Below are 61,257 nucleotides of genomic sequence, written 5' to 3'. Positions count from 1 at the left end.
TAATTTTCTACGTATGTTATATATTGTTAGGTATCTACTTATTATCTTTTATATTTTATATGTAGTTACTAATTTATAAATCAATTTATTTACCTTTGTAAGTATATGCTTGTGAAACCAAAAATTTTATAATTTAATTAAATAGTATACTGCTGTATCTGTATTCTGTATCTGTATGTAAAAATGATTGTTAAAAAAGTAATACTCAAAAAATAATAAAAAAGAAAATGTTCATCGTTTTAGCGACTTGTTTCTGTCACACTTGATAAATGATATTATATTAATGTTTAATGTACACGTCACATACAAAATAATAATTAAAACAAATTAAAACAAAAGTTCTGATTATCAATCCAATGGCTTTTTATTTTCACTCAAAATCATTCCAATACTGCATCACGACATGATCCAACTGAGAAACTCAAAAACGTCAAATTATTTTTAAATTGTACTTGATTGAAGTAAAATTTTTCTTTCCGCTTAAAAAATTGCCTTATTGATTAAAGAATAGTTCCTTTTAAAACAAGAATATTTTAATAATTTTTTTGGTTAAATATATATTGGTTTTGAGTGCACCATAATCATAATCCATAATGTAAAACATTTGTTAACAAAATTATTCATTGCATTTATATATAAACTTTTCTACATTGGTACTTTTAATTTTAATTTTTAATTCAATTTTTTATTTAAACCGTAGTTTATCACCTAGCTTACAGATTATAGCGGCATTTATTCTTTAATATCTTTTTTTATTAATTATATTATTATTTATATATTTAAAAATGTTGTTTAAATATATTTGATATAATAAAAAATATATTTAAACAGCATTTTTTCCATCGTGCTTCTGCGCCGATCGACGCCGCCGCCGCTGTGACAAGAACGATCGGCGCCCGCCGCCGATGTTGCATATCATCGGCGCACGGCTCTAGGAATAGTGCATGCATTGGAATCATGACCAGGGGTAATCATTGGCGGCAGTCAGGTAGAAACAAACGATTATAGTTGCACGGTCAATGTAATAAATGCCATCAGTCTTTGGAATGTAGCCAGTGCATTTTTTAACCCGAATGGCATTTGGTTAAATTCATGGTGCCTGTAGGGCGTTGAGAACGCCGTCTTTTCTCTATCTTTATCCGCCATGAGTATTTTGTGATAACCCAAAGCTAAATCTAGCGTCGTAAAGTATTTAGAGTTTCCTAATCGATCCAAGATGTTCGTAATGTTCGGCAACGGAAAAGAATTTCCGATTGTCAAATCATTTAATTTACGGAAATCTATAATACTACGACGCGAATTTTGGGTTTACCTGATCAGTGCAATAAACACCACAGACAACGCGATAAAGTTACAAATCCCGTATGTAAACATTGAGCCCATAGAGCATGAGACAGAGGCAGAGATCCTAGTTACAAAACTTGCGATAGAAATACGGTACCATTATCCAGCGTAAAGAAAACCTTTCAAAAAAACCTGTCGTATAGTATATTAAAATTTTCAAAGAAAGCTATCCTATATACTTCTTACAAAAAAATGTGATATCAGGAAATGGCACCAAGTGGGACTAAAGAACTATGAAAAAACTTGCACACTATTTCTATAAAACTCTTGTACATAAAGCTGTCGTATATATAATTAATTATATTATATACTATATTTTATCATATTTTACATGTACTATACTATATATACTATATATATTATCAGATATACTATAAATATTATTAAAAAAATTTAAAAAATATTTAAAAAATAAAAATATTTATTAAAAAACGCAAAAAAACTTGGCGCTGCTACACTTCAAAGTAATGAAATTAACATGTAGTTTATTGTAGCAGCGCCAAGTTTTTTTGCGTTTTTTAATAAATATTTTTATTTTTTAAATATTTTTAAAATTTTTTTATAGTATATCTAATAATATATATAGTATAGTACATGTAAAATATGATAAAATATAGTATATAATATAATTAATTATATATACGACAGCTTTATGTACAAGAGTTTTATAGAAATAGTGTGCAAGTTTTTTTATAGTTCTTTAGTCCCACTTGGTGCCATTTCCTGATATCACATTTTTTTGTAAGAAGTATATAGGATAGCTTTTTTTGAAAATTTTAATATACCTATACGACAGATTTTTTTGAAAGGTTTAATATATACGACAATTTTTTTGAAAAGTAAAACAATACTGTTTTGTTTTAGTTGTGATAAGAGCGTGTACTTGGCGCCTTTTTTTTACTTTTTTAAAAAAAAAGTAATTTTTTGATAAATATTATTTCTTTTTTTTTAATAATATATATACGATTTTTTTTATTATATATATACAGTTATATATATACAGATATATATACAGTTTTTTTTATTTAATATATACAATTTTTTTGAAAGGTAAAACACTGTTTTGTTTTGATTGTAATAAAATTGACTGGAAATAATAAATATTGTTGGAACTAATTTTGTATACATAGAACAGAAATATAAACTTTGAGCTATTTAATTTTATTTATTTTAGACAAATCATACACTAAAGTCTCTAAATAATTGTCACATAAGGCATAGTGATAAATGGTGTGATTGTATAAATTTTAATTTTACCATACATTTTGTTAAAAAAGCACATGTTTCGAGACTTTAGTGTATGATTTGTCTAAAATAAATAAAATTAAATATCAAGGTTCAATATTTCTGTTCTATGTATACTAAATTAGTTCTAACAATATTTATCATTTCCAGTCAATTTCATTTTGTGTTTTACAAGATTTTTTGTTCAGTTTATGTTTATAATCTTTTTTCTATGGATAAATAAAATTCAATAATATACCTAAAATATGATTTGAACATTTTTTTACACTTAATTCTCTGCTCACACTGTGATGTGGATAATTTTGTTGTCAATCATAGCGTTAACTACAGAAGGCGACTTATGTTATATTTTTTAAAATATAAAATTGACTGAAAATTATAAATATTGTTGAAACTAATCTAGGATACTCAGAACAGAAATATTAAACTTTGAGCTATTCAATTTTATTTATTTTAGACAAATCATCCACTAAAGTTTCGAATCATGTATAAATAACCTGCAAAATAAAAAATTTTCAAAGGTGTAGTAGATACTTATTAAGACATTCACATTCACCAACATATCACTTATTTCATTTAATACGAATTTCTAACAAATTTGGTCACTCGCACTACACTGCTCTGGAATTAATAAGCAGTCTTGAGTGTGCATCAAAGTAACAGAACAATGTAGTGCGAGTGACTAAATTTGTTAGACCGAATTCACTATGATTACTTTTTTATAACACTTTCTGATCTGAAAGGTTATGTAAAAATGTCAAATCGTAAGCGCGCGCGGCGCGGCTTCTCAGTGCACCTAACGTCAGAAATCGGAAACTGGACATTTTAGCAGAACATCCTAGAAAAGACAATTATTTCAACATTTTGACTTTAGACTCTTATAACTTTTTTTCTATAACACCTACAGTAAAAACAAGCATACTTTTCTTATGTAATTTGGGTATGTGCTATCGATTGAGCCTATTATCAACTCAATCGGCCCAGCCGTTATTGAGATCCGATAATCTCGGCTCGTCTCAACTTTCGGGCTCGCGTAAAGATACACGGTCGGTCTTGCGCTGTGCGTGAACTTGGCGCGAGACACTACCATGTCTTTTGATAAAAATTCGCTGAGAATCGAACGTTTAAACCGCGAGAAAAAAAAAGGCAATATATAAAATATGCGAAGAGTATAGTGACACTTTTCACTTAGAAGGACTACTGACTTATACGAGCGTGATGAAACATGAGATCGCTGCGCGACCATACAGGCTGCCTGAAAAGCATAAAGCCGAAGTTAATAAACAAGTACAAGAAATGCTAGAAGCAAAAATTATACGACCAAGTACAAGCCAATGGAACGCACTACTCCTGATGGTTCCTAAGAAAACAGATGCATTAGGTGAACCCAAAATGCGCATCGTAGTAGATTTTAGTAAATTAAATAATTTGATAATCGAAGATATTTTTCCGTTGTCAAATATTACGGACATCTTGGATCAATTAGGAAACTTTAAATACTTTACGACGCTAGATCTAACTTCGGGTTATCACCAAATACCCATGACGGATAAAGATAGAGAAAAGACAGCATTCTCAATGCCCTACAGGTACTATGAATTTAGCCAAATGCCATTCGAGTTAAAAACGTATATTCCAAAGACTGATGTATACCATCTTGCCGGGAATACAAAAAATACGATGTCTCGTCTATTTAGATGACATCGTCATATACGGAGACTGGAAGAACATAATCGGCGATTAACAGAGGTATTGTAAAGAATTCGTAGTAATAACCTGAAATCACAGCCGGACAAATGTGAATTTCTTAGGAAGGAAGTAGCTTACGTGAGGCACATAATTACCGAAAAAGGTATAAAAATGTCTAACCCGGAAAGATTAAAGCTGTACAAAATTTTCATACGCCTAAAAAGGTCAGAGATGTACAATCATTTATTCAATTAGCTCGATATTATAGAAAGTTTATCGAGAACTTTTCAAAAATAGTTAAGCCACTCACAGAACTGTTGGTGGGTCACTATTTGTCACTAAAAGTCACTTTGTAAAAATGTGGTCACTATTAGTTACTATTTCACAGCTGTGGTCACTAAAGTCACTGTTTGTCGTTTGTCGTTTGGTCCAAAAAGCCAGAGATTGGCCTTTTTGGACCAGATATTATTGTTTGAAACCGTGTACCGTGTGCAGTCCACAGAAAACAATAAAAGAGTGCAACCTATGTTGCGCGCTGCCAGGTGCTGCGAATAGACGACGGTAAAGCGTTGGTCGCTGTTGTTTTGTTTATTTGCACCGGCAGTGATTTGTTCGTCTGCGCTATTAGACTGAGACTTTCGATCATGAGTGGTTCCGATTTGAAGCGCACCTGTTTCAAGTACTTAAAGCACGCAGATTTACGTCAATATTGAAGCACGTTGTTTCAAATTGAAGCACTTAGTATATTCGATTTTAGTATACTCCGTCCAGCGAGAGAATATACCTGCTTCGGACAGACTCGTCCGTTTCGCGCAGATTTTCCCTCACAAAACGCTTAGAAAGCCCCCCTCCCTCCCCCACTCCACATGACTGTACTGCTCGTGCAGCTTGAAAACGCTCTCCTCACTTTGGCCGCTATGCTTTTCCTATACGCAGAAAAAGGTATATTCTCTCGCTGGACAGAGTATAGTGCGTTATTGTATTTTATGGAATCGACGCGAAATATTCGCAATAGTAACAGCGGCGAATATTTTGCGTTTGCTACGGTAACGCAATTCGCGAGTATAGGTATTCACACCGAAGCGGCAATATAGTCACGACATTTGTGGAAAATATACTCGTCACTGAATGCAGAAAAGAACTTGTGCTACTTACACTGAAAGTGGAAGAAAATTACAGATAAATCCTCCTCTTTTAAAGTTTGTTATTTAATTATTTTGGATGTTTCTGCTCAAACTGTCCATCATCAGCTACAATCATAACAATATTTTAATTCACCTACCTATCTACCTAACAATATTTTATTTCACCAACAACCAAGACAAATTTTTTGCTGAATTGACATTTAAAGGGAATTTTTTATTGTATTAGGATATGTTAAATTATAAATAAAATAAACTAATTTTCTAACATGCTAATATTTAAGTAATATCTCCTCGTTTTACTGAAACTAGATGAATGTTTTATTTAACTCGAGCTATTATTTTACGTGAGTTTTCTATTATGTCGCCGTTTTTTCATGATTTTAACTTACTTTTGTTATAAGGAATTGTTTATCAAAAACTTTTGAGATTAATATGAAATATGTACAACTTTGGTCCTGTTTAGAATTTAATTCAACTGCTTTAATAAAGCAAAAATATTTGTATAAAATAAAAGAAAATTACTTGTTAGGTCGGTACTGGAAAAAACAAATGATTTCAAATAGGTGATCACAAACATGTAAGAAACATTTTTTCGTAAGCACTCGAGTATGACTTCTATGAAGCTTTCAAATACAAAACACTTGACTTTGGAAATAATAATATAACTGCGTTCATTTTATTAAATCAACAACATTTTCTACACAATTATTGCTTTATTGACTCAGAAAGGCGCATATTTTATAGGCCAATCGAAACAAAGTAATAACAAAAATCTTATAATTGTAAAAACCACATGCATTTTGCACAACTATTTACGGACTAAAAAAGACGACGACTAGTTTTTTTTAATTTTTAGATCCACCAGTGCCCGAACTTGGAGCTGTTACAAATTTATAATGCGCGAAATAAGTGCAGCAGCGATAAAAACGCCTTCAATCGTAAAATAAAATCCGCAGCAGGGTGATTCCACGCCAGTTCAGTCACGTTTCGGAATCAATTTTTCGATTTTTTTTCAAAATTGGTATACTTTTAGTACACGACAAGATAAGTACTTGTGTGCAATTTCAGCTCAAAATATTAATTAGTTCAAAACTTATTGCAAAAAGAGTAAAAAAAGTAAAAAGAAAATCATGAGGAATGTTTTAAAATGTGTAACAATGAATTCCATCGAAGCCATTTTTTGTTATATTAATTTGTTTATTATAAATCGATGTAATTTTTATAAATAAATAATTACAACATTAACTTTCTCTTCATGTTGAAGTTCGTAATTTTCTGCCTAATTTAATAAAAAATAAAAGTTGTATTCCGATGAATAGTTTCCGAGATAGCGGTTTAAAAAAAAATGCTTATTTTGGCCTAGAGAAACAAGCGATGATATTGTGCGTATGATGTGTAATAATTGTGTATTGGTTCTTGCTCCATAGGCGTGTAAGTACATTAACAAATGCCATGCCGGGCTGCAAAGTCAGCGAAAAGCTCCTGGCTAGGGATGACGGGCAGGACCACAGAGTACAGGATTAGGGCTGTAAGCAGGTCGAATATATTCTGTTCTGCCGCATTTGTGTCAGTGCCATAAATGTCAGCATAAAAGGTTTCCAAGCCGTTCAACAGCACGTGAAAATACGAGAGCACATGCAGCAAGTTGCTATTACACTCTAAGATCCCCATCAGCTTCGATTGACAGCATCCACCAGTGATAGTAGATCAATTACATGCTCTCCTGGAACAACGGTCATCGGTCTGCACAGCGTACTTGATGATGTCACGAAAGTTGAATTCATCTGGTTACTCAAGATGGTGGCGTCTGATTACAGTATGAACTCTTGCAATGGGACAGGCGATACTCTCAGGGTATGTATTTTTAACATTTAATATTTTTGTTTCCACTTGTTTTTTGGTTGATGCGCTTGGAGGGACCACTTCAATATGTTATTAACTTACGCATAAGTGACGCATAGGCATAAGCAACGAGCAGTCCGTTCATATACTAAGTATTTAATATTTGCATTATCATCGTCCAGGCAATATTCGATTATCCAGTCGCTGCGAAGTTCACCATATTGTTGCGCTCGCGCCGCGGGAAATCGTCGATTGTGACGTGTGGGCTGTGAGTTGGCATTGAGAAGCGTCGCTTAGTAATTTGTAAATAAGTTGAGAAGCGTCGCTTAGTAATTTGTAAATAAAGTGTCAAGTGACAGTTACGCTTGGTCCTCGATGCCGTGAGGACGCGTTTCGGATGTGAGACGGTTTTCTTAATTGTAAACGATAGTTTTGTTGTTACGGTTCAAATTGTGTTATCGTTGAGTTCATTAAAGTTTGTTATACTCAAATTGAGTTTATTATTTCTTGCGTGAGCGCATTCGCGAGTGATTGTCGCGAGTGCAACATTTTGGGGGCTCGTCCGGGATATTACGACATCCAGAAAAGAGGATAGAATTATGACTACGGCTCATTCACCAAGAGCAACCCGCTCCCGAACTCCAGCGATGACAGCCGAGTCGAAGACGTTGCGCGCAATTCTCCAGGAGTTTGAGCAATTCCGAGAAGAAAGGAGGATAGAGCGAGAGCAGATGCAGGAAGAAATTAAACAGAGAGATGAAGCGCTGCATCGTCTACAGGAAAATTTTATTCAGCTAAGTCGTAGAAATAATATTCCGAATTCCACGGGTGATAGGGAAGTTTTTCCGATGCGTACGGATATTAGCGCGAGTGTAGGATATAAATTAAAGCCTGATATTTTTGATGGAAGTGTTCCGATTCGAGAATTTCTTGCTCAATTTGATTTAATTGCAAAGGCAAACAATTGGTTGGATTCCGTAAAGTCTATTGCGCTTGCGGCTTGTTTAAGAGGGAAGGCGCGTACAATTTTAGATTCTTTTGAGGGTGTAGAAAATATTCAGTTTGAAGATTTAAAAACTAAATTCTTCAAATTCTTTAAATTCTTCAAATAATTGTACCTCAGAAAAGGTTTGATTTAATTCTAAAAGAAGCGCATGATTCTCCTTCCAGGTGGACATTTTGGTGTAAATAAGACAGCGAAAATTCGTCAGGGATTTTATTGGGCTACGTGTAAGTTTGATGTTGAAGAATGGTGTCGGTCTTGTGAAGTTTGTGTAGCGAAAACTGGTCCTTCAGATAAAGGAAAATCTCCTTTACAAATTTATAATGTGGGTTGTCCTTTTGATAGGGTTCAGATGGATATTCTTGGTCCTCTTCCAGTGACCTTTTCAGGATACAAATATTTGCTTGTTGTTACAGATTGTTTTTCTAAATGGGTTAAAGCAATTTTATTAAAAAATATTAAAGCTAGCACAGTTGCTGAAGCTTTTGTTAGTCAAATAGTTTCTAGACATGGCATTCCTTTAGAAGTACACACTGATCAAGGAAAATGTTTTGAATCTCGACTTTTTCAGGAAATGTCAAATTTATTAGGAATAAAGAAAACTAGGACGACTCCATTGCATCCTCAGTCTGATCGTCAAGTGGAAAGACAACAGTGAACAATTTTAAATTATTTAACTAAATTTATTTCTTCACACCAGAAGGATTGGGATCGTTGGATTCCTATGTTTCTATTAGCATATCGTTCTTCAAAACATGAAACTACTAAAGTTACCCCTGCAAAAATTTGTTTTGCTCGAAATTTACGAATTCCATTCGATTTGTTGCGAGGAATTCCCCCTGAAGAAAGGAATTGTTTTTCTTCTCAAAACTATACCTCAGGTTTAAGAATGAAATTGGATTTAATACATAAAACTGTGCGACAAACTCTTCAAATTAAATCGGAAAAAGTTAAGTCTGTTTATGATCGTAAAGCTAGAGAAGTTAATTTTTCTGTGGGACAAAAAGTTTGGCTTTTTAATCTAAGACGAATTAAAGGAAAAGCTCCAAAGTTACAAAGTCATTGGGAAGGTCCGTACAGTATAGTGAAAAAGTTAAGTAATGTAGTATTTTGTATTCAAAAATCATTTAGACATAAGAAAAAGGTAGTTCATTTAGATAGATTAGCTTCATTTCATGAAAGACAAAATTTTGAAAATTGAGATAAAAATATCTAAGAAAAGTTTAATAAAATTAATTGATTAATTATAAATAAAATTTTAATTCTTTATTTAAAAAAAAAACAGTTTACGTTGTGATTTATTTTTGTTCAAAGGAATTTTATAGAAGAGGAGGATGAAAGAAAAGAAGAAAGCATAAAAGGAAATTTGGAAAATTGAAGTCTGCCTTCTCCACGGTTTTTGAATCGTGGTTTCCCGTGGAGCTAAGGGTAAATACCAAGGCGGGGACTTGGGGAGTCCTTAGGATGATGGGTCCACGATATGTTTCCCCCCTTTTATCCGAAGATAAAGAAAAAGGCAATGGTTTGAAGTGTTTTGGAGAAATTCAGACAACGAAGAAAATCGTTGGAATTTCGAGAAATCCAAAAGAAGTTTTAGTCAAGAAATTCAAGTATCGGCGTCCGGTAACCCGCAGCAGCAGCTCTGGGTAGGACATGAAGCCGTTAGGATTTCGCCCATTAAACTATACCCCCTTAAGTGTCGGGACGACACTTTTGAAGAAGGGGGGAAGTGTTGCGCTCGCGCCGCGGGAAATCGTCGATTGTGACGTGTGGGCTGCGAGTTGGCATTGAGAAGCGTCGCTTAGTAATTTGTAAATAAGTTGAGAAGCGTCGCTTAGTAATTTGTAAATAAAGTGTCAAGTGACAGTTACGCTTGGTCCTCGGTGCCGTGAGGACGCGTTTCGGATGTGAGACGGTTTTCTTAATTGTAAACGATAGTTTTGTTGTTACGGTTCAAATTGTGTTATCGTTGAGTTCATTAAAGTTTGTTATACTCAAATTGAGTTTATTATTTCTTGCGTGAGCGCATTCGCGAGTGATTGTCGCGAGTGCAACAATATAAAAAAGCAAGACAAGTTATCTCCTTATCGATGCTCTCGCACTTCATTTTAGAAATCTACAGAAAAAAAGTAATGGCTGGACAAAAATTCACGATTATCTATGAGACAACTAACAAGACGGGGCATAAAGAAATGCATGTGATAATCCGGTACTGGTCGGAGAAGCATAAGCGAGTAATCAAAGAGCACCTGACTAAGACTTTCTTTTTGAAGAAGCACAAGGTATTGCTATGAAGATATGTGAAGTTCTGGACAATGCATCTATGTCCCTCACTGACCTCCTCATGCTTGGCAGCGATGGCCCTAACATCAGCAAAACAGTTCTGCGCTTGATGAAAGAAGAAGTTAAGTTGTGCCGACCTGAGCCATTCCTTCACTTCGAATTCTGCAACATTCACATTCTACACATCGGATTTCTAAAAGGGCTGGAGTCGCTTGGAGAGGATGCGGCTCAACTAGTCAAGGTTTTTCTTTTCTGGCCTTGAAGGCTGGCCTTCAAGATGACAGGACTTTGAAGATATTCAAGAGCAGTTTAAGCTTTTAAACCACCAGTTCATCAAGCAACTGCAACACTAGATGGCTAACATTGGAGGATGCTGCTTCAAGACTGCTGGAACAGTGGGATGGACTGATTGAATACTTTCTGAAGTTTCTCCCAAAAAAGAAGAACTCGAAGTTTCATGAGAAACAACATTGAGAGATCGTGAAACTTCTGCAAGATCCCACTATGAAAACTAAACTCATGTTTGTGATTGCCAGTGCCCAAATATTTACGAACTTCGCTGACTTCTTTCAACGGGAGGAGCCGCTTATTTATTTGCTACACTCTGAACTCTCTGAACTTATCCAAATCCTTATCGGAAGAGCGTGCAAGAAGTCACTGGACTATGACAAGGTTTTTGACCCTGAAAACCTTTTCGCAGCTACCGATGTGGTCGTGTCTGTTGAAATTCACGAAGAACTAACAAAAACAAGACTTATTGAGAAAGAAAAGCTTCTGTTTCTGAACAGTGCTCGACATTATTATGTTGATGCGTGCAAGTATGTCTTGGAAACTAGTTTTTTCCTGTCCTCATACAAATTTCTGAAGAGCTGCGCGTGCCTACGTCCAAATCAGAAAATGAAAGAGAAGAGCAGTGTATATATCGTACGTGTGGCAAAAAAAATGCCATGACTAATTCCCACGGATTGCTTAGTTGACGAATGGAAACTCTTGCAGTTAGAAGATGTTGAAGAAGGCTCGACGACTGGTCGCATTGACTTATATTAGGGTCAGTTTTTCTTGAAGCGTAATGCAGCCGGTGAATTGAAATATCTTGTCTTCTCGAAACTTGTCAAAGCTTCCTCTCTCTTTCGCATGGTCAAGCTGACGTCAAAAGGGATTTTTCGGTGTCAGGGAGAATACTAACTTATGATAGAACGATAATGAAGGAGCGAACTCTGAATGCATACATGAATGTAAAAAGCGCACTCCGCGCTTATGATAAAAAGCCTTATCTAGTCCATATCTCCAAAAATCTGCTTGCAAGTACGCGCTGCGCGAATCAAAAGTACGGGGTTTATCTAGAGAATGAGAGGATAAAGAAGAGGCACAGCACAAGAAAAGGGAAGAGGAAGAAAGACTTGAAGAAGAGAAGAAACGAACAGAACAGATGGAGAAGGATAGAAAGATAAAGGAGAAAAAAAGGAGAAGTTAAAACAACTGCACGAGGAAGAAGGGCGAGCTGCTGCCAGTGCAGACAAACTTCTCCAAGAGTCTAACAAGAGGTTAAAGAAAGCTATTGCCAACGAAAGTCTCACAAAGATCTCCGTTGCTTAAGCAATGATTGAAGGAGTTAGCATTATGCGAAAAAATGCTGCCGCAATCCACAAGGAAGCCAGCTATGCGGAGAAAAGCATAACAAAATGCAAATCAGACCTAATTAATAACTTCAGTAAGAAACGCAAATCCAAGTCTCTAGTCTTCTAGAGTGCAAAAATTAATGTATCATTTTAATCTAGATATTGAGCAAATATCAAAAAAGGATGTTAAATATAGGTCGATTTTGGCCCATGGTATGGAACCAAAACTACAAATGGTTTCTTATAGTTAATCTATAAGACCGTAGTTTTATACCGTAGAATCTTCTCACGTGGTAAAGTTTGTTTTCCTCTAAACAGCGGGGAAAGTACGAAAAAATTGAAGAAAGATTATAAAAAATGCAATTTTCCGAGCTGGTTGAAGTTTGGAACATTCCTGGAGCGATTTAAAAAAAATGATTTGTTGCTCTTGTCCTTTTGCAGAGAGGAAGTTTCGAGACTAACAAACAAAGTACAAAAGAGATCGATCCGATACATGCGTCGGGAGACACCCTTATACCCGAAAAACCATCCCCAAAATCACTTAAACGATTCTCGCCAAGCTAAAAATGATTTGTCGCTTTTCTCCTTTTGCATAGAGGAAGTTCTAAAGCCCTCACATGACATACAAAAAAGACCGATCCGATACATGCGTCGGAAGACACCCTTATACTCAAAAAACTACAGATATGCATAACCAAAAACTATGATACAAATAATGATCTGTGCGCCGATGCATTATCGTGATGCAGTATCTACCATTTCAGGCCGTTTCTTGCGAATTGCTTAATGCAAACGACACAATTTTGAACTAAAAATGCTGATTGTCACTATTTGGGACAAACTTATGATGTACCACATCTTTTCAATTGAAGAAAACATTGGTATCCCGTGAGAATTCTTATTATTTTCTTATTCTTATTATTGATGTACCACATCTTTTCAATTGAAGAAATCAATCGGTGTCCCGTGAGAATTATTATTATTTTCTTATTCCTATTATTTATATGCGCGCGCGCATTTATTATATTACTTTAATAATTTTATTATAAAATCAAGATAATCATCAAATTATCAAAATAACTCATATCGAACTTTTTGAATACACAAAGTTTCAAGCCTTCTTTTAAATAATCAAAGATTGCGTAAAGTATATTATAGAGAAGTCATTGAAGAAATATTAAATTATCGTTAATTTTGAAATTTCTTTTACAATATAGATCAAAATATTTGAAATCAATTAATATATTGATTTAATGTGTACTTTTATTTCACATATATATTTCTTTACATACATAATTTTTAACGTGTCTATTATCTCGTTGATTACCAAGGAAAACTTTTAATGCTTGCCAAGAACGAACTCGTGAAAAAGCAACATATAGTTGTCCATGATTAAAAACATCTTTGCGAAGATCTATTCCTATTCTGTCAAACATTTGCCCTTGTGATTTATTAATTGTCATAGCAAATGCTAATTTTACTAGAAACTGCCTGCTGAACATAAAACATACATGTAACATTACATTTGGGCAAATATTTTGCCTATTTGGAACATTCCATAACAAATGTTTGCACAACGTTTCGTTAATGTTGTTAAGTAATATTATCTTTGTAACATCTATACTATGTAGTTAAAACGTTACATTTTAACAATTTAAATGATTATTTGTGACGTTATAAATAGGATGTTTCTAAACGTTTCAAATATGTTTTAATTATAACGTTTAGCTTATAACATTAAATGATGTTACAGAAACATTATTTTTGTAACATCGGTAAAATATATATTTCTTAATGTTTTATTAACGTTTCATATGAAACGTTCAGTTAATCCATCAAATAACATGCTAGAAACGTTACAAATGTGACGTTGCTGAAACATTCTCTCTGAAATGCTTTATGGCCGTTTTCTATGAAACATTTGATAGCGATATAAAAAAATATCACGAAAACGTTATATACGCGATGTTTCTAAAATGTTCTATTCGGCAATGTTCCATCAATGTTAAATAACATTTTTATTACATATATATTATAAAATAACATTCTTTATCGGCATATAAAATTACAGAAACATACTTTCTCAGATAATTTTTTAAAATGATATTAATTATTTAATTATAATATTCTTAACGTTAGAATTAAATAGAGAAATATTTTGCAACTAGCTTAGTAGGCTAGGTCTGGCTTTGGTCTTCGGCCGGTATTCATAGTCCGTTCTTATATTCAAGATCGTCTTAAGCACGAACTTATATTCGCTCTCTTCGTCAGACACAATCTATGTGCGTCTTAAGCACGGACTTATATTCGCTCTCTTCGTCAGACACAATCTATGTGTGACGAAGAGAGCGAATATAAGTCCGTGCTTAAGACGATCTCGAATATAAGAACGGACTATGAATACCGGCATTCGATTATTTCGAGTATATTCGCCAGCTTTATCCGCGGCGCATCACGCCGGTGTACTTACACCGTGGTCCGCTCTTCAGTTGTTTCCTTTTCTATCTTTCTTTGTAGCATTAATTAGCAAGTGCGTGTTTTATTATATTTAGTAATTATATCTGTAGATTAAATAATATGGATGACCTAAACTCTATGGAGAATATATCAAAGGTAAGTTAACTTTCGTGTAATAATTTATGACAATTACGATTACCTAATATAATATATATTTTACGCATAACCTGAAAAATCATTGTCTCGATATACACGCCGTGTGATACATGTGGTGGGTGCAGTAGTCGTGAATTTCTATTTCTCAATTTTTTTATATATTTGAGAATTTGCATAGTGTGACAAAATGCCAAAAATACAAAAGTGTTTTGTCACGAAGAGACACATGCGAAGAGTGGTAAAAAAAGAAATGATAGACATATTACGTTCAGCAATGGAATCAAAGAATTCAATAGATAGCTTAGGAGAAAATATTAATAGTGATCAGTATTGTACAACTAAAGAAGTTTTTCAATATGAAAATCATGAAAATAATATTGAAGAAACTGTAGAAAACGAGAATCATAATTTTGATAAAGAAGTTTTACAGAATGAGAATCATGATGATATTATAGAAGATCTTGAACCGTTAAAATATATAGATGACACATTTGATGAAATTGATATGAATGCACCTTCATCCTTTAATTATCCAGGCGAAACTTCTAAAGTTATTGATAATGTGATAATAATTGAAGCTGTGAAGCAATGGTTTTTAGAATTTAGACATTTACTTAGTCAAAATGCAATGGATAAACTGTTAGCCATCCTGCGAATACCAATTCCACAGTTTCCTAAAGATTCGCGAACTCTTTTACAAACACCAACTTCATGTCCGTATAAAATAAAAAATGTGTTTCCAGGTTTTTATTGTCATATTGGTATACAGACCGAATTACGTAAAATACTGAATAATAGCTCAAGTATGGATAAAATTTAAAAAAAAAATTCTGAAGTAGTATTACCAATAGACATAAATATTGATGGATTGCCATTATCAAACAGCTCAAAAAGTCAATTTTGGCCAATTCTTTTATCAATAGATGTCGACGAAGTCAGTAAGGATTTGAGGAGACCCTTTGCGGTTGGAATATATCATGGATACAAAAAACCGTACAATGTAGATAAATTTTTAAATGATTTCATAACAGAGTTTCAAATGTTAGAAACACAAGGATTTGAGATAAATCAAAAAATTATAAAATTAAAAATTAGCAAACTTATTTGCGATGCTCCTGCCAAATCATTTGTGTTATGTATAAAAGGTCATACAGGTTATTCCAGCTGTACAAAATGCATTCAAGAGGGAACATATATTGAAGGAAGAATAGCATTTTTAGAAAAAAATTCTCAATTAAGAACTGATAATAGTTTTAGAAATAAAGTTTATAAAGAATTTCATAAAGGTATAAGTCCTTTTGAAAGGTTAAATGTTGGTTTAATTTCACAAGTTCCACTTGATGGTATGCATCTTGTGTATCTAGGAGTAACAAAACGAATAATAATGTTTTGGATGCGAGGGGCAAAATGTTTTCGCTTATCTGACACCGATAAAAATTATGTAAATGACCAATTGGTACTACTGAAAAAATACACACCTAAAGACTTTGTACGTTTACCAAGAAATTTGGAGGACATAGAGTATTTCAAAGCAACTGAGCTAAGACAATTTTTATTATACACTGGACTAGTCATTTTAAAACATATTTCTAATAAAAATGCATATATACATTTCATGAGTTTATCATGTGCTATAAGAATTTTGTGTAGTTCTACATTATATGTAACATATAATAATTATGCCCTGCAGCTTCTAGAATATTTTGTAGATAAGTACTCAACAATTTATGGGGATAAATATATCAGTCATAATGTGCATGGCCTTTTACATTTACCAGCAGAGTGTTTAAAACATGGACCGTTAGATAAGTTCAGTTACTTCAAATATGAAAATTTTTTATTTCAGATGAAACAAAAAATTCAAACCTCTCAAAATCCTTTGCAGCAATTTTGTAACAGAATAGAAGAACAAAATCATGCAAAAAAAGCTAGAAATAATGAGAATATATATCCATTTTTATATCAGCAATGTGCAGTCCAAAAACATTGCATATACTATAAAACAGTCTGTACTAAAAAATATGAATTAACCTTGTCGATTAGAGATAATTGCGTCACATTACAAGACAAGTCTGTATTATGCATAAAAAAAATTTTTAGAAATAATGACACTTCAGAAGTATTTATTGTAGGAAAGAAATTTACCGAATTACAATCATTTTTCAAAACACCTTGTTGTTCAAAACTATTCAACATTCTAGTCGCACAAAATCTGTCAAATTCATTGAGTACAGTAAATTTAAATAAAGTTCAAGAAAAATGTTTAAAATTTCCTTACAATGATGGGTTTATCATAATGCCATTGCTTCACACTCAAGACTAATAAAAATTATCATATCATACTATAACTAATATCTAATAATCTTTAACAATTATGTAAATAATGTAAGAATATGTTTATTAATGATATTGTTATACAATTCATATACAACATATGAGGTCTGGTAAAACTGTTTGACGAATCTTTTTATAATAATAATATCCGTTCCATAATAGTTAATCCACTTACCGAACTTTTTGATCAGATCTCATATACATTGAATGTTAAACATTCCATTTATTTTCATTATTTATTGTAGATTTGGTCTGTGGTGCAATTTATTGAAAATAACATGGACGAGCAATCATCTAATGCAATCGAGGTTGTTCCTTCATTATGGGTGCATTTAGAAGATACAATTGAAAAGTGTCTATGGCCTGACAAAAATGCTCGAAAATTCATCAAAAAACAAACTGTTCCAAAAAATAATTGGGAAAAATACACGATTACAGTTCTATTACGAACTGGTAAAAACAAAAATTTTCAATAATATTTTCAAAACATTTTTATTACAACTTATAAATAATTTTTATATTTTTTCTTAATATAGAATCATATCAAAATGCAATAGATTTCGTTAAGAAAAAAACGAAAACGGACACAGATACGTCCTGCTCCCAATTAGGTCGTGGAAAACGCAAGCGAAAGAAGAACAATGTAACTGATGATTACGACTCTTGTAGTGACTATGATTCAAATCTTACACCGCCTTCATCAATAACTGTGCATGTTAATGATGTGGATTTGGAAACTAACGAGTTCAGAGGTACGATTGTAATATGATTATATATAGAGTCCTATTAAAATTTTTTACAGCGACTGTCACATGATACATCAAAAGTATATTAAAATGCTTATAAAGTTTATTATTATAGTAATATTGAAATACAACGTAATGTTCTTGATATTTTTTGAAATTAAATATTATTTTAATGATTAATAGTTACAGTTCAAGATAAATTATACATTAATTTATTATGTTTTTGTGCAAATTTTAAAAGTTTTTTTTACGGTTTTATTCCATGCTAAAAATGGGATTTTTTACGTGTTAATGATACTCTTCATAATTAAAATTACATATTTTGGACATGTAAGTAATAAGTGACATTTATTTGTATATGTTAAAAGTGAATATTAAATTAAAATTCTTTATTAATAACAATAAAAAATAAAGAAAGATTTTGCAGCATATAACATACGCATATAACGCGGTGTCCGTTGGCATATATATATGAAATAGATCTATGTATATTTTGTTATTATATTCATGTATTATAATATTTAACATTAGAATCGACAAATGAGTCCGACTCTCGTAAAAAAAGTGATGATCAGAATGGAACGAAATTTATTGATCCGCACAGAAACAATATTATGACGACAGATCACGAAGCGATTGAAAATCTTAATCCTAATGAAAATCGAAGTACTGAGCTTTTCAAAGACAATTCCGAATATCAAAGGACAAATATTGAAAAAAACATCAGTCAAGGTAATATATTTGACAATTCTATATACACTCATTGGAAACTATTTAAAATGACACGCTTAGGACGTTCAACATTTTTCAGAGAGTTGTTACCTCAGTTTTACACACAACTGAGATGTATATAAATACGATTTGCTTAAATATGAAACTTCTTGTCGTGCAACTTGCATTATGCAAAAATGTAGTTACTATTTTTTAACTTTAAATTTGTCTAAAGATATATATTGGGACCAGTAAGCTTATCACGTAAACCTCTCTGCAGGCTAATTCATTTATATATCATATCAATTTATATTCCTCTCTCTGGTGCTATTAAAATGTTCGTCAGATTTAATGATTTTGAGTATATATAATTAAAAGCTTAAAGTTTAAATGAAAATGTTTTACGACTTCAACATAATCACTTTATAAATTTTTATATCAAATGAAATGTATAATTTGAACTATACATTGACTTACGCATATCAAAAATAGACTTGTTCATTATTTGAGATTAGATATTAGATTCGACTGTAATTATCATATTCGACATATTTTTTTTTTTTAAATAATAAAACCATTACACTTATAAGGCATTATCCCAATATACTTATTATCTTACAATACTAAAATTTTCAATTTTTTGTAGTTCAACAATCCAATATAGAAGAAATAATGGACATTTCGCAACCAAATAATATTATTATTGAAAATTTATCACCAATACATGCAGGTAATTTAGTAATATTCATTCTTGTCATTTACATAATATTAATTATCGTAAATAAAATATAAATGTACATTTTAGATAATCATAACATTTTACTAATTTTGGAAAACGTAATATCTATAAGAAGAATGCTTGAACAACAAAACGATTTTCTAATACGTATGGAAAATAAAAATGACCGTGGTACTGCGCTTGCAGCTACTGGGATTAATCGAAAAATCGCGGAATCTATTATTCCTGTACGCCCATTTAAAAAATACAATGAACTAATTGCTTTCGACGAAATTTTAAATACGAATGAAGAAGGAAAAAAACAAATGGTAAAATATTTTATGATTATGATTAAATTTTTATATAACTTTCTTAATTATTTCCTAACTCTTTTCAAACTTTTTTTTCATTTTAGAAAACATTTTTTTATTTATTGGGGGGTGCATCCCCGCGAGATGAAGTAAAAGCGGGTTTAGAAAAAATATTTTCTAATCGTTTAGCGAAAAAATGTTCCTGGTTGGGACGGAAAGGAAATTTCCCGATAAACAAGTTAATTGTAATAGACGTTTTAAAAAGTTCGTATAAATTTATAAGTGATTTAATTGTTATATTCACTATATAAAATAATTTTTAATTGCAATATTATCACAATATTTATCCTACATATTCAGATTCAACCAGAAGACATTTTCCATACGTAACAGAAAAGAATTTTCAGGATTACGTGTCTGTTTGGTTTCGGCACGCAGTAACTCGATATGAAAGAGAAAAGATAACTCGAACTACATAATATTTATCTTTACATAATATTTATTTTTATGTCCAACATAATTTACTTAAGATTTTTTACTATATTTCTTACAGGCAAAGGCGGCACGTTAATTGCCAAAAACAATGGAATATGATTATATCTAAAACAAAGAAAAAATACCAAAATTAGGGATATAAGTATTATAGATTTTATAGATTTTATGTTTCTTCAAAATAATTATTATACTATTATCTAAATATGTATGTGTGTGCGTGCGTGTGTGTGTGTGTGAGAGAGAGAGATGAGTTTTACTTATTATTTCTATGAGAAATTTATATTTTCTAACTAAATAAAAATATATAAACTAAATTATTATGACTTGATAAGTTATTATATATATTAGTCCACGTTATTTCAAAATAACGAATTTGCTCTTTATGTTTTGAGAAAACCGTTATTCAAAGTTTAACCTTACAGCAAAACATATTATCAGATTATTCTGAAAAATACATCTTATAATTTTCTTATATATAAATTAAACCCATTCAAAAATGTGCCTATTCTAAACCCATTTAAAAGTGTCTCATTAGCAATAAGACACTTTTAAGTTTAATATTATATAATATATATAATTATATAGATTAATCATTCACACATCTTCAAGCATTTAAGTAATATTTTAGTGAAGAACGTACACATATGAGAAAATGCTCTGAGAGGTGTAATTTTTGCACATTCGCGGTTCTGACATAACGAGGACGTTATATATGTATATACAAATGGTACGTATATGTAGCCGAAGAAATATATTTGCTAATAAATTTTCTCTCACTTTTTAAAGAATAGAGATTTAATATAGTTTAATATAGTATTTATTAAAAAGATGGAAAGAATATTTTCTGGCAAATTATAATATACTTTTCGCATACATTATTAAAAATTTAGAATTAGAGCATTTCCTGGTGCGAATCCCCATGTACTCTCATGAAGACCTATCCGAATTTACCATGGGAAATTCTATATATGGAGTTCCCCATGGTAAATTTAGAAAGGTCTTTATGGGAGTACACGGAAATTCGCAACAGGGTTTGTAACATTTCAGATATGTTTCAAAAGAAACGTTGCTAGTATGTTTCATATATATTATAAGTAACGTTTCATTAACATTGTAAAAATGTTACAATGAGCAAAAAAAAAAAAACGTTTCATATAGAACATCGCAAATAATAAATATTGTCCATACCTGAAACGTTACTAAGATGTTACCTAAACATAAATTCGAATGTTCTTCTAACATTATATAGATGTTACAAGAATGTTGCTGGTATGTTACAAATGGAATGCTTCAAATAGGACGTCACTAAAATAGTTTATTTACCATCACAAGAATGTTCCCAAATGTCACAAATGAAATATCTTAAACGAACTGTAAATGTGGCAGGACATTTATGGTTACTGAGATGTTTTTGGGATGTTTCTGAAATATTACTCGGAACGTCACACTGCCAAAATGTGATATTACAGGAATGTTCCCGCAACGTAATTTTGTTTAGTGGGTGTCTTCTTGAAAAAGTAAAAGGATATACATTTTCACAATATAATGTTATACAATTTAGAAAAACGATATCTGCTGTTTTATCACCGGTTAAGATTTTACACTTCAATAAATGATCTGTAAGCTCTATAATTGATCAATCAAACGAACTTACAAGTGAAGTTCGATTGTAATTATGCTGTCTCATCCGGATGGATAGTTGTAGTAGCGTCCCCGCTGCGCTATCCTCAACAGGCCTTTTTAAAGCTAGAAAAATTTTTGACTAGGGCGCCGCCTGCCTACGTCACCTAGGCGCGGCCCTCTACACTCGCGGTTATCATTAGTTTAGAGCATACAAATCTGAAAATGGAAAGTGGGTGGGGGGGAGACTCCATCCGGACGAGACAGCATAATTACAATCGAACTTCACTTGTAAGTTCGTTTGATTGATCAATTATGCAACGTCTTGTCCGGATGGATAGTTGTAGATGTTCAGAGCTCAGATTTGTAAAAACAGAAATATAAGGGACTGTAAATTTATATTGTATTTTAGATAATAAGATAAAGTCCATAAACTAGCCGAAAAAATCAGCTTAATAGTAAACATAGATATGTCTTAGATAAACGAAAACTTAAACTAGCTATAAGCTAAATAAACATAAATGTCTTAAAATGTTCTAAATGAATACATACTAAAGTACATATTATATATACGTACTAAATTAACATATAAATGCCTTAATACGGCTAGATAAAGAAATGTTTAACCAAAAAATATAAGTGTCCTCGCATAAATTTTAAAACAGACCATAAAATATTGCGCTTATAGTTCTCAAGGCACAGCCAAAGAAGACGTATATAAAACTAAGCATTATTTAGAATTGCATTCTGGAAAGCCGTATTATTAATTATCGTACGGTTATAAAACCGAGCAAATACCTGCGAAGTCTTACTCCAGCCAGCTGTGCGTCTAATTTCCTCTATACTAATCCCTCTATTTGCTGCTAGGGATGTAGACGCGTGACGGGTAGAATGCGCAGAAAAAAGCGTTATGTCGACACCTGCTGCATGTAATTCTGCCTTAACCCAGCGGCCCAGAGTCTGAGCGGAAACTGCGTTGTATGGGGCACGAAACGAAATAAAAAGCGAATCACAGCCTGATTGGCGGAGATTACCTGTGATAGTCAAATAAAATCTTATTAAGGAGAAGATGCATAGCTCTGGTTTGTCAACGAAAGGCTTAAAGAAAAGCAAAGGCTGAGATCTACCAATTCCAGAGGTTTTGAGGCGTGCAGGAATCCTTATAATAAGAGAATCCGAAAAGGACACATTTGGTAGCTGAATAGCTGCCAAAGTTTGTAATCTCTGGGCAGTGGTAAGAGCGAGGAGAGTAACCAGTTTTAGTGAGATTGCTTCTAAGGAGAGGTCTTCATGTGGATACAATGAAGCTAAATGCGAGATCACTGGAGCCGGGTCCCACATATAATCGTATCGAGGGCGCTGAGGTTTTAGAGCAGCAACTCCTTTACAGAACCTCTTGACTAGAGGGTGAGCGCCTATTTCGTCCTGAGAAAGAAGAGAAATTGCTGAACGGTAAGTATTTAGGGTAGCATAAGAACCCACCCTCTCGAGCAAAGATGACAGAAATTCTAAGAAGAGAGACACAGATGGAGCGAAGCAGTTGGCATCTTTCTCCTTGCAGAAGAGCCACCAAAGTTTAATAGGCTTCGAATATTGAGCTATAGTAGCTTTTGACAGGGATGCTAGCGTCGCAGCTAAAGCTGAAGGTGGTATTCCCTTAAGTAAGAAGGCTTGCCTGATAACCTCGCGGCCACCAGGGAAATTCTGCTCCAGGCTGGATGAAAGTCCCTGAAAGGTGATGTCAACATATTAATGTCTGGATTAAATTGGATCGGTTGTTCGACAATTAGTTGATTGAATAAAGGAAACCATGGCTGGGCTGGCCACCAAGGAATAATTACAACTCCCTCCGCTTGGTCAGTGATTATCTTGCGCAGAACTCTTAAAATTAGAATGAAAGGAGGGAATGCGTAAAAATGGAGATTATTCCAAGAAAGAGAAAATGCATCTACTGCGTATGCAAATGGATCTGGATGCCAGGAGACAAAACGAGGGCACTTTGTGTTGATTGAAGTAGCGAACAAGTCGATATCAAAATGACCGAAATGAGAAACTATTTTGTTAAAATATATTTGTAACAGAGACCACTCTGTATCTTCTGAGATAATGCGAGATTCGGCATCAGCTTCAAAGTTCTGTGCTGAGGGAATGTATGACGCATAAATGAATAACTCCCGCTTTGCACACCAGGTCCAGATCTTCCTAGCTAAAGAGGATAGTAAAGGAAATTTAACTGAGCTCATGCGATTAATATAGGAAATCGCTGTAGAATTGTCTATCCTTAATAAGATGTCAGAGTTTTTTAAATGCGACGCGAAACATCTAAGACCGTAGAAGACAGCTAACAGTTCTAAGTAATTAATATGAAAAGTCTTGTTTTCTGATGACCAGAAGCCGTGCGTACGTCTTCCGTTGCATGCGGCACCCCATCCTGTAAGGGAGGCATCTGAAAAAATTTCAAGAGCGAAAGAACCCGAGCGGATGCCATTAACTTGCGAATTATTAGAAAAAATGTCTTTCCACCATAAGAGGTCCTCTTTAAGCGACGTTGGAAGAAAAATTTGGGCCTCAAAATCGTTATCTGAGCTCGAGAGGGCCAAGAATTTTTCTCTCTCTAAAATCTTTGTGTGTAGTAAACCGTACTGCACTGCCGGGCAAATAGATACCAGAGAGCCGATATAACTTGCCAAATATCGAATACTGCATCGGCTCTTAAGTAGAATATCCCGAGTTCTCTGTAAGAGATTTTTCCTTCTATCAAGTGGAATAGAGATTGAAAAATCTTCTGTATTGAAGATAAAACCTAAGAAACGGCAAGCTTTTGATGGAGTAAGCTCACTCTTCCGCTTGTTTATAATGAAACCTAAAGAAGATAATAAATTAATCGTTTCTGAGATATTTTCTTCACACTGATCATGCGTATGAGCGATAAGAAGAAAATCGTCGAGGTAAACCACTGAAAAGAAGCCTCTCTGTCTGAGGGAATACAGGATTGGCTTCATAACCTTGGTAAAAATATATGGGGCTGACGCCAGTCCAAAAGGTAAAGCTCTAAATTGGAAAAGTTGACCCTGGAAACGAAAGCGTAAGAGTTTTCTGTCGTCCTGATGGACAGATAGGAGCAGATATGCATCCTCAAGATCGATTGAGGCGAGATAGTCGCCTGGAGAGATAAGACCTATAACCGTCTTCCAGTCTTCAAGTTTGAAATGTGGAGCGATAATAAACTTGTTCAGACGTTTTAAGTTGAGAATAAATCTCCAGCCTCCCGATGACTTTCTAATAACGAAATATGGAGATAAAAACTGATTTTCACAGTCTGAGACTCTTTCAATTGCCCCTCTCGTGAGAAGTCTAACTATCTCCTGAGCGCAAATTCGTTCTTCCAAAGTTGACAGGGAAACCGGAGGATCTTTGACCAGAGCGGGTGGATGTTGAATTAAAGGTAGTCTATAGCCGGCGATAGTTTCCAATATAGTCGGATCTGACGAGATCCGTTTCCAGTTAGAAAGGAAAACGGCTAACCTGCCGCCAATAACTACCTCGTTGACTACCTCCTCCTCGTCTGAGATCGGGAGCGGTGATACGATCGGCGACTGTTGCTCGGTGTCCCTGTCCTTTTCGTTGCCGATCTCGGATAACGTACAGGGGCGCGGAAGTTTCCCGAAGTAGACGGAGCGGGTCGCGTCAGTTGTTTGATGGGTTGTTGAACTCTCCTAGAAATAGCTAGCGTCGGTTTGATGATGTCTTTCGAGGACTTTTCCATGGACACTGCCTTTTTCATTTCTTCCCCAAAAGAAGCTCCAAACAAAAGATCGTCCACTGGAATGGTATCGGCAGTATGCTTGGCGTTTAGATTGAGGGATGGTGTAATTAAAGCCCTTCTGTTCAAGGAAGTGCGATAGAAAAGATCTGCAAGGATCTTTGCTTCCTCATTCACTTTGGCTACCGCTAAGCAGGCCTCAGAGCTCAGTGAGTTCTGGATATCCGACTTTAAGAAGTCCGAAATAGCTTCGCCTAAAGCGCACAAAGCTAGAACCGCTTGATCTTGAAGCCTCTTAGCGTAGTCATCCCGCTTCACCACAGAAGAATTTTTAAGCGCCACCTTGCACTCCTGATTTAAAGTGGGGGCCTTGAGGAAAACCAGAGGCTCATGACAAGTATAATTTTTAAATAACATTTCACGTTGATCTTGCGGGAGATCCTTGCGCGTTAAGTCGCGCCAGTTTTGAATTACAAGCTCATTCCAAAACAGCGTTTCGTTTCCTCCAAGCTCTGACCCAAATAACTGTCTAGTGAGAGGGTCTGCATTGTCCTCCACTGGAGCAGGAGGTGTCTGAAGGACGTCTTCCTCAATAGAAAACCGCCCCGGCTGTTCTACGGAAACATTATCCTCAGTTTCAGGGTTCTCACCTGCTGGATAGAGAGCAAAAAATCCCAAGTAGATAGAGGGGAAAAAACAGGATGTGTCGTCATGCCGCCTGTATTATTCAAATACAGAACCGGCAATATCAAACGCACCTGATAGTTCTGGGTTCGATGGTCCCTCTTGACGCACAAGGGGAGCCAAAGTATGATTTGAGTCAGCACTTAAATGGGGACTCATAGGAGTGCCAGATACTGAGTCAGTACGAAACCCAAAATTCTCCTGGGAAGCTGCCAAAGGTCTAAATGTCGATGGGGAGGGACAGCTGGGCGCCCTAACCTCACTTTGTGACAGCATGTCCATTATACGCGACATTTTTCGCTCTAAAGCGGCAAAGCGATCCGGTGAGGGTGATCTTCTCCTCTTCCTGGACTTGTGGGATCTCCCCATACTTGAATAAAGGCTGAAAATACTAAAAAAAAAGGAAAACGCGAAAGATAACCGCGAGTGCAGAGGGCCGCGCCTAGGTGACGTAGGCAGGCGGCGCCCTAGTCGAAAATTTTTCTAGCTTTAAAAAGGCCTGTTGAGGATAGCGCAGCGGGGACGCTACTACAACTATCCATCCGGACGAGACGTTGCATAATCATTAATCTAGTACCATTACAAGGACCTTCATTGATGCTAAGATTTCTGATCAACATGATAATGCAATTTGGCCTTAAACGTAATTCATAAGAAGGAAGACATGATGGAGATAAACTGTTTAAATATTCTGGTAACAAAGCTTCACCAATATTACCATTATCACCACAATTTACAGTGCTATCTATACTTGTATAAATTTGTTTATCAGTTATATCTAATAATTCAACAACTTTTTTATTAATTTCATCTACATCGGCATTTCTTGCAGAAAGTATAGCACATTTAGCTATTTTGGTAAATTCTTTTTTTCGTATTAAATCGCCATATATATCTTCTACAATATCAGTATCAATAGATGCTACACAACATTCAGGAATTTGTATATTATCATTAGAATCATTTAATATGCCATTTCCCATATCCAAAAGAAATTTTGTAAATTCAATTTCTTCTAAAAGAACTCGCATATTTTGTGTTAAAGAATAATTTACGAAATATTTCCAAACAGAACTAAACTTAATAGAAAAATTTATAATTTCACTTCGAGTACCATGCACTTTAATAGGCAATAGTTGTCTAAAATCACCACCTAATAAAACAATTTTTCCACCAAAAGGTAAATCGTTATTCATAATATCACGCAATGTTCGATCCATCATCTCTAAAGCATATCGTGGCGCCATTGGTGTTTCATCCCAGATAAAAATATCTGTATTTTTCAAATATTGAGCTTTTTTTGACTGGATTTTAATAGTAGATGATGAATCAGCAAATAATGGAACTGGCAATTCAAATGTCTTATGAACTGTCTTTCCAGCAGGCAATAATGTCGCTGCAATACCCGTAAAAGCCATTGTACACACATATTTATTTCTAATTTTAGCTAAATAATAAATAGTTGTGTATATAAATGTTTTACCTGATCCACCTGGACCATCGGTATAAAAACAATAATTATTATTATAAATATTATTATCTAATCTATTTAATACAAGATCAACTATTTCCTTTTGTTTATCATTTAATTGTTTATATTGTTTAGTACCTATTTCCATAGCATGTTCAAGTGTTATATAATCATTTTCTTCATCTAACAATTCAGTTTCTAACAATTGTTCCATTTGTGGAAAATCAACAAGACTTTTACCTTCTGTACAAAGTATACTATTGATTTGTATATGTCTTCCTTTGTCTTTGTAACACACCAAAATGTCGAACATAATCTTCCGATAACGCTATTTTAAAGTTTTCCCATAGTTTTTCAGGATGTAGCGGCTGACAATGTAATAATATTTGTACAAATAATCTACGAAGTTGTCGTGGCATTATCCATCCAACAGCTTCATTCCCCTAACAGCACACGATATCCTGCGTATCATCCCATTTTCATACTCATTCTACTGTGATTATCCGTTAAATACTGAGATCAATCCTATAATATCTTTTGCAGTATTATTCGGTTTTCTTTCGCACACGTATAATCTCAGGTTTGACTCAAACGTACGGAAGTGATACGTACGCACTTCTATCGCGCGCGTATAATCCATAGAACTTATAGTAAATGGAAGAGGAATACGGGGTGACGAGCTGTGAGCAAGATCTAAAGGACAGAAGTATCTTTTTGTCCTACTCAATGACTATTCTTCTCTATGCGCATGACCAAGTTCCACCAATCAAAATTTCAGATTTTAGAACAACACATGATCGTAATATTTTCATCAATTTTCACAGTTTTTTGTGATTTGTTGTTTTCTGTGTACGAGATCGTTAATTTTAAATGTAAAATGGTTCGATATTGTGTTTTATGTGGTAATCGTGACAAAACAGTATCTTATCACAAGTAAGTAAATGTATTTCACAGCTTCTAATATTAATAATAACAGCTTCTAATAAATACATGTGTTTTATGCTTGCATGATATTTTAGGTTAAATAAAATTACATTCCAATTTTTGCAGATTTCCAAATGATGTGCAAATAAGACCAGAATGGCTAAAATTTTGTAATTTTGATGAAGTTGTTCTCAAAACTTCCACTTTTTTATGCTCAAATCACTTCACAGAAAAAGATTATCTTCTCACAACAAAAAATAAAGTTTTAAAAAATGGAAGCATACCATCTATTTACCACAGTGCTCGGAATTAGTCTGAACATTTCAGCCGATTTCCGTGATATACGCCTCCTTTCCTCTCCTTACCGCGCGCGCCGCAGCCGCTAGGGCCAGCGCCGCCGAGCGTTAGGAGCGGCACTATCCGATTATGAGTGGGTTCTTCTCCCTATTTATTAAAATTTAAAAAAATTTATTGAAATTTATTAAAAATAAATTTTTTATTTTTAAATTTATTTTTAATAAATAAATTTTAATAAATTTTTTTAAATTTTAATAAATAGGGAGAAGAACCCACTCATAATCGGATAGTGCCGCTCCTAACGCTCGGCGGCGCTGGCCCTAGCGGCTGCGGCGCGCGCGGTAAAGAGAGGAGAGGAGGCGTATACCACGGAAATCGGCTGAAATGTTCAGACTAATTCCGAGCACTGATTTACCATATCAAAAGTAGAAAAAGGTATGTATATGAAAAGACAAACTGTATTATGTAAAACAAATTATTTGATTTAATTATATATATAAAACATAATTTTAGGAGCCATAATGATAAAGATTGCAAACATGAGGAAATTGATATAAAACGGAACAAAATGGTAAATATCTGTGAAGAGGAAGCATGTACTTCAATTCAACATATAGCTGATGAAAATTTGAATGAACTAATTCCAGATGAAGAAGAAATTCATCACAGTGAGTTTTTTAAATGTGTCATGATTTATGAAGTATCACTTTAACATTTCATATTCACAAGTAAAATCTTAAATCTGCATTGGACTATACATCTTGTTGCAGCAATTCGCAAGTGATTTAGTAAATTACTAAAAATGAACCATACAACACATAGTGTATACTAGTAATTTATTAGATCGCTTGTGAATTGCTGCAACAAGTTGCATAATCTGATGCAAGCTTTAATTATTCATTACATGAGAAAATAGTTTCACTAATCATTATTATTTATCAGGTACCATTGATGTAGTTTCATTGATAAATGTAACTCCTCCAAACTCTCCACGTTATAATGAACCACGTTATATTGGTGATATTAAGACACCACATTTAGCTACACCACGAAGAGCTAAGAGAGCTTTTAATTTAGCAAAGCTGGTAGTAAAGAAACAAAGAAGACAAATTTTAACATTACAACAAACTACTGGTAGATTGAAAAAGCGTCTTAAAACTATAAAAGACTTAATAGATCACCTCAAGAAGAAGAATTTCATATCAGATAATGCTGTCGATTGCTTAATGGTACATTTTGGACAGTATTCATAATCCGTTCTTATATTTAAGATTGTTTTAAATATGATCTTAAAATGCTATGAATCGAGTAAAAAGTCATATTAGTATCTTAAGACAGTATTTAAGATAATCTAAGAATAAAAATGGACTATGAATACAACCTTTGAAAAAATTGTATATAGTAAGATTAATTGTATATAGTAAGAGTAATTGTATATAATAAGATTAATTTTCAGTGCACAAGCGTAATAAAATAATGTAATCACGTATACACGTTGATTTTTTTCAGACACAATTACCTGACCCAATGCGAGAAATCTTTAAACGCAAGCAAACTAAGAAAAAAAAATATTCACCTGAATTAAGAGCATTTGCTCTTACGTTAAACTTTTATTCTTCAAAAGCTTACAATTACGTACGAAAGAGTTTCTGTAATCTTTTACCTGAACCCTCTACAATTCGAAAATGGTATTCAGTATTGAATGGACGCCCTGGATTTACTGCAGAAGCATTTGAAGCTCTAAAGTGTCAAGTTGAAAAAAGTGATAATCCGATTATTTGTAATATCGTAATAGACGAAATAGCGATTCGACAACAAGTAACTTATGACGGACAAAGATACTATGGACTTATTGATTTCGGAGTTGATCATAATGACGCTTTTCATGTAGATCATTCACTTAAAGCAACAAATGCCCTAGTTTTCATGCTTGTCGCGATCAACGGCCACTGGAAAATTCCTGTAGGATATTTCTTACTGAACTCGTTAAATGGAGCTGAGAGAGCCAGTTTATTAGAAAAATGCCTGGAGTTGATAGAAATGACAGGAGTAGAAGTGCATTCCGTAACTTTTGATGGAGCTAGCGTTAACATAAATATGTGCAAATATTTAGGTGCAAATTTTGAATTAGGAACTGCTTTTAAGCCATATTTTATCAATCCTGTAACGAAAAAAAAAATCTTTTGTTTTTTTGATCCATGTCATATGTTAAAATTAGTTCGAAATACTTTGGGTGATCAAAAAATTATGAAAAGTAAAAATGCAGATATCCATTGGCAGGATATTGTGCTCCTGCAAAAGCTGGAGGAAGAAGAAGGGTTGCGTGCTGGTACAAAATTAACAAAAAAACACATTTTCTATCAAAACAATAGAATGAATGTTAAGATAGCTGCTCAAACACTGAGTGAAAGTGTTTGTTCTGCCCTCAAATATGTGCACACAAGTAATTATAAGCAATTCCATTCTCCAGAAAAAACGGCTGAATTTTGCTCGGTGTTTAATAACGCTTTTGATATCTTGAACGTGCGTAGTCAGTTTTCAAGAGAAACAAGTTATAAAGTACCTTTAACGAATAAAAACTATGACGAGTTAAAAGCTCATGTTGATAAAATTATAGAATATATAAGCGATTTAAAAAATGTACAAAATCAATCTATTCTAAGAAGTGGTAGAAAAACTGGCTTTCTAGGATTTATTATCTGTTTAAAAAATATATTTCAATTGTGGAATGTTTTAAAACAATTAAAATTAAATTATTTATTAACATTTAAACTTAATCAAGATCATTTGGAAACATTTTTTAGCGCTCTGAGAAGTCGGGGAGGGTTCAATAACAATCCTAACGCTCAACAGTTTGAAGCAGCATACAAAAGGTTGATGGTCAGGCATGAAATTAATGCGTCGGAAAAAGGAAATTGCCTAATTAACGATATTCATATATTGTACGCACCTTCAACAACAAAAAAATACTCTGAACCAATATACACCGAATCATATGATTCTGAAACAATTTTTGCTATCGACATGTTTGACCATGATTATTTAGCTTCGTTATGGTCTCTTAGTTCGTACGTAGAAGATGTTGTAAAATATATCAGTGGATTCGTAGTAAAAAAAATGACCCGTGATAAAAAAATATGTGAGACATGTGCCTCTTTTTTAACATCTACGAATAATACCTCAAATTTAATTACATTTAAAAATAGAGGAAAATTGACGATTCCCTCGGAAGATGTAATAAAAATTACAAGCGCATGCGAAAAAATTATAAGACAGAATAACCATATTATTTTTATTAAAAAAAATATTAAAGATTTTTTAGCGTTAAAAGTCTTTAATGCTGTGATTGATTATAGTTTTACGCACGATGCTATGTTTGAACATATAAGAAATCAAGATATTTTTGATAATCATAAGATACAGTTGATAAAATGTATCATTGAAATATATGTTAAAATACGTCTATATCACGAAGCAAAATTCTCAAGTGATGCTGAAAAAAAACAATACATACGCCACAAGTATTCGAAAATGATACATTTTTATCATCAATAAATTATCTATTATAAGTACTTTTTTATAAGTTTCTTGATAATTCCATTATATATATACATATATCATATATTTCTTTTAACATTATATCTCATATTGTATTTATTTTTATGTATTCTTTGTGTCGTTATCTATTCTTGTTCTTATATCTTATTAAATGGTTTTTCCTTTTTAATATGATAGTTTGCAATTATTTCATATTTTTTAAAGCAGAGGTTACAGAGAACTCGACAATTAAAATACCGCGTCTCGCTTGGCACATGCGCAGAGAGAAGAAAAGTCACTGAGCAGGACAGAAATACATCTTCTGTCTCTTAGATGTTGCTCACACTTTCCACCCATTGTTTAGATACGCTATTCCTCTTCCATTTACTATAAGTTCTATGGTATAATCTCAGGTTTGACGAGACCAGCACTAACCTGCGCCATTTACATACGTAATTCCTTTTCCCGCTTGCCCGGCATCAAGTGACACCACGTAACACCACGTATCCGAGGTTTTACTGATATCGAAGGTAATCCTTTTTTCCTTTAAGTTTTATTTCACAAAATAGTGAATAAAGTGTAAGAGCTAGATAGTGTTTGTATATGATTTTTGTAATATTTTTATTATTTTTTATGTACTTGTTAAATTATTTTGCTTAAAATATTTTAAGGTTATGTTCGTAAACTTGTATTATAATTGCCTCTCACCTCTTTGATTCTTGGTTAAATATACAATACATTTTCTTAATTATTTTTTAAACAATGTCTTAAAAAGATGATTTAACATAAAACTGTTTTTAGTTCGCAGTATCGTTCCTTTGAAGTTCTTTAGCTTAGGCTTCTAGAACTTTATTTTATATTGTAAGTTTTATGTAAATATTTTTACGCTTACAGTCATAATTTTGAAATAAAAATATCAATTAATAAGAAATTGACTGATTAATTAACCTAATCTAAATTATCCTATACAATATATGAACGCGCGCGCGTTTCAGCGCTTGGCTGTGTAAATGTGTGCATGTATATGTGATCTACTGCAACATTCCCATTTTTATCTTATCTTGATACTGTCTTTAAACTATAGACCTTCCTGCAAAATTCTATGGAAGATGGTACCGCGGACATACGATGATTCCTAGAACGTATTACGTACATCGCAGTACATTTGAGAATGTTCTGAGAATATTACAATTATACTTTTGCGATATTCTCAAATTGTTCTCAGTATCTACATGTGCTGTTAAGGTCATAGCTCGTTTCCATCCATCATCATCTTCGATCAGACTTAAAGCCAAACATGCTGCTGAAAATGATTGACAAAATTCTCCATTTACAGTTCTTAAGTCATTAAAACTTGTAGCTCCCTTTACTATGAGTAATAATAATTGTAAATGAAATAATTCTGTTTGAGCTGGACTAACAGAATACATTCGCCCTATGCAATTATAATGATTTTTGCGTCTGACTCAACGCGACACATTTTTACCATTAATTTTTTCTTTTTTAAATGTATAATAACGTGGAATTTCAATATATAAATATTGTTTTGCTTCTTCATCACGTAAATTTAATGAAAAATAATCGATTAACATAGTAACTTGATTTAAAGCAATAGTTATTGCATCTTTAGTGGATTCATTTTCAATTATAATATTTTGTTCGTTGGGAAGGTGAACTGGTAAACGTATTATAGCATGGCTTTTATCTTGTAATTTTTTACCGAGGATACGCCAAGTGGCTTCTACAGGTCCAACGTAACGAGTTTCGATATAATTGTGTATCTCATCATGATCAATAATTATATTTTCTGTTGTTGGTTCAATGGTTATAGCAGCAACATCGTGTCGTTTATAAATATACTTATACAGATATTTAACTGATTTGATACTTGAAACTTCTTCTACATTAATATGGCAATTAAATATAATCGATAAAATAGGACAATATGGAACAACATAACGATTGTCAACTATATATCCACCAGGACGTTCAAAATTTTTACCATTATTTCGTCGACGATAATAAGGATAAGCATCTTCATCCATTTTAGTCTCTTCAAGATAAAATTTTGGATAATGTTTCGAACATTGTTCATTTACTAAACACCAATCGCCACAAGGTCCATGAATCATATGCTTCATAACTATATTATGTAAAATATGATTCTCAGATGGATCAGGGATTTCAGCAGAAATATATTTGTCAACAATTTGTGGAGTTGTTATTTTAAAATTGTATTTTAAAGTGATCAACATATGGACATGTGGCAAACCACGTTTTTGAAATTCTATAACGTATACAAATGCTGCTACTTCACCAAAAAATTTTTGCTTAACAATCAAATCAATTAAATAATCTTTTTTAATATTAAAAACACGAGCACAAATATCAGGTCTATCAAAAGCTTGCTGACCAGGCAAAAGGTTTTCTTCAATTTCACGCCATTTTGGATTACAAGTTATTGTAATGAAAAGATCTGGTTTACCAAATTTACTAACAATTGCCATTGCATCTTGATAATTTTGCATCATATTACGTGGTGATCCAATAAATGTGGAAGGAAGTATAACCATTTTGCCAATACGTCCATTTAAATTATTCGCCATAGTTTGTATGTAATCTCTTAAACCTTGATATGTTTTAGTACGTAATTCTTTTTGATGAAGTTTGCAATAATCAATTTTGTCTTTTCCCATTTTTACATAACTATCTACAAGCCATTGTTGAAATAAGCGACGGCCTAATATAAAAACATTAAATTCATCACGAATAGCCATACGATATTTAATATATTGTCCTCTCGTTATTCGTTTATTGCTATTTAATTTTGCTAAATCACGATGCCAACCTTGAGTGCCATATGGATAAAATAATGGATATATCCATGGTTCAACATTTGGATCCATAGTACTAACTTTTTGCAAAGTTTTAGTATTTTTATTACGTATTGTAACGTATGATTCTGGAATTTCTCCATCAGCATTTGTGCAAAAAACAGCTGCAACTTCATTAGTTCTGTGAGCATTATATCGACGTCGATCCACACCTGGTCTTAAAGCAAATAATAATTTTAATTCCGGTAAAAATTTACCAGATTCCATTTCCAAACGTCGTTGATTTTCTAATTCTTCACCCATCATTGATAAGATTGAGCAAATACATTAAATTCTCTCATTATATGTTCAAGGTTTTGTACAATTTCAAGATCTAAGCACAAATTTTGATTAATACAATGATCAATTGCTTCATTTGAATCCACGATAAAAAGTTGGCCATAAGAAGGACTTTCATTTTGCGCAGCATATAATGCTGTATTAATTTGATAATAAATTTGTCCTTGTATTTTAAAACAGTACGGACCTGGTCGTCTATTTTAAAAATTAATTAAATTGGCATTAAATGATGCAAATGAAAACGAACTGTTATAACTACGAATATGTTGAAAAAAATCATTAGATTTTACATGACTACCATCGAATAAAGTACGAATGAATTGAGGAAATTCAGGCAATGGTTGCAAATATATTGCGCCGTGATTACAACAATCGTGAAATGAATTTCCTTTATTAGATATTCTTTCAGCTGCAAAATGTTTTGCATTGCAATGAACACAGGATACATCCATGGAACCAATATAATATTCCTCTATATCATCACTTAATATTGAATTAATGTTTAAACAAGGTTGTTGTTTCTTTCGTAATCGATAATGGGATAAATATTTTGCATAATTTTGTTGACCTAATAATGTAGTATTTGAAGAACCTTCAATTATTTCTTCATTTATTTCTACATTTACTTCTATTACACGATTATCATTATTAATTTGTTGTACTTCATTTAATTCTATTATACGATTACTATATATTGTACCAACGGCATTAACACCATATTTTTTATAATTAATTGTTTTTAAGTTATCTTTTACTGTTTTAGTAATCGAACGACAACGACGTTGACTTTCCGCTATTTTTTCACGATGTCGTTGTTGAAATTTTATTTTTTCTTCAAAAGTACGTTCCATTTTACGCCTCGGCATTTTTTTATAAAAAAATTAATATACAGGGTGTTTCATTTTAATCTAGCCAGGCAAATATTTCAAACGCTGTTGAGTTTAGAGAAAAATGTTTCAGACAAAAGTTGTAGGGTTCGGAGGGGGACATAAGATGGTGGGCTTGAGTTTTTGATGAAGGTAAAATTGAGGGTCATATGAAGGTCAACTTTGTTTTTTTAAATGAAATGTAGTATTTTTTATTGCATATTCTGAAAAAACATAAAATTCTACATTAAAATTGTCTAACACGTTTTTTATGAAAATCCATAATTTTTGAGGAAATTTAGCAAATTTAGCAACCCCGAAAGTGAGAGGCAAGGGGACTTACGTAAATCAAGCACCCCGATGGAATCAGATTTTCGTCACGTCCACACCGTTGATTCCGGGTAACTCTAAGAAATGTTTATGAACATGTACAAATTGATGCATGATTCTTTTTACGAAAAACAAACATTTTTTCTTTAATTGCTAAATTTCCTCAAAAATTATGGATTTTCATGAAAAACGTGTCAGACAATTTTATTGCAGAATTTTATGTTTTTTCAGAATATGCAATGAAAAATACTACATTTTATTTAAAAAAACAAAGTTGACCTTCATATGACCTTCAATTTTACCTTCATCAAAAACTCAAGCCCACCATCTTGTGTCCCCCTCCGAACCCTACAACTTTTGTCTGAAACATTTTTCTCTAAACTCAACAGCGTTTGAAATATTTGCCTGGCTAGATTAAAATAAAACACTCTGTATATATTAATTGGTCCATTTCTTTATGCATCTTTTTATGAACCAATCTATTTCTTTATGCATATAAAGAATCAGTTTTTTGCCACTACCTGCCACAAATGAAACTTATACTAAATGAAAACTCGCGGCAAAAGGAAAGATATTATGCAATACCAAAATTTGTCAGCAAAAACCTACCTTGTAAATCCTACAAATTCATGGAATTCCTAAAAATCGGTTCCAAAGCTGGTTCCCAATAAATTTAATGACAAATTTTCATATTTATATTTTTTTAACATTTTATTAAATTTCTACATGTATTTTTATTAAATTATTTTATTTTATATACAATAATAATTTGTTATATTGTAAAGTAAAATAAAGTTTATAAATAATATCCAACATATCATATAATAATATATATATACATATTAGTGCATTCATATTATTTATTTATTTATCATTAACTCTTTGAACATTATAATTACTTATTTTATATTGTCTTCGTAATTATATAATGAAAGATTTGCTAGATATCTATACTTATCATGAGTGTGTACATATATATATATATATATATATATGTATATATGATTGCGTGAAATGTATGTGAGCATATTTTTAATAAATAATAAATTACCTCTTTTATGCATGTTATTATCTTGATTTAAATGTTCTCTATTCTGATTTAAATATCTTGTATCTTCTGTTTTGTTAAAAAAACTAATGTAAAACAGTATAAATTTGTTAAGAGATAAATATATAAAAATATTAATATTGAATCAATCATTGAAATCAACTATTAAAAGATGATAACTTTAATTATTGAAAGAATATAACTTTAATTTAAGTGTATTATTTATCTATTTATTTATTTATTATATTTATTATTTATTTCTTTTTATTTAAATTTTTAAATTATGATTATGATATTATATGATTTAAGAACACAATATATTAATATAACTTGAGCAATATTTGAAATTTTTATTAAAACAAAAATAGAAAAAAATCTTTTATATTTTATTCTATGTTTACAAAAATATAATTTTCAAAAAGAATGTGATTGTTCACTCATGATTCTCAATAACTATAACAAATATTTCCAATAATAAGATATACAAAAAATTTATATTTTAATTTATACAAACATATTTTACATTTATAATAATAATTAAATAGTAACATTAAATAAAATATTAACAATTAATAATAATGGTAACATTTTTTTATGAACAATTTATCTTCTTGCTCTTTGATTCTGTTTCTTCTGATTCTTCTGTAACAAAATATTATGTATTTTGTAAAACTAATATTATGTAATAAAAATTCGAAATTAAGAATATCATAAAATTTTTATTTAAAAAAAAATTTATAATTTTAAGTCAAATAAATTTATTGTAATTGTATACCTTCTAATTTTCTTTTCTGAGGTGTATTTATCCCTTTCAATAAATGGAGTATTGACATACGACCATCTTTTTGTTTCAAATCATTCATATTATTTACAAGTGTAACGGTGCGTATTTTTACGCCTCACGGGCGGTGCGTAACGATGCGGAATTTCGACGGTGCGTAGGTAGCAAAGCGGATTCTTACGACGTGGAATAACTCGCCGGTTCGCCAGAATTCGTTCGTGTGGTTTTTCGGGAGACTCCAAATTAACAAAAATAAATTAATGAAACAAAATAAATATTTATTCAAGAGAGCGTGTAAAAAGAAAACATTTATGAATGAGTACATAAGTAATCGGTCAAACTATCTAATATCTCAACGGTATAAACGGATACAAATATCGGAAATAAACGGATAATGAGTAAACTGCGTAATTCGTTAAACGTGGTGCGCCTTTGGCCGAATAATAAACAAATTAAACTATTTAATTCTAAATCGGTTGGTTCGTACGGTACGGAGCCAAAATATTAAAAAATAAGCGATACCGCGTATATCCAAGCCCTGCTGAGTCGTCGACGGTTGCCGGTGCGCTGTGTCCGAAGACAGAGAGAGTCTCTTCTCGTGCAAGGGATATAGGAAGTCGAACGCCGGGAACACCCGACCGAGGCAGAGAACGCCCTGCCCCTAGAACGACGGAAAGTCGGAAGTCGAACGCCGGGAACACCCGACCGAGGCAGAGAACGACGGGAAGTCGGAAGTCAAACGCCGGGAACACCCGACCGAGGCAGAGAACGCCCTGCCCCTAGAACGACGAGGTATAGGAAGTCAAACGCCGGGAACACCCGACCGAAGCAGAGAACGCCCTGCCCCTAGAACGACGAGGTATAGGAAGTCGAACGCCGGGAACACCCGACCGAAGCAGAGAACGCCCTGCTCCTAGAACGACTATCGGGATGGGAGCGAGTACGACCGGAGCTTCAGAATGCGCCCTGAGGCTTGTCCGAGTCGTACTCGGGAGAATGGTATCGGTCTGCTCCGCGAGCCGGCTTTTATACCGGTCGCGCTACCCCCACTTGGGGTGCTACCCTACCCGGCAGCTACCTCTTCTCGAGCTACTACCCTCGAGTTGGGGGATCGGAATGCGGCCCGTAACGGGGGGTGTACACGTGAAGCCCGTGTGGCGCTTAGTAACAGCGCGTGCTGTTACACAAGTAAATATGGCGGATCAGCTATAAAATTATCAAAATTATACATATAAATAAATGTGTACGTACTTTAAGTGTGTGATTTTATAAAAATTTTTATTTATTATTTAAAATTTTTATTTATTAAAAATAAAATAATTTATTCTTTATTCTTCCAATTTTTTGCTTTTTTGCTTTTAATATTTATTGATATTTAATATTATTTAATATTTATTATGAGATCAATAAAAAAAATGTTATAAATATTATATTATCATTAATTAAAATTTATAATATTACAATATTTTTTAAATTAAAGTAAAAAGTATATTTAAAGTATATTTTTAAAATTAAATTGAAAGATATTATGCAATACCATAAATTATTTAATATTTAATAAACATTATTTAATATTTTTACCATTATCAATAAAATATTAGAACACAACATTTTATACATGTAAATATTTTTAACATTGAGTTGCAATTTTTCCTTTAATTTCAAATATTTTTACCGTTGAGTTGCAATTTTTCTTTTAATTTCAACTTTGTCACCTTTTTGTATTTTTTTTTCTTTGTATTTCCAGTAAATAAAAATTTCAGAGAAATTTGTCTAAAGTTGAAATATTTATATACATGTTTAAAAGAATATAAAATTTATAAAATATTTAAAATATGTAAAATTAGTACCTGGAAAAAAAATTTAAAAATTAATTAAAATTAATTAATTAATTTAATTGTCAGGGTAATCGATATGTAAAAAAATTATTAAAAAATTATTATTATTATTATTATTATTATTATTATTATTAATTATTTAAAGATTATTATTTTTTTATCAATGCTTACGTGATTCGACATAATAAAATGTTCGACATTCTTAATATCGTCGTTCCACGCCACTACCGACACGTCTTCCACTTATAAAAAAAATACATATGTACTATGTACTACATTTATACTATGTAATGACTCCTTCGAAATCATGCAACTCTTGTCTAAAATATTTTTTATATTCACGTTCACGGATGATATATAACCTTCGCATCGAGATACTAATCGAACTGTCAATCTTCGCGTCGAGATAACCAATCAGCGACGCGGAAAAGTGTCAACAATAAACTTCGAGACTTTCGCTACATTCGAGTATCGATCTTTCATGCCTTTTTTAAGAGAGAGACTAGAACAATACAGACGCGCGCTACGCGCGCGTTATTTAGCTTCATATATAATATATAAAAAAAGTACAATTTACTAAAAAATTATTTAACAATTTATATGCAAAAATTAAAAACATTTATTTCACTTCTTCCTTAATCTAACTTATCACTTGAAACCGTGTGAGCTTCGGCGGACGCGGAGTAGCTCGCCAGAATCCAGGTTCGGTCGGTTGGGGGTATGTCAAATAAACCAAATGCTCGTTTATAATAAATGTAACAAAACAGTGTTTATTCAGAAAGATGTAGATATGGTTTGTCTCGAATGATCTGCTTCAATGCTCGTGTATACATGCGAAGCGTGTGCAAGATGAATTCGAAAGAGCATACAAAATAGCCAAATATCGGTGAAATAATTAATAAATGATAGCGAAATAGTTCTTTAAAGCGGCGTGGAATAAATACAGAGTAGCGTGAAGATAAATGCGAAGTATCGTTAATGGTGAAATAATTATTTGAGCGGCGGTGAAATAATTATTTAAGGCGGCGTAAAATAAATGCGAAGTATACGTGAAAATAAATGCGAAGTATCGGCAATAATGAAATAATTATTTGAGCGGCGGTGAAATAATTATTTAAGGCGGCGTAAAATAAATGCGAAGTATACGTGAAAATAAATGCGAAGTATCGGCAATAATGAAATGATTATTTGAAGCGAAACTATAAAGTATGACGTGAGGCGTCCTGGTGCGGTCGGCGAGAGCGCAAGCGCGGGCGATCGTGTCGCAACGGTTGGTACAAGACGGAGCGCTTGTCGGTGAGTGCGTTCGTAGTATCGCGAGTCTGTTCGATCGTAGATCGATGCGGACTATTCGGCGGCGCGGATTGGTCGACGCGGTTTTGCTTGCCGGACGGATTACGGTTTTGAAATCCCGGCGAATAAACGCGATATCAGGACTTAGGCTGCCGATTACGCTCGGCGGGAGTACGAGGATGCTCGTACGAAGGCGGAATTTTAGAACGGCGACTTAGCTAGGTACGCGGAAATGCCCGCAATACGAAGTTCGGTGGCCTAGAGGAGCCAAGTACGCTTGGCGGGTATACGAATAGATTCGTATGCGGGAGTCAAGAATACCGAGGACGCTCGGCGGTACACGAGGATACTCGTGTGCTGGAACAGGTACACAAAAACCGAGTATACTCGGTTTGGGACTACGAGGACACTCGTAGAGGGATGTTCGCTGTCTATCAGCGAACGGAGTCTGGTGAGAAGACGTACAGCCGGGCGTCTTTTATACCCGGCTGGCAGCCGAACGGCTTTGAATCGGCAAGCATCGACGGTTTCGGCGGTGAGTTCCCCACAAAACGGAATTTCGGAACGGTCGGGTGTGGGGGATTTTCGGCGGTTGACCGCCGCTGTTTTGACAAAAAGCTTATCGGCGCTCGATGCGCCCTTGGTGGGCTACGGACGATGGACGGTCCGTAGCCGTAACGATGCAGCTTGTAGGCTGCACCGTTACACACTTAACATTTCTACTTAATTTATCGTGTAATTGTGAGTGTAATGTCGCCAATCCTGACACGCTCCCACACCAGCCTTGCTCTCTTCTTACTTTAATTATTACTATTTCACTAATTTCTTTCTCTCTCTCTCTATCTTTCTTTCCCTCTCTTTTCTCTCTCTTTCACCTCTCTTTCCCTCACTTCTTATTTTTTCTACGAAAAACATTTAGTCATCATAGCTCTCTACCAATAAAAGTAGAAGATATTTTTTAATTTTACATTGCATCAGCAGATATTCGGAAGAAACTTGTCTTGTATCACTTGTCTCTTTGCTCTAATAATTTTCTCTTATTCTCTCAAATAATCTCTTCTGTCTTATTTCTGTTTCATTTTCTCGAAATCTCTATCATTCTAATAATTCTTTCACAATCAATTTTATTTTCTCCCATTCTCTCTAAATTTCTGTCATTCAAATAATTCTCTTACAATATATAATTTAACTCTTTCTTATTTTCATTCAAGAAAATATTATTTACTTCATTCTATCTCATTCTTAATCATTCTCTTATAATCAGTCTCATTCTCTCTTATTCTTTATCATTCTTTTTAAATCTCTGTCATCCTAATAATTCTTTCAGAGTATATAATTCAGCTTTTTAATTTTTATCCAAGGAAATATTTTTTTATTTTATTCTATTCTTTTTTTATTTTTTATCATTGCTCATATATTCTAATTTCTCCATATTTTATCCAAACTCTTTTTCCTCTCTTTCTTCCTCGCTATCTCTTCCAGTTTCTATCTCATTCCTCTTTCCTTTCATGTCCAATCTTCCATAATTTTTTCTGTCCTGCCCTTTAAATTTTTCTTTTTATTCAGTATTTCCTTTTATTGCTCCTCATTCCTCAGTCTCACCAATACCGTCTTCCTTCGCTTTTTTACATCCTCTCCTATTTTTTGTATCTCTTCTATATTTATCTTTGCTGCTACAATCTTAAGCACCTCCTCTATCGCCTCTTTTCTTTTCCCTTCTTCTATCCCTTTCATAAAATTGTTCTTTCTCTCTTTTCCCGTTTTTTATGTCCATTTTCCTTTCAATTTCTTTTACTTTGTCTTCTATTCTCATACTTTCCCTCCTTCCCCTTCTGCCATGCTTTTTTCTATTCCTTTTTTCCTTTTCCATTCCAATTCTTCTACTTTCTTCTTCAACCTTAATACATTTCCTCATCTTCTTCCTCTCTTCTTCATCTCGTATTCTTTAAATTCTCTCCTTGTCTCTTCTATTTCCTCTGTCAACATCTTTTGCTCTCTGATTTCTTCGTTTATTTCCTCTTTCATTGTTTCATTTGTTTAAAATCTTACCCTACATCCTTTTACCCCTCGCATTTCCATTAAATCCTCTTCCATTTTTTCCCTCCATCTTTTATCATCTCCCCCATCTCATTCTCTTTCCTCATTTTCCCTTTTTTCGGCGATCTCTGCGTCTTTCTACTTTTCTTGAATATATGTTTTCTACTCCTCCTTTCTCCCGACACCATCCTTTCTTTTGGCGCAACAAATTCATAGATGGCCAAACAGGTCATCTTAGAATTTGAAAAATGTTGCATTATATGCACACTTTTTTTCGACTTTCTATAAATATAAATTATCTATAAATATTTATTGACGTAACGATGAATATCATTCTAAGGGGTCACAAATTTTACCGAAAAAAACGAAATGGAAAAGTGATAAATGCATAATTTATTTATTGATTTATATACATACCTTTCTCTATTCATCTTTCTTTCTTTCTTCTTTATCTTTTTCTTCTTTCCTTTTTATCTTTTTCGTCTCTCCTTCTTTCTCTTTTTTTATTTTTTATATTTTTTTCTTTTCTGTCTTTTTTCCATTTTTCCTCTTTTTTTATCTTTTCCTTTACTCTCTCTTTTTCTTTTCTTTTATCTATTTTTTAAATAAAATTTAAAAAATGAATATATATATATAAATTTATTTCTCTAATTTTATTTATATACATATATACCTACAGGGTAAGGCATCCAAAACAGACTACCTGAATAACTCTTTTATTTTTAATAATAGAAAAAAGTGTTTCAGACAAAAGTTGCATGATTTTAAGAGGATCATTACATAATATATGCATATTTTTTATAACTGGAAGCATTTCGGAGATTTGAAGGTCAACTTTGATTTTTTAAATGGAACATTCTGATTTTTTTAATATAAATTAATTCCTCGCAATATTCGGCGCAAAAAGTTATAAGAGTAGAATGACAAAAATTAATTAAAAAATCAAAGTTGACCTTCAAATCTTCGACACGCCTTCCACTTATAAAAAAAATACATATGTACTATGTACTACATTTATACCATACAGGGTGATTCAAAATAACCTGATGTCTTTGCAATGCCATATTCTTGAGTGAATTCTGAGATGATTTTTTCTTTTACAAAATTTTGTTCGAAGCTTAGTTTTCGAGTTATAATTGAAAATAATTTGCTACTTACGAGTCCGATACAACGGACAGGCAGGGACGGTGCAATGCGTCATGAGACGATAGTAAACATTTGACAGTCTCATTATACGTTGCGCGTCCCTGCCTGCCCGTTGTACTGAACTCGTAAGTTGCTACCTATTTTCAATTATAACTCGAAAATTAAGCTTCGGACAAAATTTTATAAAAGAAAAATCGTCTCAGAATTTGCTCAAGAATATGGCATTGCAAGGACATCAGGTTATTTTGAATCACCCTGTATAATGACTCCTTCGAAATCATGCAACTCTTGTCTAAAATACTTTTTTTTATTATTAAAAATAAAAGAGTTATTCAGATGGCTTGTTTTAGATGCCTCACTCTGTATATATATATATATATATATATAGATCTTATTTACCTTCTCTATTGGATTCTCCTTCTTTCTTTTTCTCCTTTCTCTCTTTCTCTCTTCTCTCTCTCTCTCTCTTTCTCTCTCTCTCTCTCTCTCTCTCTCTCTCTCTCAAACACCTCTCCTTTTGAAAATTGCACGAGGTTCCGCCCTTGGTAAAAGGAGTTAATTCTCTTGACCAAAAAAGGGAACCACGAACGATTGGTTGAGGCCTCTAACAGCGTAATATCGATCCTTACGATTGTTGACCTGTTCTCAGCCAAGGGAAATCGTTCGGCTCGCGCGGTCGCCTCCTCTCATACCGACCAGCGAGCAAACACCACAAATTCATACTTTTATTGTTGCGTCCGTACGTATACCTGACTCCGCCCCTTTCCCTCCAGGTTAGGACGTAACATAAGCGTTAGCCTAAAACTATCACAATCTGTAATTATCCGAAATTTAATCCCTGACAAATACGTATGAAATCGTCTGATAGCATATACGACAGCTAAACATTCGAGTTCGAAACTATGATACCTTGCTTCCGTCGGTGTTGTGCGTTGACTGAAATAAGAAACAGGATGATATTTCTCATCGAGTTGTCTTTGCAATAGTATTGCACCAAATCCATTTGCACTAGCGTCGCAATGGAGTTCTGTCTCTAATTCGGGTGAGAAAATTGCTAACACTGGTCGTGACGACAAATAGTTTTTCAATGTTTCGAATGCGTAATTTTCTTCTGGACCGAATTGAAAATCAGCTGTTTTTTTCAATCTGTCATATAATGGTTTCGCAATGATAGAAAAACTTGGTGTAAACCTACGAAAATAACTCGCTAGCGAGTTTTTAAATTTATACATGTGGGAATTTTATACATCAGACTAGTATTAGATACTGGCGAGATACAGATCCAGTACCGAAAAACGAGTTTTACGTTTCGGTACTGGCATAGTACAAAACCAGTATTAAAATAACAATGGTTTAGTACTAACCCATTATCTAAATCAGTATTGAATAATGGTATTGAAATGGTATACTGCCGGTAAATTTACGGTACTGTATCTGTACAAAAATTAGTAAAAGAAAATGTCAAATGTCAAGTACCAAGACGGTATACTGCCGGTAAATTCAAGATACTGTGCCCGTACTGGAATTGGCAAAAGGAGAGCGTTGAATGCCAGTACCGAAATGGTACATTGCCGGTGGTTTTTTTTGTACTATACCTGTACAAAAGTTAGTAAAAGAAATGTCAAATTACAGTACCGAAACGGTATACTGCCGGTAAATTCAAGGTACTGTGCCCGTACTGGAATTGGCAAAAAGAGAGCGTTGAATGCCAGTACCGAAATGGTACACTGCCGGTAAATTTTTTAGCACTAAAATTGGCAAAAGAAGAACATCGAATACTTAGTATACATCATAGGAGGCAGTGTCAAAGAGTATAACCGTTGTATATTTTAATGTGACAGAAAGTGAAACTATATTTTAGTCCATTGCGTTATTAACAAAACGGATAAACTTAGTAAAAAAGAATTATATTTCTTTACGAAAAAAGGGAACCTTGAATAATTGGCCGAGAAACGGAGTAATAACAGTTATTGTTAGTGATAATTCTGTTATTTATCATTTTTACTAGTTGTCAAATCCTCTTTTTTTGTATTATGGAAAATAATTTTTTAATTGCAATTATATCAATTTCATAACTCATAATTACAGCTATATCCAGTGGTAAACATTGAATAGAAAATGCTGAAAAAGAAGTACTTTTACACCAAAAAATATCAAGATTTAAAGAAACTAAAGACTATATCATCATCATCGTTATTATCAAGATAAAATGAATCCAGTTTCTGCTTTAAAACAGATTATTGAACTTACATTACCGATATCTATATTAGATGATTTTAATATTTTGGATGCTTCAATGGACGTTGAGGTCTTGGTAATTAATTTTATTAGATTGTTTTAATATTTTATTTAATAAATAAAATATTTTATATTAATTATTAATTGATATATTTTATAATGTAATTAATTTATTTTATATGTGTATAATAAATAATTCTAATAATAATACTGTAATTTAATTTGATTATTGCACACAAAATTGATACTAATTATTGGAAATTGATACCGATCTTAAATATTGTTACAGTATTGAGAATCAGTATTGATTTTTGATACTATAATAGTATTTGAAATCAGAACAGATATTTAATACTGTTACTGTATTGGGGATTGGTATTGATTTTTAGTACTGTTATGTTGAGAATCGGTACTGATTTAATACCGTAACAATAATGGAAATCGGTACCGTAACAATAATGGAAATCGGTACTGCACCAATACTGGAATTCTGTACCAAAGTAGTACTGTAATTTGAGTCTTGGCCCAATTCTATCATCCCAGTATTTCTCCAGTATCACATCAGTACTGGCATCTAGAAACGCGCCAATACTCAGCACCAGAAATCGGTACTGGGCCATTATCTCGCCAGTAGTCATTTCCCACATGGGAAAGAAATGCAAGGAACAGTCTTATTGCTTGTGCACTTGTTACACATGTGAGAAATGACTACCGGCGAGATAATGGCCCAGTACCGATTTCTGGTACTGAGTATTGGCGCGTTACTAGATGCCAGTACTGATGTGATACTGGAGAAATACTGGGATGATAGAATTGGGCCAAGACTCGAATTACAGTACTACTTTGGTACAGAATTCCAGTATTCCTACAGTACCGATTTCCATTATTGTTACGGTATTAAATCAGTACCGATTTTCAACATAACAGTACAAAAATCAATATCTGTACTGATTTCAAATACTATTATAGTATCAAAAATCAATATTGATTTTCAATACTGTAACAATATTTAAGATCAGTATCAATTTCCAATAACTAGTATCAATTTTGTGCGCGATAATCAAATTAAATTACAGTATTATTATTAGAATTATTTATTATACACAAATAAAATCAATTAATTGACATTAATTAAATATATGAATAATTATAGTTATAACATAATTAATTAATTCATTCACATTTTTTCAACATTTTCTCTTTTTTTGCGATCTCCGCACCGATCTACTGCTCCCGAAAACCATCGACTCATGGAAGAATTTATTTCTCTTTCTTCCTTAGTTCCAAATTTACTTACGAGAATATCTATCAAGTAATTTTTTATTCTTACATTATAAAATATATCAATTGATAATTAATATTAATTTAATAGAAGCTGAAATAACGCATACCCATAAGTAAGCTATAAATTTTCGTTTTGCTGAAGTTTTATTTTTTTGTTTTATTTTTTTGTCGACCAAAAGCAGTAAATAATATCTAAACATCGTTAGTCATTACAGCTGATAAAGCATTATGTATAGCTTTTCTGTGTGTTGAAGCTACATCAACATATTTCTCAAATAACGTACGCTGTAAAAAATATAAACCTATAAAATATTTTATTTATTAAATAAAATATTAAAATAATCTAAAAAAATTAATTACCAAGGCATTTTTTTTTTTGTCAACGTCCATTGAAGCATCCAAAGTATCAAAATCATCTAATATAGATATTGGTAATGTAAGACCAATAATTTGTTTTAAAGCAGAAACTGGATTCATTTCATCTTTGTGTGATAAATTTAATAATAAATTGTTTTGTAATTCTTCAAATCCTTTTCGTATATTGTATAAAATACTTTTTTTTTATGTTAAGATGGATAATTATCCATCTTTTTTTGTATAAGTACTTTTACTTGCTCATAGCAAGCATTAGCAATGAGTGCATTCTAAAACAGGAAAACAAATAAGTATTTATTCTTAATTTATTAATTTATTTATTTATTAACTTATTTATTTATTTATTTATTTATTTATTTAGTTATTTATTATAAGAAAATCTAAGTTATATTATTGTAAAAGTTTTTTAAGTAATCTTAATTGTTAAATAATACTACACCATTATTTTCTATACAATTATTGTGTAATTTTGTTCTTTGCAATGGATTTAAATTTTCGGCTTTGTCAGAGAGAGAGAGAGTCGCTTTACGCTTGTTACTTTTTTTGGTTGTCAAATCTTGCATTGCAAATAAACTTTTGTTCCACTCTTAAAAAAGGCATGAAAGATCGATACTCGAATGTATCGAAATCTCGAAAGTATCGAAGTTTATTGTTGCATTTTTATCTTGACGCTGATTGGTTATCTCAATGTTGTATTATATTTTGACAGTTCATATTTAAATGGTTGTCAAGGCAATATTGATTAGCAATTTATTGATTAGCAATTTATAAATGTTTCTATGATACTTGTTTACATTTTCAAAAGCTGTCAAATTGTACAGACGTATTCTCTGTTATTTTTTTAAAAAGAGTGAAAAAAGAGTGAAAAAAAGTGAAAAAAGGAGAAGGAAAGGATAAAAGGAAAAAGTAAAAAAAAGGTAAGTAATAATTTTAAAAATTCTCATACCTATAGCGCGCACCACTTCCAGTACATGCTTTCCTCTCCGTATTTATTATTTGTCATTTCAAATTAATAGCCATACAGTTTATTCTTTACTTAAATTTAAAAAAACTGCACCGTTGTGATCTATCCAATCATTATTTGCGTTTTTAAATATATTCTCCTTTTCTCTCAAGAAATTTTGTTACATGCTAAATTTTGGTAACTGCACATTGCATAATAATTGTATAATCTTAAATTGCACAAATTTATCAACTTTTTAAACACTATTTTTGATGCATGATTAGCTTTATGATATAATTTTAACGTAATAAATTCTTGAACATAAAATAAATTCTAAATTATTGTGGAATAGCAATTAAAATATACAAAATATACAGGCCAATAAAATTAATATTAAAAATTATAAGATGCGATAAAATATTTAAATGGAAAGTAGATAAAAAATTATTTTTTTATGTGAACAAAATAATTACACCGAATAAGATTTGCATGTGATTTATAAACGTTTATAGATTTCAAATTTTAAGTAGCAATTCCAAATTATAATTAACTGTTTTAAATTAAAAAAAGACTTTTAATTAAATTTTCAAACTAAAATATATTTGCAACGCTGTTTTTATGATAAAATCAATATTTTATTCACTATAATTAGTAATAATATTAATAGCCATACAGTTTATTGATATATATTTATTCTTTACTTAAATTTAAAAAAACTGCACCGCTGTGATCTATCCAATCAATTGCTCGATGATATCTGTTAAAATTAATTTCTCTAAACATTTTAAAAAAAGTATGTATAAATAATAACAAGAAGATAACAAATAATTTCAGCATTAACGTTTTTGTGCTTTGATTAATGTATAATATTTTTTTTTACATTGGCTGGATAGCTTAATATTAAAACGGTTTCAGCATTAAAATAGTAAATAGAGTATCAAATTATAATTATTAGCTCAATATTAAGCTATCCAGGCAATGTAAAAAAAAATATTATACATAAGTCAAAGCACAAAATTATTAATGTTGAAATTATCTGCTATCTTTTTGTTATTATTTATACGTACATTATTTAAAAATATTAGAGAAATTAATTTTAACAGATATTATCGAGCAATTGTGAATATCTTTCAAAGTCGATCTTTTAAATGGAGATTGTTATTTGTATGAAATTAAAGTACATTGATGATTTAATTTTATACAAATAACAATCTCCATTTGAGAGATCGACTTTGAGAGATATTTGCAATTGCTCGATGATATTTCTTAAAATTCATTTCTTTAAAATTTTAAGTACTTAATTACATTATTTAAAAATTTTAAAGAAATATATATATATATATATATATAAATTGACTTTTTTTTTTGGATGTTTCACCGGAATATATATATAATTAAATATTCATTATAATACAGCTTATACTTACAATATAAATAGATATTAATTTCTTAAATTTTATTGAAGGATAAAAAAACGACAAGAGAGAGAGAGAGAGAGAGAGAGAGAGAGAGAGAGAGAGAGAGAGAGAGAGAGAGAGAGGAACAAAATAAAAGTAGAACAACAAAAAAAAAAGAAATATTAAGAAGAAATAAGCAGAAAAAGGAAAAACCGTTTAGAAAAAGTATGTATATAAATAAATAAATAAATGTAAAAAATTTAAAAAATAATGTAAAAAAAATATTATACATGAGTCAAATCAATGAAATTAAAGTACATTGATGATTTAATTTTATACAAATAACAATCTCCATTTGAGAGATCGACTTTGAGAGATATCTGCAATTGCTTGATGATATTTGTTAAAATTCATTTCTTTAAAATTGCAAGTATTTAATTACATTATTTACAAATTTTAAAGAAATGAATTTTAACAAATATTATCTAGCAATTGCAAATATCTCTCAAAGTCGATCTTTCAAATGGAGATTGTTGTTTGTATGAAATTAAATCATCAATGTATTTTAATTTCATACAAATAAAAATCTTTATTTGAGAGATCGATTTTGAAAGATATTTGCAATTGCTCGATGATATCTGTTAAAATTAATTTCTCTAAACATTTTAAATAATGTACGTATAAATAATAACAAGAAGATAGCAAATAATTTCAGCATTAACGATTTTGTGCTTTGATTTATGTATAATATTTTTTTTTACATTGACTGGATTGCTTAATATTAAAACGCGGTTTCAGCATTAAAATAGTAAATAGAGTATCAAATTATAATTATTAGCTCGATATTAAGTTATCCAGGCAATGTAAAGAAAAATATTATACATAAGTCAATGCACAAAATCATTAATGCTGAAATTATCTGCTATCTTTTTGTTATTATTTATAAGTACATTATTTAAAAATTTTAGAGAAATTAATTTTAACAGATATCATCGAGCAATTGCAAATATCTTTCAAAGTCGATCTCTCAAATAAAGATTTTTATTTGTATAAAACTAAAATACATTGATGATTTAATTTCATACAAACAACAATTTCCATTTGAAAGATCGACTTTGAGAGATATTTGCAATTGCTAGATGATATTTGTTAAAATTCATTTCTTTAAAATTTGAAGTACTTAATTACATTATTTAAAAATTTTAAAGGAATGAATTTTATATGATATTTCTTAAAATTCATTTCTTTAAAATTTCAAGTACTTAATTGCATTATTTAAAAATTAATAAATAAAGAAATTAATAAATATATCCAGCGAACTCCAGAGCAATAGTTAATACATTTAGCGCCATATATGTCCATTTATACATATAAAAAAAAGTAAAACTTTAGTTTGCTTCGAGGAACTAAATAACCGATGGTTACAATGTCATCAAAATCGACGTATAATATTTGCAATTGCTCGATGATATTTGTTAAAATTCATTTCTTTAAAATTTCAAGTACTTAATTACATTATTTAAAAATTATTTTTTTTGTTTATAGAAAAAATGGAACAAATAGAAGATGACTTACAAGTAGAAAATTTAAATATGGAGGATTTATTATCTCCAAATGAACATTTTGATAAAATTAAAATGTTTGATTCAACAGTGTAAGTATATATTATAAACTTACACTTTGACATTTTTAAACTTTTTTTTCAAGCACTTAATAAATGAGAACTAATTTCGATAAATTTTTTTTATAGAATCGTGTGTTTGGCTATTTTTGAGTATCTATAGAAAAATAACACGAGCCAATCTAAGTGACATAAAAAAAAAGTTTAAATTAAGTTTTTTAAACTAAAAATTTAAAAAATCTGATGTCATGACGTTGGAGTACTAGGGAACAGTTTTTCTATATGAGCGTGCACCATTTCCAGTACATGCTTTCCTCTCCGTGCACGCTGTTTGTCTCTCTCAAATTGTGGTGTATTTTGTTATTGTGAGTCTCTTGCCTATCAAGGTGCTTTTTGTCATTGTAAAAGCATTTGTTGGAATTGGTATGCACTCATATAGAAAAACTGTTCCTGAGTACTCCAACGTCATAACATCTGATTTTTTGCTTTTTAGTTTTTACTAATGCTTTAAATTTAAAAGAACAAGGTTCAAGCTTTTATTTTATTTTTCCACTTAGAAAAATCTATTAGCTTTCGTTATTTTTTTATAGGTATTCAAAAACCCTTTTTTTGCATTTTCGACAAAAAATAAAAAAACTAGGGTCAATTCATTATTTTTTGCTTCGGATTCGGATTCTATCGAAAAAAATTTATTGAAATTAGATTTCATTGCTTAAGAAGATGTTGGAATTGTTTATTTTACCTCCTTTTCTAATTTTTATGGTTTCTTTTATTGTTTCTACAAATCTTTTTGTGTGATTAAAGTACACACGCTAATATATTAATGTCTGGTAAAATTAAAAAAAAAAAAGAAATAATTATGGAAATTTTATCGACATGCGTTTATATTAATTTTTTTCTATTTTTGGTTTTAATTTAACCAATATATCAATACATTAGCTTGTGTATTTTAATTATACTAAAAGATTTGTAATTTTATAGAAGTAATAAAAAAAGTCATGAAAATTAAAAATGCGATATGTTTTTCTTTTTATTTTTCGTGAAATTCTTTTTTTGGCTACTTGCGGAATGAAAAATTCTTTTAAATCAAGTTTTTTATATTATTAGCATACGTATTTTAATTATAGAAAAGAATTTTTTATTGCAATCAAAAAAAAGAATTTGACGAAAAACAAAAGTTAATAAAAGAGAACTTCAGCGTCTTCTTAGGTACTAAAATCCACAACAAACAGTGTTATTTTAAAAAATGTAAAATTTTTTTTTTTAAATATTTAAATTTTTTTTACAAATTTGCTACTTATTTTTAATATTTAATTTAATTCAATAATGTATATATATATATATATATATATATATATATATATATATATATATATATTACATTTGTTACATTTGTTTATCTTATTTTTATGTTCATTTTACTGTTCTTCTTGACAGTGAGATTATTGGATATGTTGACGGGATAGAATCTCCTCGATTAGTAGGTACAAACCAGCAATACAAATTTTATAAATTTTATTTAAATAATAATAAAGGAAGACGTGTTCAGGTAGTGGCGTGGAACGACGACATTAAGAATGTTGAACATTTTATTATGTCGAATCACGTAAGCATTGATAAAAAAATAATAATCTTTAAATAATTAATAATAATAATAATAATAATAATAATAATAATAATAATGATGATAATAATAATAATAATAATAATAATAATAATAATAATAATAATTTTTTAATGTAGATAATACATATCGATGGAGCGTTTGCGAGACAACCTAGAAATAGCCAATTTAATAATGGCAATGTGGCATATGAGTTATTAATAAAAAAAAATACAATTATATCAAATTTAGGTTATTATGAAATGAAAACTACAAATAATAAATATAAGGAAACAAAATTATGTGATGTATTAGATAGTCCAGGATACATTAATAAGTTATGTTTCCATTTCTATATAAATTTCTCTAAAAGTATTATTCAAAAATTTAAAATATTTTATTGTACTTTATTTTATTTTTTATTTAATATTTTAAATATTTTATAAATTTTTTTTCTTTTAAAATATTTATTTCATTTTTATACTATTATAATACATTAGTAAGTTATGTTTCCATTTCTATATAAATTTCTCTAAAAGTATTATTCAAAAATTTAAAATATTTTATTGTACTTTATTTTATTTTTTATTTAATATTTTAAATATTTTATAAATTTTTTTTCTTTTAAAATATTTATTTTATTTTTATACTATTATAATACTAATAAAACTAAACTTTTATATTTCTTTACCATATTATACATGTATATAAATACTTCAGTTTTAAATGGATATATTAAGACAAATTTTTCTGAAATTTTTAACACAAAATTAAACAAAATTATTGGATGTGGATCAATTACTGATGGCTTATATAAACTGGAAATACATATTTTAGATTTTTCTGATAATAATTATTTAGATTTAAATTTAAAAAAAGGTGACAAAGTTGAAATTAAAGGAATTATGCAACTCAATGGTAAAAATATTTATATTTCTCACTAATTTTAAAACTTTAATTTAAAAAATATTGTAATTTTATTAATTTTAATTAAAGATAATATAATATTTATAATATTTTTTTTTATTCATCTCGTAATAAATATTAAATAATATTAAATATAAATAAATATAAAAGCAAAAAAGCAAAAAATTGGAAGAATAAAGAATAAATTATTTTATTTTTAATAAATAAAAATTTTAAATAAATAAAAATTTTTATAAAATCACACACTTAAAGTACGTACACATTAATTTATATATATAACTTTGATAATTTTATAGCTGATCCGCCATATTTACTTGTAAATGACATCAATGATTTAAAACAAAAAGATGGTCGAATGTCAATACTCCATTTATTGAAAGGGATAAATACACCTCAGAAAAGAAAATTAGAAGGTATACAATTACAATAAATTTATTTGATTTAAAATTATAAATTTTTTTTTTTAATAAAAATTTTAATTTAGAATTCAGAAATTTTAATTTAGAATTTTTATTATATAATATTAGTTTTACAAAATACATAATATTTCGTTACAGAAAAATTAGAAGAAACAGAATCAAAGAGTAAGAAGATAAATTGTACATAAAAATGTTACCATTATTATTAATTGTTATTATTTTATTTAATGTTATCATTTAATTATTGTTATAAATGTAAAATATGTTTGTATAAATTGAAATATAAATTCTTTGTTTTAATAAAAATTATTAAAATTATTATTATTTTTAAATGTTTAATACATAACCAAATTATTAAAATTATTAAAATTATTATTATTTTTAAATATGTTTAATACATAACCAAATGTATTCAAGGAAACAAATTAAATTTACCTGTCTGATACTCATGGTGCATAATATGTATAAAAATATAAATGAGCATTCCATATAATCATCGCCTGGAAGATTTCTATGGGATAAACCTTGTATTCAGCTGATTGGAACAAACGGTAATCTCGCAACAGTTCGTCCATCAAATATGTTATTGAACATACTTAACAGTGCCGTAAACGCAAATCTAATAGCAAACATGGATTTCATTTTTACAAGAGATAATTTTCGATTATTATTCTTTAATCTTTCCTCTTCGCGTTCTATCTTCTTCTTCTGCTGCTTATCCAAAGAGTCTTCATGAGCCTCTTTTCTTTTTTCCACTGGCAAACAAAATCACTTTATACAGATATTTTTTTGTATATACAATTCCTCATATAATACCTCATAAATATCTTGAATACCTCATAGATATTTTGTAGACTTATATTTTTTACTCTGCTTTTCAATTTTAGCCTTTAATTTTTGATATTTTTCAGTTCTATACACCATTAACCATGTCAAACCTAAACAATATATATAAAATAAATATATTAGAACAAATAAATTAAATAAATTATTTTGTTTTTTTTTCAACTTATAAATACATTTATGAAAATATTGCTTTTTATGTTTTTTACCTTTACCCGATAACGCTGTACATATACTGATAAATACAATAAGGATGGTGTCTGCCCACATATTTGGGAATAAATTTTTTATTCGAAGTTCATATAATTCAACAATTAACACCAAAAATTATTGTTAATTCATTGAACTTCTTTTCCGTTAAAAGTGACTACGTATGCACTGTACAATATATAAGTCACGTTGTATCAGAATTAAATTATGCACTTCACGATGCTATTAAATACATTCGTGTTAATTCAGAATATCGGATATAGCGTGAAATCAGTCTTCTTTTTAACAAACTTGCACATTGCTATCACATGCAGACATTTGGATTTTCAGATCGAATAACCTCTTTTCGATCCGATGACTATCACTGACGAAGCTATTATAAAACAGTACAGTTATAAATTACAATACTTGTGTACTTCCAGTACAGTTGGATTATTGTTAATTCATTGAACTTCTTTTCCGTTAAAAGTGACTACGTATGCACTGTACAATATATAAGTCACGTTGTATCAGAATTAAATTATGCACTTCACGATGCTATTAAATACATTCGTGTTAATTCAGAATATCGGATATAGCGTGAAATCAGTCTTCTTTTTAACAAACTTGCACATTGCTATCACATGCAGACATTTGGATTTTCAGATCGAATAACCTCTTTTCGATCCGATGACTATAACCGACGAAGCTATTATAAAACAGTACAGTGATAAATTACAATACTTGTGTACTTCCAGTACAGTTGGACCAGTTGATAATGTCATCGCTCTATAGTTACCTTCGGGCCCTTTTATGAATATTATTAATATTTATTCAGAGCTGTGTTTACTTTCTACTTAAAAAAATCTTTTCCACTCATGCACAAGCCTTAACATATATTTTTTTTTTAAGTACAAAGTAATTATCTGCAATTCTCTCATTTTTTTTTCTTATTTTTTCACATACTTTTATTTTATTACTTTTTTTATTTCACGCTTTCTCGCTTTTTTAGATTTCTTTATTTTACGAGATTTTCATATTCTTTTATAAAATTATATTAATAATAATAAACTATAGTAATATATTAATAATAAACTATAAATAATAAACTATAGTACAAGTTTTTTAAATTTTATAAACCGATTCTGTATAGAAAATATTTGATTTACAAATAGAATTTAGTTATGTTTAGTTGTGATTTAAATTTCAGAAATATAAGTATAGATATCTAGCAAATCTCATTATATAATTACAAAGACAATATAAAATAAGTAATTATAATGTTTAAGGAGTTAATGAGAGAGAGATAAATAAATAAATAATATGAATGCATTAATATGTATATATATATTATTATATGATATGTTGGATATTATTTATAAACTTTATTTTACAGCACAATATATTAAATTATTATTGTATATAAAATAAAATAATTTAATAAAAATACATGTAGAAATTTAATAAAATGTTAAAAAATATAAGTATGAAAATTTGTCATTAAATCTATTGGGAACCAGCTTAACATGCCAAGATCATATGGAGGTCATTTGTTTTTTTAAATAGAACACCCTATTTTTTATTTCCAAAATCTAATAGCTGGTGTCAAGAGCTTTTTAAAACACTATAATGAAGTTATTTTTTATTAAGTACTTTTTGAGTTATGAGGATTGAAAGTTACAGCATTTGGACATAAAATACAAAATATCTTGTAAAACATTCAATTTTTGGGAATCTTACCTTAATACTTTTATGCACAAAATAATAAGACAAATCAATTGGTATAAAGAAAACACATAGTTGCTTTCAAGAAAAAATATGTAATTTGTAACATGCAACTGCATACTTTTTTTTAAAACCAGCGTGTTTTCTTTATACCAATTCATTTGTCTCATTATTTTGTGCATAAAAGTATTAAGGTAACATTCCTAAAAACTGAATGTTTTATAAGATATTTTATATTTTATGTTAAAATACTGTAACTTTCAAGCCTCATAACTCGAAAAGTACTTAATGAAAAATAATTTTATTATAGTGTTTTGAAAAGCCCTTGACACCAGCTATTAAATTTTGGAATCAAAAATAGAGTATTCCATTTAAAAAAACAAAGTTGACCTCTATATGACCTTGGCATGTACACCCTAGGTTAAACCAATGTCATCATCTTATGTCCCCCTTGAAGTTATAAAACTTTTGTACAAAACAATCTTTGATACAAGCCTTAGTTTACGAAAAAAATCAATGCGTCACTTAAAATGACTCACCCTGTATATATATATATATATATATACATTCCTTTTTAAAAAAAAGTAAGATTCCTCGAACTAGAATATATCGAAGTGTTGAAATGTCTGTTTTTCGCGATACTGATTGGTTATCTTATTTGTGAGCTGCGATTTGCTTCACTCTTAACTGTCATATAAATTTTGACAGTTTGTTTCTGAGATATTACATAAATAAATAATAATTATCTAATATTAAAGAGAAAAATTGAGCAGTAAGAAAAGGAAAAAGTAAAGAAAAGAGAGAGAGAGAGAGAGAGAGAGAGAGAGAGAAAAAGAGAAAGAGAGAAATAAGAAGAATAAGAAGAAGGTAGAAAAGGGAGAAAAAAGGTATGTATAATATACGTTTATCGGTTGAAGCTCTTACAATTAGTTTTTTACTTTTGTTGCTGACTTAGAATGCGTTTAAAAATTACGAGAATCTTGAAAAGCGAAAATTTTCACGAATCAAGAAGCGCGAGCAGACAGCAAAACCTCATTCTTTATTTGAATTCCGCCGGACTTTTTGAAAGATATTCGCAATTGCTTGATGATATCTGTTAAAATTAATTTCTCTAAAATTTTTAAATAATGTACGTATAAATAATAACAAAAATATTGTTTGTATAAAATTAAAGTACATTGATGGTTTAATTTCATACAAACAACAATCTCCATTTGAGAGATCGACTTTGAGAGATATTTGCAATTGCTGGATGATATTTGTTAAAACTCATATTTTTATAATTTTTAAATAATGTATGTAATTAAGTACTTGAAATTTTAAAGAAATGAATTTTAACAAATATTATCCAGCAATTGCAAATATCTCTCAAAGTCGATCTCTCAAATGGAGATTGTAATTTGTATAAAATTAAATCATCAATGTACTTTAATTTCATACAAATAACAATCTCCATTTGAGAGATCGACTTTGAAAGATATTTGCAATTGCTCGATGATATCTGTTAAAATTAATTTCTCTAAAATTTTTAAATAATGTACGTATAAATAATAACAAAAAGATAGCAGATAATTTCAGCATTAATGATTTTGTGCTTTGACTTGCGTATAATATTTTTCTTTATATTGGCTGGATAACTTAATATTAAAACGGTTTCAGCATTAAAATATTATAGTAAATAGAGTATCAAATTATAATTATTAGCTGAATCTTTAGCTATACAGGCAATGTAAAAAAAAATATTATACATAAGTCAAAGCACAAAATCATTAATGCTAAAATTATTTGCTATTATCTTTTTGTTATTATTTATACGTACATTATTTAAAAATTTTAGAGAAATTAATTTTAACAGATATCATCGAGCAATTGCGAATATCTTTCAAAGTCGATCTCTCAAATGGAGATTGTTATTTGTATAAAATTAAAGTACATTGATAATTTAATTTTATACAAATAACAATCTCCATTTGAGAGATCGACTTAGAGAGATATTTGCAATTGCTCGATGATATTTGTTAAAATTCATTTCTTTAAAATTTCAAGTACTTAATTACATTATTTAAAAATTTTTAAGAAATATATATATATATATATATATATATAAACTGACTTTCTTTTTGGATGCTTCACCGGAATATATATATATATATAATTAAATATTCATTATAATACAGCTTATACTTACACTATAAATATATATTAATTTCTTAAATTTTATTAAAGGATAAAAAAACGACAAGAGAGAGAGAGAGAGAGAGAGAGAGAGAGAGAGAGAGAGAGAGAGAGAGAGAGGAATAAAATAAAAGTGGAACAACAAAAAAAAAGAAATATAAAGAAGAAATAAGCAGAAAAAGGAAAAAAAAAAGTATGTATATAAATAAATAAATAAGTGTAAAAAATGTAAAAAATAATGTAGAAAAAAATATTATACATAAGTCAAAGCGATGAAATTAAAGTACATTGATGATGTAATTTTATACAAATAACAATCTCCATTTGAGAGATCGACTTTGAGAGATATTTGACATTGCTGAATGATTCGTTAAAATTTATTTCTTTAAAATTTTTAAATAATGTAATTAAGTACTTGAAATTTTAAAGAAATAAATTTTAACAAATATCATCGAACAATTGCAAATATCTCTCAAAGTCGATCTTTCAAATGAAGATTCTTATTTGTATAAAATTAAAATACATTGATGATTTAATTTCATATAAGAATCTTTATTTGAGAGATTGACTTTGAGAGATATTTGCAATTGCTCGATGATATTTGTTAAAATT

The 61,257-nt window shown here is 30.9% G+C and overlaps 1 protein-coding gene, 1 long non-coding RNA gene and 1 pseudogene across 5 annotated transcripts; 2 read left to right on the top strand and 1 right to left on the bottom strand.

Annotated features, from left to right (window-relative positions):
- The first annotated feature begins 11,288 nt into the window (after positions 1 to 11,288).
- Positions 11,289 to 22,650, top strand: LOC136997806 (uncharacterized). 4 transcript variants are annotated; one of them, XR_010888449.1, is made up of 7 exons: positions 11,289 to 14,783; positions 17,363 to 17,570; positions 17,654 to 17,869; positions 18,395 to 18,595; positions 19,221 to 19,304; positions 19,380 to 19,867; positions 19,964 to 22,650. XR_010888449.1 is itself a non-coding variant. In XM_067349128.1 (6 exons), exons 1-6 carry the CDS (start codon positions 14,748 to 14,750, stop codon positions 19,754 to 19,756), a joined length of 1,122 nt encoding a protein of 373 aa, XP_067205229.1. In that variant the 5' UTR covers positions 11,289 to 14,747; the 3' UTR covers positions 19,757 to 22,650. The 4 variants fall into 4 exon arrangements, 3 of the variants coding, with proteins under 3 accessions (XP_067205229.1, XP_067205230.1, XP_067205231.1); XM_067349128.1 differs by having other exon boundaries at positions 19,380 to 22,650; XM_067349129.1 differs by having other exon boundaries at positions 19,221 to 22,650.
- A 5,645-nt stretch (positions 22,651 to 28,295) lies between these two features.
- Positions 28,296 to 30,178, top strand: LOC136997892 (THAP domain-containing protein 5-like; annotated as a pseudogene).
- Positions 30,179 to 55,874: 25,696 nt separating this feature from the next.
- LOC136997820 (uncharacterized) lies at positions 55,875 to 58,250 on the bottom strand. The gene is made up of 3 exons (XR_010888458.1): positions 56,766 to 58,250; positions 56,550 to 56,651; positions 55,875 to 56,468 (listed from the first exon to the last, which is right to left on the bottom strand). It is a non-coding gene; the product is annotated as an uncharacterized lncRNA (long non-coding RNA).
- Positions 58,251 to 61,257: the final 3,007 nt, after the last annotated feature.

Source organism: Linepithema humile, chromosome 2, assembly GCF_040581485.1.
Source record: "Linepithema humile isolate Giens D197 chromosome 2, Lhum_UNIL_v1.0, whole genome shotgun sequence".
Classification (NCBI taxonomy): domain Eukaryota; kingdom Metazoa; phylum Arthropoda; class Insecta; order Hymenoptera; family Formicidae; genus Linepithema; species Linepithema humile.
The sequence above is the reverse complement of the archived record's forward strand: the minus strand, read 5'-3'. Positions and strand labels throughout refer to the sequence as shown.

Excerpts from the sequence above, each read along its gene's own strand:
- LOC136997806 (XM_067349128.1), top strand. The coding sequence starts at position 14,748 with ATGGATGACCTAAACTCTATGGAGAATATATCAAAG. Across the intron at positions 14,784-17,362 it reads CTATGGAGAATATATCAAAG|ATTTGGTCTGTGGTGCAATT; the intron begins GTAAGTTAACTT and ends TATTTATTGTAG. Across the intron at positions 18,596-19,220 it reads TGAAAAAAACATCAGTCAAG|TTCAACAATCCAATATAGAA; the intron begins GTAATATATTTG and ends AATTTTTTGTAG.